The sequence below is a fragment of the Oncorhynchus tshawytscha genome, unplaced genomic scaffold (assembly GCF_018296145.1).
Source record: "Oncorhynchus tshawytscha isolate Ot180627B unplaced genomic scaffold, Otsh_v2.0 Un_contig_7296_pilon_pilon, whole genome shotgun sequence".
NCBI classification, from domain to species: domain Eukaryota; kingdom Metazoa; phylum Chordata; class Actinopteri; order Salmoniformes; family Salmonidae; genus Oncorhynchus; species Oncorhynchus tshawytscha.
Window position 1 is genome coordinate 1,002 of NW_024608437.1, and position 61,721 is coordinate 62,722.

General features: G+C 41.3%; 2 protein-coding genes across 8 annotated transcripts; both read right to left on the bottom strand.

The window, feature by feature from the left end:
• Nucleotides 1–6,829: 6,829 nt before the first annotated feature.
• LOC121843527 (B-cell receptor CD22-like) lies at nucleotides 6,830–56,470 on the bottom strand. 7 transcript variants are annotated; one of them, XM_042313161.1, is made up of 8 exons: nucleotides 56,409–56,470; nucleotides 44,575–44,652; nucleotides 10,023–10,367; nucleotides 9,660–9,878; nucleotides 9,203–9,532; nucleotides 8,870–9,091; nucleotides 7,218–7,562; nucleotides 6,830–7,107 (listed from the first exon to the last, which is right to left on the bottom strand). In XM_042313161.1, the coding sequence occupies exons 2-8, from the start codon at nucleotides 44,627–44,629 to the stop codon at nucleotides 6,845–6,847; spliced, it is 1,779 nt and encodes a 592-aa protein (XP_042169095.1). In that variant the 5' UTR covers nucleotides 44,630–44,652; nucleotides 56,409–56,470; the 3' UTR covers nucleotides 6,830–6,844. The 7 variants fall into 7 exon arrangements, with proteins under 7 accessions (XP_042169095.1, XP_042169094.1, XP_042169096.1 ...); XM_042313160.1 differs by lacking the exons at nucleotides 44,575–44,652; nucleotides 56,409–56,470 and adding exons at nucleotides 10,606–10,683; nucleotides 29,768–29,813; XM_042313162.1 differs by lacking the exons at nucleotides 10,023–10,367; nucleotides 44,575–44,652; nucleotides 56,409–56,470 and adding exons at nucleotides 26,624–26,714; nucleotides 26,872–27,207; nucleotides 27,482–27,544 and having other exon boundaries at nucleotides 9,660–9,787.
• LOC121843526 (B-cell receptor CD22-like) lies at nucleotides 34,109–41,420 on the bottom strand. The gene is made up of 11 exons (XM_042313157.1): nucleotides 41,100–41,420; nucleotides 40,782–40,883; nucleotides 40,473–40,691; nucleotides 40,028–40,360; nucleotides 39,646–39,933; nucleotides 38,812–39,087; nucleotides 38,394–38,657; nucleotides 38,072–38,162; nucleotides 37,844–37,898; nucleotides 37,513–37,748; nucleotides 34,109–34,323 (listed from the first exon to the last, which is right to left on the bottom strand). The coding sequence occupies exons 1-11, from the start codon at nucleotides 41,365–41,367 to the stop codon at nucleotides 34,257–34,259; spliced, it is 2,199 nt and encodes a 732-aa protein (XP_042169091.1). The 5' UTR covers nucleotides 41,368–41,420; the 3' UTR covers nucleotides 34,109–34,256.
• Nucleotides 56,471–61,721: the final 5,251 nt, after the last annotated feature.

The window sequence follows — 61,721 nt, forward strand, 5'->3', positions numbered from 1 at the left end:
GTAGAGGACAGTGGGGCAGTAGAGACAACAGGCACAGAGATCCTGAGAGTCACACACTGGGAACTGTAGAGGACGGTGGGGCAGTAGAGAGAACAGGGACAGAGAGATCCTGAGAGTCACACAGGGAACTGTAGAGGACGGTGGGGCAGTAGAGACAACAGGCACAGAGAGATCCTGAGAGTCACACAGGGAACTGTAGAGGACGGTGGGGCAGTAGAGAGAACAGGCACAGAGATCCTGAGAGTGACACACAGGGAACTGTAGAGGACGGTGGGGCAGTAGAGAGAACAGGCACAGAGATCCTGAGAGTCACACACTGGGAACTGTAGAGGACGGTGGGGCAGTAGAGAGAACAGGGACAGAGAGATCCTGAGAGTCACACAGGGAACTGTAGAGGACGGTGGGGCAGTAGAGAGAACAGGCACAGAGATCCTGAGAGTGACACACAGGGAACTGTAGAGGACGGTGGGGCAGTAGAGAGAACAGGCACAGAGATCCTGAGAGTCACACACAGGGAACTGTAGAGGACAGTGGGGCAGTAGAGTGAACAGGGACAGAGAGATCCTGAGAGTCACACACTGGGAACTGTAGAGGACGGTGGGGCAGTAGAGACAACAGGGACAGAGAGATCCTGAGAGTCACACACTGGGAACTGTAGAGGACGGTGGGGCAGTAGAGACAACAGGGACAGAGAGATCCTGAGAGTCACACACTGGGAACTGTAGAGGACGGTGGGGCAGTAGAGAGAACAGGCACAGAGATCCTGAGAGTCACACACTGGGAACTGTAGAGGACGGTGGGGCAGTAGAGACAACAGGCACAGAGATCCTGAGAGTCACACACTGGGAACTGTAGAGGACGGTGGGGCAGTAGAGAGAACAGGCACAGAGATCCTGAGAGTCCCACACAGGGAACTGTAGAGGACGGTGGGGCAGTAGAGACAACAGGCACAGAGATCCTGAGAGTCACACACTGGGAACTGTAGAGGACGGTGGGGCAGTAGAGACAACAGGCACAGAGATCCTGAGAGTCACACACTGGGAACTGTAGAGGACAGTGGGGCAGTAGAGACAACAGGCACAGAGATCCTGAGAGTCACACACTGGGAACTGTAGAGGACGGTGGGGCAGTAGAGAGAACAGGCACAGAGAGATCCTGAGAGTCACACACAGGGAACTGTAGAGGACGGTGGGGCAGTAGAGAGAACAGGCACAGAGAAATCCTGAGAGTGACACACAGGGAACTGTAGAGGACGGTGGGGCAGTAGAGAGAACAGGCACAGAGAGCTCCTGAGAGTGACACACAGGGAACTGTAGAGGACGGTGGGGCAGTAGAAAGAACAGGCACAGAGAGCTCCTGAGAGTGACACACAGGGAACTGTAGAGGACGGTGGGGCAGTAGAGAGAACAGGCACAGAGAGATCCTGAGAGTGACACACAGGGAACTGTAGAGGACGGTGGGGCAGTAGAGAGAACAGGCACAGAGATCCTGAGAGTGACACACAGGAACTGTAGAGGACGGTGGGGCAGTAGAGAGAACAGGCACAGAGAGATCCTGAGAGTGACACACAGGGAACTGTAAATCAAATCAAATCAAATCAAATTTTATTTGTCACATACACATGGTTAGCAGATGTTAATGCGAGTGTAGCGAAATGCTTGTGTAATGCGAGTTAATGCGAGTGTAGCGAAAATCCTGTAGAGGACGGAGGGGCAGTAGAGAGAACAGGGACAGAGAGATCCTGAGAGTGACACACAGGGAACTGTAGAGGACGGTGGGGCAGTAGAGAGAACAGGGACAGAGAGATCCTGAGAGTGACACACAGGGAACTGTAGAGGACGGTGGGGCAGTAGAGACAACAGGCACAGAGAGATCCTGAGAGTGACACACAGGGAACTGTAGAGGACGGTGGGGCAGTAGAGAGAACAGGGCGCCGACAGAGATGGCCGCCTCGCTTCGCGTTCCTAGGAAACTATGCAGTTTTTTGTTTTTTTACGTGTTATTTCTTACACTAGTACCCCAGGTCATCTTAGGTTTCATTACATACAGCCGAGAAGAACTACTGAATATAAGATCAGCGTCAACTCACCATCAGTACGACCAAGAATATGTTTTTCGCGATGCGGATCCTGTGTTCTGCCTTACAACCAGTGTAACGGAGTGGATCACATGCAGCGACCAAAAAAAAAAAACGACTCAGAAAAAGAGGGAAACGAAGCGGTCTTCTGGTCAGACTCCGGAGACGGGCACATCGTGCACCACTCCCTAGCATTCTTCTTGCCAATGTCCAGTCTCTTGACAACAAGGTTGATGAAATCCGAGCAAGGGTAGCATTCCAGAGGGACATCAGAGACTGTAACGTTCTCTGCTTCACGGACACATGGCTAACTGGAGAGACGCAATCCGAAGCGGTGCAGCCAGCGGGTTTCTCCACGCATCGCGCCGACAGAAACAAACATCTTTCTGGTAAGAAGACGGGTGGGGCGTATGTCTTATGGCCAACGTGACATGGTGTGATGAAAGAAACATACAGGAACTCAAATCCTTCTGTTCACCTGATTTAGAATTCCTCACAATCAAATGTAGACCGCATTATCTACCAAGAGAATTCTCTTCGATTATAATCACAGCCGTATATATCCCCCAAGTAGACACATCGATGGCTCTGAACGAACTTTATTTAACTCTCTGCAAACTGGAAACGATTTATCCGGAGGCTGCATTCATTGTAGCTGGGGATTTTAACAAGGCTAATCTGAAAACAAGACTCCTAAATTTTATCAGCATATCGATTGCGCAACCAGGGGTGGAAAGACCCTGGATCATTGTTACTCTAACTTCCGCGACGCATATAAGGCCCTGCCCCGCCCCCCTTTCAGAAAAGCTGACCACGACTCCATTTTGTTGATCCCTGCCTACAGACAGAAACTAAAACAAGAAGCTCCCACGCTGAGGTCTGTCCAACGCTGGTCCGACCAAGCTGACTCCACACTCCAAGACTGCTTCCATCACGTGGACTGGGAGATGTTTCGTATTGCGTCAGACAACAACATTGACGAATACGCTGATACGGTGTGCGAGTTCATTAGAACGTGCGTTGAAGATGTCGTTCCCATAGCAACGATTAAAACATTCCCTAACCAGAAACCGTGGATTGATGGCAGCATTCGTGTGAAACTGAAGGCACGAACCACTGCTTTTAATCAGGGCAAGGTGTCTGGTAACATGACTGAATACAAACAGTGCAGCTATTCCCTCCGCAAGGCTATCAAACAAGCTAAGCGCCAGTACAGAGACAAAGTAGAATCTCAATTCAACGGCTCAGACACAAGAGGCATGTGGCAGGGTCTACAGTCAATCACGGACTACAGGAAGAAACCCAGCCCAGTCACGGACCAGGATATCTTGCTCCCAGGCAGACTAAATAACTTTTTGCCCGCTTTGAGGACAATACAGTGCCACTGACACGGCCTGCAACGGAAACATGCGGTCTCTCCTTCACTGCAGCCGAAGTGAGTAAGACATTTAAACGTGTTAACCCTCGCAAGGCTGCAGGCCCAGACGGCATCCCCAGCCGCGCCCTCAGAGCATGCGCAGACCAGCTGGCCGGTGTGTTTACGGACATATTCAATCAATCCCTATACCAGTCTGCTGTTCCCACATGCTTCAAGAGGGCCACCATTGTTCCTGTTCCCAAGAAAGCTAAGGTAACTGAGCTAAACGACTACCGCCCGTAGCACTCACATCCGTCATCATGAAGTGCTTTGAGAGACTAGTCAAGGACCATATCACCTCCACCCTACCTGACACCCTTGACCCACTCCAATTTGCTTACCGCCCAAATAGGTCCACAGACGATGCAATCTCAACCACACTGCACACTGCCCTAACCCATCTGGACAAGAGGAATACCTATGTGAGAATGCTGTTCATCGACTACAGCTCGGCATTCAACACCATAGTACCCTCCAAGCTCGTCATCAAGCTCGAGACCCTGGGTCTCGACCCCGCCCTCTGCAACTGGGTACTGGACTTCCTGACGGGCCGCCCCAGGTGGTGAGGGTAGGCAACAACATCTCCACCCTGCTGATCCTCAACACTGGGGCCCCACAAGGGTGCGTTCTGAGTCCTCTCCTGTACTCCCTGTTCACCCACGACTGCGTGGCCATGCACGCCTCCAACTCAATCATCAAGTTTGCGGACGACACAACAGTGGTAGGCTTGATTACCAACAACGACGAGACGGCCTACAGGGAGGAGGTGAGGGCCCTCGGAGTGTGGTGTCAGGAAAATAACCTCACACTCAACGTCAACAAAACTAAGGAGATGATTGTGGACTTCAGGAAACAGCAGAGGAACACCCCCATCCACATCGATGGAACAGTAGTGGAGAGGGTAGCAAGTTTTAAGTTCCTCGGCATACACATCACAGACAAACTGAATTGGTCCACTCACACAGACAGCATCGTGAGGAAGGCGCAGCAGCGCCTCTTCAACCTCAGGAGGCTGAAGAAATTCGGCTTGTCACCAAAAGCACTCACAAACTTCTACAGATGCGCAATCGAGAGCATCCTGGCGGGCTGTATCACCGCCTGGTATGGCAACTGCACCGCCCTCAACCGTAAGGCTCTCCAGAGGGTAGTGAGGTCTGCACAACGCATCACCGGGGGCAAACTACCTGCCCTCCAGGACACCTACACCACCCGATGCTACAGGAAGGCCATAAAGATCATCAAGGACATCAACCACCCGAGCCACTGCCTGTTCACCCCTCTGTCATCCAGAAGGCGAGGTCAGTACAGGTGCATCAAAGCTGGGACCGAGAGACTGAAAAACAGCTTCTATCTCAAGGCCATCAGACTGTTAAACAGCCACCACTAACATTGAGTGGCTACTGCCAACACACTGTCAATGACACTGACTCTACTCCAGCCACTTTAATCATGGGAATTGATGGGAAATGATGTAAATATATCACTAGCCACTTTAAACAATGCTACCTTATATAATGTTACTTACCCTACATTATTCATCTCATATGCATACGTTGATACTGTACTCTATATCATCGACTGCATCCTTATGTAATACATGTATCACTAGCCACTTTAACTATGCCACTTGGTTTACATACTTATCTCATATGTATATACTGTACTCGATATCATCTACTGTATCTTGCCTATGCTGCTCTGTACCATCACTCATTCATATATCCTTATGTACATATTCTTTATCCCCTTACACTGTGTATAAGACAGTAGTTTTTGGAATTGTTAGTTAGATTACTTGTTCGTTATTACTGCATTGTCGGAACTAGAAGCACAAGCATTTCGCTACACTCGCATTAACATCTGCTAACCATGTGTATGTGACAAATACAATTTGATTTGATTTGATTTGAGATCCTGAGAGTGACACACAGGGAACTGTAGAGGACGGTGGGGCAGTAGAGAGAACAGGGACAGAGAGATCCTGAGAGTGACACACAGGGAACTGTAGAGGACGGTGGGGCAGTAGAGAGAACAGGGACAGAGAGATCCTGAGAGTGACACACAGGGAACTGTAGAGGACGGTGGGGCAGTAGAGAGAACAGGCACAGAGAGATCCTGAGAGTGACACACAGGGAACTGTAGAGGACGGTGGGGCAGTAGAGAGAACAGGCACAGAGAGATCCTGAGAGTGACACACAGGGAACTGTAGAGGACGGTGGGGCAGTAGAGAGAACAGGCACAGAGAGATCCTGAGAGTGACACACAGGGAACTGTAGAGGACGGTGGGGCAGTAGAGAGAACAGGCACAGAGAGATCCTGAGAGTGACACACAGGGAACTGTAGAGGACGGTGGGGCAGTAGAGAGAACAGGCACAGAGAGATCCTGAGAGTGACACACAGGGAACTGTAGAGGACGGTGGGGCAGTAGAGAGAACAGGCACAGAGATCCTGAGAGTGACACACAGGGAACTGTAGAGAACGGTGGGGCAGTAGAGAGAACAGGCACAGAGAGATCCTGAGAGTGACACACAGGGAACTGTAGAGGACGGTGGGGCAGTAGAGAGAACAGGCACAGAGAGATCCTGAGAGTGACACACAGGGAACTGTAGAGGACGGTGGGGCAGTAGAGAGAACAGGCACAGAGAGATCCTGAGAGTGACACACAGGGAACTGTAGAGGACGGTGGGGCAGTAAAGAGACCCCAGGCTGAAAGAAGGGAACGTGTTGATGAAGGTGCTGCTATAGCAGGAGCTATAATGGAACAAGCACACACTGAGGATGTTCAGGAGCCTCCAGACAATCCGAGGCGCTACCCAGAACGAAGGCACCGTCCACCAGACACACACTGAGGATGTTCAGGAGCCTCCAGACAATCCGAGGCCCTACCCAGAACGAAGGCACCGTCCACCAGACAGACTAGACTTATAAACAAACAAACAAAAACTAACTGTTCAAGTTCAAATTAAAAGATGCAAAATAACTACAACAAGTTCTGGGAAATGTTTAAGTTGTGGTTTGGTAAAAGTAACTCTGATTGTATAAGAGAAGGAATGTTATGTTCTGTTAATTACTGATGTCCCCTTTAAGGCGGGAGCACCCTTGGTCATGCGCAGAGTTGTTCTATGTTATTCTGGTACTAACTCGTTTGAGTAAATGTGAAGCTCCAGTTCCATTGCTTGTATTCAGAGTCTTTCTTATTACATAAATAAGTACTAAGTGTTAAGACACTACACTACTATAGACATGCATACATATATGACATTGTCTATAATTTCTATGTAATGATGTAATGAATATTGATAGATAAAGCAGTAATACCCTTCTTATTGACCTTAAATGATTGATACTTTCTAAGTAGAATAGTAGTTTAATTCATACTCACACACTGCAGGAGAGTGGAGGTCCTCATGGTGTTCTACAGCACAGGAGTAACTGTCCACAGAATGACCCAACACTACTAGGATATTACTAGAGTATTGTTGGGAAGTGGGCTCATCTAGACGTTGTCCGTTCTTGTACCAGATGTAGGTGGGGTTGTCAGTCAGAGTACAGGTGGTGATACAGGTCAGTGTCTTCTGTCCCTCTGCAGCAGGAGTCACCTTCACCTGCAGACCTGAAACAATATGTATAAAACCACATACACCTCTGTGTTAACAGGATGGTTCATATATTTATCCTGTAATTCAATATGATTTACAGTTGTATCATACAGTGTAGTATTACCTGTGACAGACAGAGTTGTTCCTGGTAAACTATGACCCCATTCAAAGTTGTTTGCTTTAAAAGTGAAGCGATACTCAGCTGAGTCCTCCTCTCTCAGATCTGTGATTCTCAGGGTGCAGGGACCTTCATATCTCCATGTCTCTTTGTCAGTGTACTCCACACGACCTACATACCCTGGGTCAGTGGTTAGGTCTTCAGGGGTCGACTTATCACTTCTAAACCAGAATGATGATGTGGTGGAATAATAACCAACATAAGTACAGAATATGTCCACTGTTGACCCCTTCAAGACACAGATTCTCCTCTTGGTGTAAGTCACTCTGTTGCAGATCTGACCCTGAACACCTGAAACACAGTGACATAACAAGAGGTCAACTAGATTGTATTCTCAGTTCTATCTAGAAATGCTAACAGTTCTCATATTATAAAATGAAACCAACACAGATATACATTGTATACAGTTTTACAGTGATGTATTAGGGATCTATTTATTTCATGTTTTGGGGAGGATTGTGTGTTTTTTTACATTCAGCCCAGGATTTCCACATCCGGCTTCTTCACCTGCGGAATCATCTGAGAACAGCCACCCAGACAGCTGATGAAACTGAGGAGTAATTCTGTCTGTGATAAAGCCCTTTTGTTGGGAAAACCTCAGTCTGATTGGCTGGGCCTGGCTCCCCAGTGGGTGGGCCTATGCCCTCCCAAGCCCACCTATGGTTGTGACCCTGCCCAGTCATGTGAAATCCATAGATTAGGACCTAATGAATATACAGTATTTCAACTGACTGATGACCTTATATGAACTGTAACTCAGTAATATGGTTGAAATTGTTGCACGTTGCCTTTATATTTTTGTTCAATATAATTGTATATGTATTTATGTAAAACATAGGGACCACAATGGATATAAGTCCCCAACTTTATTGTGCAATCCTTTAAAACAACAATCCTGTTCACTTAAAATAATATTGTTTATATATGTATTCTTTTAACTGACAAATAAAATCAATCAGTCAATCAATCCAAACTGAGCAGCAGCCATTTGATGAACGGAAAGAGACATTTGTTACAAAACACCAACAAGTTGAATGACATTCAGAGATTGTCAGGCCTTCAATACTGGGTAAGACTACAAGGTAGGGAGGGATGTATTCTCTGTTTGTCCAGATTTATATTGTCTATTTATTGTGGTGTTGAAAACACAAACCATGACATTGAAGTGCCTGAAGTCGGTATGCTTTGTTTATTGGTTGTGTGCTGCATTGGCACAGAAACCTGTTGGTGGAAAATGTGTTGCATATATTTTGTATATGATCACAGTGTAATGGAACAGGCAGGCAGGGTGAGCTTGTCTGTGGTGGTCGGGAACCCTCAACCTTCTGGCCCGTAGCCCTGCGTGGCATCGATCAGGCCTCAAAAGCAGGCTGAAGTGGCAATGTCGGTATTCACGTTTATAAATGCAGGTCTCTACAGTTATTCTTATTTGTGGTCGTAAACATTATTTTGAGTTAATTCTATGAGGGGGAGGGTGTTCAATTTATTTTACAGTACAAGGGGAGGGTCATGTGAAAATATTTTAAACTTTGAAGACCAGTCCTGTCCCGTCCCTCAGTAAATTTCATTCTGTCCCTTATTAATAAATAAACACTCACAAACTGCAGGAGAGAGGAGATCCTCATGGCCTTTTACAGCACAGGAGTAACTGTCTACATAGTCACTGGAGACTGGGTCTTTGTACTGGGGGGAGGTGCTCTCATCTAGACGTTGTCCGTTCTTGTACCAGATGTAGGTGGGGTTGTCAGTCAGAGTACAGGTGGTGATACAGGTCAGTGTCTTCTGTCCCTCTGCAGCAGGAGTCACCTTCACCTGCAGACCTGAAACAATATGTATAAAACCACATACACCTCTGTGTTAACAGGATGGTTAATATATTTTCTCCTGTAATTCATTATGATTTACAGTTGTATCATACAGTGTAGTATTACCTGTGACAGACAGAGTTGTTCCTGGGAAACTATGACCCCAGTCAAAGTTGTCTGTTTTAAAAGTGAAGCGATACTCAGCTGAGTCCTCCTCTTTCAGATCTGTGATTCTCAGGGTGAAGGGACCTCTGTATGTTCCAGTGTACTCCACACGACCTGCATACCCTGGGTCAGTGGTTAGGTCTTCAGGGGTCGACTTATCACTTCTAAACCAGAATGATGATGTGGTGGAATAATAACCAACAGTACAGGATATGTCCACTGTTGACCCCTTCAAGACACAGATTCTCCTCTTGGTGTAAGTCACTCTGTTGCAGCTCTGACCCTGAACACCTGAAACACAGTGACATAACAAGAGGTCAACTGGATTGTGTTCTCAGTTCTTTCTAGAAATGCTCAAAGTTCTCAAGTTCTCATAGTGAAACCAACACACAGTATAATGTATTAAATGAACACTCACACACTGCAGGAGAGTGGAGGTCCTCATGGCCTTTTACAGCACAGGAATAACTGGCATCATAGTCATTGGAGACTGAGTATTTGTACTGGGGGGAGGTGCTCTCATCTAGATGTTGTCCGTTCTTGTACCAGATGTAGGTGGGGTTGTCAGTCAGAGTACAGGTGGTGATACAGGTCAGTGTCTTATACTGATGTCCACCAGTCACCTTCACCTGAAGACCTGGAGAAAAAACAATATCACTGTAAATCCCTTTATCACTGACTTATCACTCTAATACAAAGATACAGAGATAAATACAAACCAAGACATTTATCCTGAACTAAATGGAATTCAACAGTTTAACTATATTGAATGTAACTGTACCTGTGACAGACAGAGTGACTCCAGGACTTCCAGAATATTTCCCTCCTTCCTGATCTGTTAATAATCTGAACTTGTACGTAGCTGAGTCTCTCTCTCTCAGGTCTGTGATTTTCAGGGTACAGTCTTTCTTCTTATCTCCATGATACTCCAGACGACCTGCATACTCTGGGTTCTGAACTAGATCTTCAGGTTCTACACCAGTCCCCCATTCAGTGAACCAGAAGGTTGTTGTGACTTTACCTCTGGGATATGTGTAAGAGCAGAACAGATCCACTGTTGACCCCTTCAAGGTACAGATACTCTGAGTGGTGTATGTAACACTCCAGCCATCCTGACCCAGTACCACTGAAACACAGTTAGACATCACAATGGTATCAGAATTAGAACAAGGTATTTTGGCTCACAGTTTGTTTAGGGTTTGTCCACACTTTGTTGCCACATTGGAAACCACAGATAATCATCACTCAGTGAGGTGTGAAACATAACTAATTAAAGTGAAGTGGAGATGCCTAACAGAACACAAGCAAATGTAATACAAATGTCTGTAGATTGACAAACATATAAGTTATGAATGAGACCATACCTGTCACAGACCAGAGAAAGACCACCAACACACTTCCTGCTGTTCTCAAGGCCATTGTTGCATCTCCCACCCTGCAGTCTTAGAAACATAAACAACAACTCACTCTATAGCTGGTGAATAACTCCACCTGATACATTGAAGTAGAAACTGTAAATGGGGTACAGGGCCTCATTACTGAAAATGAACCAGGCTCATATTGTATTGTGTTGTATTGTGCTATATGGTTGTCTATGTGAATACTGTCTGTCTGTAAGTCTACTGCACTATGTATGTATGTAATGTGTGTGATGTGTTGCATGTTTGTCTACGTCTGTCTACTTAAACTGACATGATGCAAAAATAAATTCCTAATATATACAGGAGTCATCATCATCATTGTAAACAACATAAACAACAACCACTTATTGACCAGATGTGTAGAACTGTAAACACATATTTCTATATTGATTGTTCTCAAGCTGTTTTATTCTCAGAACCCCAAATATAGGAGGATAAATGTTCAATCCTCTACAGTCCATCAAGCTGTACAGCAGCCTAAAGACTGACCACCAGGTTCAATGACAGCACCTATCCCCAAGCTGTGAGGCTAAACAGCCAGTGACTAAAGACTGACCACCAGGTTCAATGACAGCACCTATCCCCAAGCTGTGAGGCTAAACAGCCAGTGACTAAAGACTGACCACCAGGTTCAATGACAGCACCTATCCTCAAGCTGTGAGGCTAAACAGCCAGTGACTAAAGAATGACCACCAGGTTCAATGACAGCACCTATCCCCAAGCTGTGAGGCTAAACAGCCAGTGACTAAAGACTGACCACCAGGTTCAATGACAGCACCTATCCTCAAGCTGTGAGGCTAAACAGCCAGTGACTAAAGACTGACCACCAGGTTCAATGACAGCACCTATCCCCAAGCTGTGAGGCTAAACAGCCAGTGACTAAAGAATGACCACCAGGTTCAATGACAGCACCTATCCTCAAGCTGTGAGGCTAAACAGCCAGTGACTTTCACTCTCTCTCACACACACTCTCTTTCTCTCTCTCTCTCTCACACACACACACACACACACACACACACACACACAAATTATACATTACCCTCAAGTTTTTGACTTATGACTAAAAACAAATAACCAAAAACTATATTTCAAGATATTGTCAAGAGTAGTTCCAGAGTGAAGTGAAGAGGAGAGGTCTTGTACAGTGAGTCAACTGTCTGGTAGTGAGTGAAAACAAGAAGTAAGTGTTGACACATTATAAAAGCAGTCAGAACACAAGTAGTGGATGCAGAACTGTCCTTCCTGTTTAGTAAAGACATTAACATCCACGACAACCAGACCAACACGCCAGAAAAGGGCTGTTACTGTAATAGAACAGAAATTGTGTAAAAGACAAGTCTGGGCATATATTTATTTAATTTAAAAAATGTGTCAATTTTCACTGTGGTCTTTTATACTACATACCGAACCATGTAAACAATGTGTTGACTAAACTATTTATAACATTAACATTTTAATGACCTACCTTGCCCTTCTGAGTTCTGTATATACAGGTCAAAGTTCCATGATGTTATTCAATTAGAACCCATTCAATTTAAACACCCATGACCATCACTCCTCATCAGCTGCATCAAAGTGGTACTGAAGGTTCAGTGTTCTAGACTAGAGCCCCACCTACTGGCACGCTACATTACTGCAGCCCCCAGTCCTCATGGTGTCCTCATTCATTTGGGAAGTAATAGGAATAAATTGAATGATGTTCCTGTCATTCCAGCCATTATAATGAGCCCATCCTCCTATACCAGCCTCCTCTGTTGTACAGTACTGGTAGAAGCTGTATCTAGGAGATAATCCAATAAACATCACCACAGCCTGCTGTACTGACTGTGTGGTCTATTGTAGTCTGCTGTCCATAAATATTGCCATTTAGTTATCAACAAGCAATGTACAGTTTTTGTGCATATATTTGACCTATGGGTGGTCCTGGGAACAAACCCATAACGTTGCAGGTGCCATGTTCTACCACTGAGCCACAGAGGAACATATTCTGAATAGTGTAATGTGCATCTATGATTTCTGATATGATTCATGAGAGGACTAAACACAAGGACCATCACTGTCTCATGAACTACTCCTAAAGTGACACATCACTGTGTCTCATGTTAAACATCACTGTCTCAACTAAACACAACCCACCATCACAGTGTCTCATGTTAATACTACTCCTAAACACAACCCACCATCACAGTGTCTCATGTTAATACTACTCCTAAACACAACCCACCATCACAGTGTCCTCACAGTGTCTCATGTTAATACTACTCCTAAACACAACCCAATACTACTCCTAAACACAACCCACCATCACAGTGTCTCATGTTAATACTACTCCTAAACACAACCCACCATCACTGTGTCTCGTGTTAATACTACTCCTAAACACAACCACCATCACTGTGTCTCATGTTAATACTACTCCTATACACAACCACCATCACTGTGTCTCATGTTAATACTACTCCTAAACACAACCCACCATCACTGTGTCTCATGTTAATACTACTCCTATACACAACCACCATCACTGTGTCTCATGTTAATACTACTCCTAAACACAACCCACCATCACTGTGTCTCATGTTAATACTACTCCTAAACACAACCCACCATCACTGTCTCATGTTAATACTACTCCTAAACACAACCCACCATCACTGTGTCTCATGTTAATACTACTCCTAAACACAACCCACCATCACAGTGTCTCATGTTAATACTACTCCTAAACACAACCCACCATCACAGTGTCTCATGTTAATACTACTCCTAAACACAACCCACCATCACTGTGTCTCGTGTTAATACTACTCCTACACACAACTCACCATCACTGTGTCTAATGTTAATACTACTCCTACACACAACCCACCATCACTGTGTCTCATGTTAATACTACTCCTAAACACAACCCACCATCACTGTGTCTCATGTTAATACTACTCCTAAACACAACCCACCATCACTGTGTCTCATGTTAATACTACTCCTAAACACAACCCACCATCACTGTGTCTCATGTTAATACTACTCCTAAACACAACCCACCATCACTGTCTCATGTTCATACTACTCCTAAAGCTCTTACAAAGTATCCACTCAATCACTCTTACTTTCACTCTAAACAAAAAAGTCTCTCAAAATAGCATGTACAAGTCTTATATTTGTAACCACGTCATTAAACTCACCGAAGACGCGCTGCCCGTGCTGTCACATATTATAGTGTTTTTCTGCACTTAAAATGCATGTAAAATATTAACCAAAAATTCATGAAACACCATCCAGATATCTTACGCATAGATTCACCTGCAAAGCATAATTCATACTCACATTTTCTACATTATGTCTGTCGAGGTTAACAGGCAAACAAACTGTATGTAGGTCTACATTACACATGTCTAGGCTAACAGACAAACAAACTGTATGTAGGTCTACATTATGCATGTCTAGGCTAACAGAGAAACAAACTGTATGTTGGTCTACATTATGTATGTCTAGGCTAACAGACAAACAAACTGTATGTAGGTCTACATTATGTATGTCTAGGCTAGCAGACAAACAAACTGTATGTAGGTCTACATTATGTATGTCTAGGTTAACAGACAAACAAACTGTATGTAGGTCTACATTATGCATGTCTAGGCTAACAGACAAACAAACTGTATGTAGGTCTACATTATGCATGTCTAGGCTAACAGACAAACAAACTGTATGTAGGTCTACATTACACATGTCTAGGCTAACAGACAAACAAACTGTATGTAGGTCTACATTATGTATGTCTAGGCTAACAGACAAACAAACTGTATGTAGGTCTACATTACACATGTCTAGGCTAACAGACAAACAAACTGTATGTAGGTCTACATTATGTATGTCTAGGCTAACAGAGAAACAAACTGTATGTAGGTCTACATTATGTATGTCTAGGCTAACAGACAAACAAACTGTATGTAGGTCTACATTATGTATGTCTAGGCTAACAGACAAACAAACTGTATGTAGGTCTACATTATGTATGTCTAGGCTAACAGACAAACAAACTGTATGTAGGTCTACATTATGCATGTCTAGGCTAACAGACAAACAAACTGTATGTAGGTCTACATTATGTATGTCTATGTTAACAGAAAAACAAACTGTATGTTGGTCTACATTGTGTATGTCTAGGCTAACAGACAAACAAACTGTATGTAGGTCTACATTATGTATGTCTATGTTAACAGAGAAACAGACTGTATGTTGGTCTACATTATGTATGTCTAGGCTAACAGACAAACAAACTGTACGTAGGTCTACATTATGTATGTCTAGGTTAACAGACAAACAAACTGTATGTAGGTCTACATTATGCATGTCTAGGCTAACAGACAAACAAACTGTATGTAGGTCTACATTATGCATGTCTAGGCTAACAGACAAACAAACTGTATGTAGGTCTACATTATGTATGTCTAGGTTAACAGAGAAACAGACTGTATGTAGGTCTATATTATGTATGTCTAGGTTAACAGAGAAACAGACTGTGTGTTGGTCTCCATTATGTATGTCTATGTTAACAGAGAAACAGACTGTATGTAGGTCTACATTATGTATGTCTAGGTTAACAGAGAAACAAAACCAGCAGTATAAAACATTGTTATGCCCGGCAGAAGCTGAAATTGTCATGCCTGGCAGAAGTTTGATGACTAGAAACAAGTAATAATGAAAAGATAGACATCATCAAGCGTACTTACAGCGTGAGAGAGAGGGGAGGTGAGCTTACTGTCCAAACAGAGAATGAAACAGAATGGTGTGAGTTCTGTGGTTGACAGCAACTAGATGTACTGAGGGGCTGAAAGGTGCTGCAGAAATGGCTTCCTGTCTTCATGATGACGCTTCCTGGCAACCAACACGTCAGTGAAGGGCTTTAAGAAATATGTGAACATCTTCATGAGGAGAGAGAGGGACTTTACAAGAAATGTCTGTCTGATATGTCATAGGCTACTTGTATTTCTTCATTGGTGGCTACAATATGGAGAGTTGATAGATGGGTCCCTCCTGAGAGGTTTGAGAAACACTAGTTCTGGTGGGGGTGCTGTTCATTCCCCAAACATGTTGGTAAAACTGTATTTGGGTTTTATAACACCAGTATCCATAGCCTTTCTGAATAATGACATTACATTAATAATGACACTACATCTGATTTGATAAAACTGTATTTTATTATGAATGAATACAACTGATTGACATAATAAAACACTAAGTAATTTGTACACTCAGCTCCCCCACATGCTGAGAGGATACAGACAGATTGTCTTTTTACATGATTTTAACACTGCCTCTCTCTCTGTGTGTGTGTGTGTGTGTGTGTGTGTGTGTGTGTGTTGAACAGTGCTGGGTGTTGATCAATGACAGTAATGTAGCAGGTCTGACGAGCCTACAGCCGAGCCACTCATTGGCTATGTGGTTCAATGGCACCATCATGTGTCCAATAGGCAGAAATAACATCAAATTGGAAATAGTCATGAATCAATGTATTAATAGTTCATTCATGTATTTATTGTCAATTTTTAAACAATTATTTACAACATGATGCTGATATTTATCCTGTATTGACACTGAACCACACTGTAAAAACTGTAAAGGTAAAAATCTTTAATGTATCTAAATATGTAATAATGATTTCTAAAAGAATAAAACAAGCAATATCATGACACTGAACAATATGGTATTATGTAATATAAAATATGGAATAATGTCTGACAGCAATACAAAGTAAATCATCATTAAACACATCAGGAGAAACTTGGTCTGGGCCTCCCGAGTGGCGCAGTGGTCTAAGGCACTGAATTGCAGTTACTAGCTGTGCCACTAGAGATCCTGGTTTGAGTCCAGACTCTGTTGCAGCCGGCTGCGACCGGGAGACCCAGTGGGGGCGGGTAATTGGCCAAGCGTCTTCCAGTTTAGGGGAGTGTTTAGTCGGCATGGATGTCCTTGTTCCATCACGCTCTAAGGACTCCTGTGGCGGGCTGTGTGTGACACGGTGTTTCCTCCGACACACTGGTGTGGCTGGCTTCCAGGTTCAGTGGGCAGTGTGGCTTGGTTGGGTTGTGTTACGGAGGACGCGTGGCTCTTGACCTTCACCTCTCCTGAGTCCGTACGGGAGTTGCAGTGATGAGACAAGACTGTAATTGCTGGGTAAAAGTAAAACTTTTTTTTTTTTACTCTACATGAATAACATGCTACATTAGACTATATTTTGACAACAGGCTACAATAAACTATATATGGATAACAGGCTACATTAGACTATGTATGGATAACAGGATATTTTAATGTGTGTATACATACAGTTTATAGTGTAAAAAAATGTACTTTAAAACTAGGGGCAGTATTTTCACTTTGGATGAATTGCGTGCCCATAGTGAACTGCATCCTACTCTGTCCTAGATTGCTAATATATGCATATATATATATATATATATATATATAGTTACTATTGGATAGAAAACACTCCAAAGTTTCTAAAACTGTTTGAATTATGTCTGTGAGTATAACAGAACTCATAGGGCAGGCAATCTTCCAAACAGGAAGTGAAATTCTGAAGGCGGGTCTAATTTGAAGTCATCGCTTATTCACTTCCAAACAAGATATGGATCTGTTAGCACTTGCTACGCCTTCCACTAGATGTTCTCCTTCAGTAGAACGTGAAATGGAGCCTCTGGTGTGAACTTTGACCGAATGGGAGGGGAATGAGTCACTGTCCTGGCAGAATGCAATTTCCCTGTTGCGCATTTGTCTGTTGATATCATCTTCGTTCCATTCCACTGCAGATGAAAACGAATGCTCCGGTTGGAACGTTATTGGATATATATGAAAATAACATCCTGAAGATTGATTCTCTACTTAGATTGACCAGTTTATTCGACCTGGAATATATATTTTTGAAGTTTTCGTCTGAGTTCGCCTGGACCAGCGTCAGCTTTTGGGCACGTGAGCTGAAAGTGGTAGCAAATGCAGCTAATTGGACACTAGTAATGGACGTTATGGAACAAAACAACGATTTATTGTGGAACTAGGACTCCTTGCACTGCATTCTGATGAAAGATCATCAAAGGTAAGGAAATATTTATGATGTCATTTCGTATTTCTGTTGACTGCAACATGGCGGAGAAATATATTTACGTCTTAGCGCTATTTTATTGCATGGTAGACTTTTTTCGTAACGTTTTTAAAATCTGACACAGCGGTTGCATTAAGAACCAGTGTATCTTTAATTATATGTAAAACATGTATCTTTTGTCAAAGTTTATGATGAGTATTTCTGTTATCTGGCAAAGCTATCTATAATTACTATTTTTGGAGGCATTTCTCAACATGGCGTCAATGTAAACCGAGATTTGTGGATATAAATATGCATATTATCAAACAAAACATAAATGTATTGTGTAACATGATGTTATATGAGTGTCATCTGATGAAGATTATCAAAGGTTAGTGATTCATTTTATCTCTAATTCTGCTTTTGTGACTCTATCTTTGGCTGCAAAAATGGCTTTGTTTTATTTTTGATTTGGTGACGGTCTAACATAAATATATGTTGTGTTTTCGCTGTAAAACATTTAAAAAATTGGACATGATGGGTAGATTAACAAGATGTTTATCTTTCATATGCTATATTGGACTTGTTAATGTGTGAAAGTTAAATATTTCTAAAAAATATTTTCGAATTTCCCGCGCCACCTTTTCAGCTGAATGGGAGGGAGTTCCCCTAGGGGAACGCCTAGCCATAACACGTTTTAATATCAGTGAGAGTGAAAGTGAGAGTTTCATTGGACAGTTACTTTAAGGACCTGCTTCTGTTATTCTATTAACTGTGAGATGTATTATTATCAATCATCGAACATTCCAGAAAGTTCCATCTCTCAGTGTTCTGGAATGGAATGCCATCACTGACTGAATTACCCTCCACACTCCAAACATCCATGTTATGTCATATTGTGTCTGTGTGTTTTAAAAATGACAATTAATAATATTTAATGTAACTGGTTGTGTGTCTAGGAGCTGGACATCGCTCCTTCTGAAAGTGTCTGTATATATTTTGTACAGACATGATGATGAAGATGATGAAGATGAATAAACCACTATTGCTCTCCAAATGAAAGCATTCCACTTTCTCTCCACTGAAGATATTGTTATAACAAGGTAAAACAATGACAATGAAGTTTATTCTTTAAAAAAATTCTTAAAAGCATTAAGAAACGTTCATCAAGCAGAACTCTTTCCTGGACGTTGAGGTAAAAGTCTCCCAAGTTTGATGATTGTTTCAGAAACATCACATAAAATATATATATAATTATATACAATGCATTGGGAAAGTATTCAGACCCCTTGACCTTTTTCTAATTTTGTTACGTTACACCCTTATTCTAAAATAGATATGTAAAATTATACCACTATTCCCATAATGACAAAACAAAAACAAGTTTTTAGAAAGGTCTGCAAATTTATTTAAAAAAATATTATTTAGATAAGTATTCAGACCTTTTGCTTTGAGACTCAAAATTGAACTCAGCTACATCCAGTTTCTACTAATCATCCTTTAGATGCTTCTAAAACTTGATTGGAGTCCATCTGTGGTCAATTTAATTGATTGGACATGATTTGGAAAGGCCCACACCTATCGATACGGTCCCACAGTTGACAGTGCATGTCAGAGCAAAAATCATGAGGTCGAAGGAATTGTCTCTAGATTCAGAGACAGAATTGTGCTGAGGCACAGATCTGGGGAAGGGTACCAAAACGTTTCTGTATTTTTGAAGGACCAAGAACACAGTGGCCTCCATCATTCTTAAATAGAAGAAGTTTGGAACCACCGAGACTCCTCCTATTGCTGGCTGTCTGGCCAAACTGATCAATCGGGGGAGAAGAGCCTTGGTCAGCGAGGTGACCAAGAACCCGATGGTCACTCTGACAAAGCTCCAGAGTTCCTCTTTGGAGATGGGATAGCCTTCCAGAAGGACAGCCATCTCTGCAGCACTCCACCAATCATGCATTTATGATAGAGTGGCCAGACTGAAGCCACTCCTCAGTAAACGGCACATGAAAGCCTGCTTGGAGTTTGCCAAAAGGCACCAAAAGACTCTCAGACCATGAGAAACAAGATTATCTGGTCTGATGAAACCAAGATTGAACTCTTTGGCCTGAATGCCAAGCATCACGTCTGGAGGAAACCTGGCACCATCCTAAAGGTGAAGCATGGCATTGGCAGCATCATGCTGTGGGGATGTTTTTCAGCGGCAGGGACTGGGAGACTAGGCAGGATCGAGGGAATGATGAACGGAGAAGATGAACGGAGATCATTGATAAAAAAACAGCTCCAGAAAGCTCAGGACCTCAGACTGGGGTGAAGGTTCAACCTTCCAATAGGACAAGGACCCTAAGCACACAGCCAAGACAACGCAGGAGTGGCAGGAGAAATCTCTGAATGTCCTTGAGTGGCCCAGACAGAGCCCGGACATGAACCTGATCGAACATCTCTGGAGAGACCTGAAAATATATGTGCAGAGACGCTCCCCATCCAGCGTTACCAAGCTTGAGAGGATCTGCAGATAAGAATGCGAGAAACTCCCCAAATACTGGTGTGCCAAACTTGTGCATCATACCCAAGAAGACTCAAGGCTGTAATCGCTGCCAAAGGTGCTTCGACAAAGTACTGATTAAAGAGTCTGAATACTTATGTAAATGTGATATTGCAGTTTTTGTATTTATACATTTGCTAAATTTTCCAAAACCCTTTTTTGCTTTATCATTAAAGAAAACAATTTCAATTTGAGAATAAGTTTGAAACATCACAAAATGTGGAAAAAGTCAAGGGGCATGAATACTTTCCAAATACACTGTAACATATAACTGGAACTCAAGGTTGACTAGGTCAGAAATACAATATTTTTCAACTTGAAAATATATTTTCAAAATGTTAAGGTCCTTTTCTTATTCATCATTGTTTCAATGTCATAACTGACCCGAGATCAGAACTCATACTCTAAGTGTGAATAGAGTCATCCTGTGGCTCAGTTGGTACAGCATGGCGCATGGGTTCCATTCCTGCTGGGACTTCCCATACGAAAAATGTATTCAATCATGACTGTAATGACAGTGTGAATATGGATAAAAGTGTCTACTAGATGGCATATATTACTAAATACAATTACAGCATTTCAGAAGTCTATACTGTATATCAGACAATATACCACGGGTATGACGTAAAAAGGCTTGTTTACTGTTCTATTTATGTTGTTAAAACGTGTTACGGGTACACGTCCCCCTAGGGGTACACCCCCCCCCCTCAACTGAAACTGTGGCGCACAGAATGCAAAAATATTCTTAGAAATATTTAACCTCCACACATTAACAAGTCCAATACCTCAAATGAAAGATAAACACCTTGTTCATCTAGCCAGCAAGTCAGATTTCTAAAATGTTTTACGGCGAAAACATAGCACATATTTATGTCAAACCACCACCAAAGACACAGCTCATTTGAGTAGCCATTTTGAACAAAAGATGCAGTCAACAAACGCAGGATTAAAAGAAAAATAATTCACTAACCTTTTGAAAATCTTCATCAGATGACAGTAATAGGACATGTTACACAGTACATTTATGTTTTTTTCAATAATATGCAATTTATATCCATAAATCTCTGTTTACAATGACGCCATGTTCAAAAAATGCTACTCAAATGTCCGGAGAAATGATGATAACTCCACCAGATAACGTCAGATAACAAGCAATACACATCATAAACTTGACTGACTAAATATACATGTTCTACATATAGTTAGAAAGATACACTGCTTCTTAATGCAACTGCTGTGTTACATTTATTTTTAACGTTACAAAATTCGTTCACTAGGCAATAATATGAGACGGCGCTCATAGATTAGCAATATGTCTCCGCTATGTTGGAGTCCACAGAAACACAAAATTACCACATAAATATTCCCTTACCTTTGATGTTCTTCGATCAGAAGTCGTGGAAGAAGTCATACTTACCAAAAACTGCGTTTGGCTTTCAAGTCTGTGTCTTTGGGTTATCAAACGCGACAAATTCCGGCTGAAATGCAGCCAAAATTCTAGGGGTTGCGCATCAAAACTTCAGAATTACATATTATATGTCGACTAAACTGGTCAAACTAAGTGCAGAATCAAGCTTTAGGATATTCTAAACGTGCAAAACAATTCTCAGCTCGAACAGACAAACCGACATCGTTTGGTGAATCTTGGAACAAAGAGAGCTCCAGACGCGACGCGCGCATGAGAGTACGTGTATTTTCGCGCGACCCGGAGGTTTTAGCCTGCCAAAGGGTGAGGGAGCGTGCGATTTTCACAATGAAACGGCCCATTGAAAGGAGACATCGCGCTGAAGAGATAGAAACTATTCCCAGATCCGTAGCTGGTTGGGAAGGGTGGGGGCGATGACGTCAAAGTTGGCCCAACTTTACTGCTGACAGAGTTTGGAAGAATTGCTGCCCTGTGAGTTCTGCTTTACATACAGACATAATTTGAACGGTTGTAGAAGCTTTAGAGTGTTTTCTATTCAATAATAATTATTATATGCATATATTAGCAATTTTGGACAGATTTTTTTTCTGTTTACTATGGGCACGCAATTCCTCCAAAGGGGGCACTATTCTGCCTAGCTTTAACTGGTTTTAATTAACCAGTTTAAAATAAGCCATGGAACAGTATGTTGGTCATATACCACAAACCCCTGAAGTGCCTTGTTGCCATTATAAACTTAAGCAATAAAGCTCGAGGAGGTGTGGTATATGGCCAATATACTACCGCTAAGGGCTGTTCTTATGCACAATGCAACGTGGAGTGCTTGGATGCACCACAAACCCAGAGGTGCCTTATTTTAAACTGGTTAGCAATGTACTTAGACCAGTAAATACAAATGTTAATACCCATGGTATACGGTCTGGTATACCACGCCGGTCAGCTAATCAGCATTCACAGCTCAAACCACCCAGTTTATAATGGTCAATATTCCACACCTCCACATGCATTATATCACTTAGTTTAAATATACAGGTCAAGATATACAAGGTTTTTGTCAAACTTGTTCTGTTCAGGTCTTCTTCTTTCTGGGTTTGTTGTGTTCAGGTCTTCTTCTTTCTGGGTTTGCTGTGTTCAGGTCTTCTTGGTTCTGGGTTTGTTATGTTCGGGTCTTCTGGTTCTGGGTTTGTTGTGTTCAGGTCTTCTTGGTTTTAGGTTTGTTGTGTTCGGGTCTTCTTGGTTCTGGGTTTGTTGTGCTCAGGTCTTCTTGGTTCTGGGTTTGTTTTGTTCAGGTCTTTGTGGTTCTGGGTTTGTTGTGTTCAGGTCTTCTTGGTTCTGGGTTTGTTGTGTTCAGTTCTTCTTGGTTCTGGGTTTGTTGTGTTCAGGTCTTCTTGGTTCTGGGTTTGTTGTGTTCAGGTCTTCTTGGTTCTGGGTTTGTTGTGTTCAGGTCTTCTTGGTTCTGGGTTTGTTGTGTTCAGGTCTTCTTGGTTCTGGGTTTGTTGTGTTTGGGTCTTCTTAGTTCAGGGTTTGTTGTGTTGGGGTCTTCTTGGTTCTGAGTTTGTTGTGTTCAGGTCTTCTTGGTTCAGGGTTTGTTGTGTTGGGGTCTTCTTGGTTCAGGGTTTATTGACTGTACTGTAGAGAACAGAGGAGTCCTCCTCAGCTGCTTGTGCTGCTGCGGGTCTGAAGAGAGAAACAACAATGAAACAAAGACAGCGTCCCAAATGGTGGCACCCTATAGGGCTCAGTTTGAAGTAGTGCACTAAATAGGGAATAGGGTGCCATTTGGAACAGAAGAACAGTTCCTCAAAACCATCATCACATCACTCCCTCATTATAGACATGTCATAGTAATTGTCCTGAGATGTCCATTGTTGGGTTCATAGTTTGGCTTCAGAGTGGTCACTAAGGGTCAACTGTTTTGCTTATTGATGACATCTCCTACAATAAACTGCAGCATATGAATGACCTTAATGCAGAATATGCTCACTGGGTGGCAGCACTGGGGAGGTTGAATTGCACAGCAGCGTACTGGACATCCTCATCCTCTTTCTGGGGTTGAAGCAGCTGGATGGTGGAGTACAGAGGCACATCCTGGTTTTTGGAGTGAGAGAAGTGGACGCTGGAGTAGTGAATGTCATCCTGGTCATCTATGGCTGCTGTCTGTGCTGCGGTAGAGTTAATTGCCATGCCTGAGATGTTGTCGTACACTGGACTAGAGTCTCCCTGATGGAGAGAGAGAACAGACAACATGAGGAGTGTAAATGTTCCACAAAGCAACACACAGTCATCACAGTCACCTTCTTCTCACCTGTCCATCATCTGCTGTGTCTCTTGTGTTGGTGGGTTTGGAGGCATTCTTTCTGTTTTGCACATTATTAATGAATAAATAAATTAATAAATTAATGAAGTTAACAACAAATCAGAGGGCTACATTTAAATAATGAACAACATAAAAAGATGCATTTCACCTGAACCACATGAGTCCAGAGAAACAGAGGATGACAACCAGAACAACCACTATGATTCCTACAGCTGCAGTCAGAACTGAGGTTTGTTTCCCTATAATATAATACAGATGATATGAGTACATGGCATCATATAATAAACTAAAAATAAACTTAAATACAGGACATTAATGCAATACTTGTTAAAGGAATCTTATAACCCAATGTAGTTATAGTTATAAATATATAGTTGTAGTTATAAATATACTAATATAGTTATAAACTAAGGTGTAATAATCCAAAGTATAGTGAGATTAGATTGAAACATGAAGTTTTGTATTGAAGATGTAACTTTACCTGCTACAATGATCATCAGAGTTGTAGAGTTATTAGATGATATTGTATTCTCAGCCTCGCAGTAATATTCTCCTCTGTCCTCAGAGATGATGTTAGTGATGCTGTAACTCTGTCCTGATGCTTTTGGTGAGGTTACATTCTTCTTGTACCAGGTGTATTTGTCCACAGGTGGGTTGGCATCACTGCTGCAGGTCAGAGTCACTGAACTGCCCTCCACTATTTCACCAGAGGGACTGACTGACACTGAGGTGTTCTTTGGTCCATCTGATGTAAAATATAGTGGATTTAGTAAGAGAACTAATTAGGTCAGTTAAACATAATCTATACATTTTCGACAAACGTACTTTTCCACACAATGACTTTTAGCTCCATCCTCTTATTGAAGATGATCAATTCAAGTATCATGTGGAGCCAATATCTGTCACTACAATGTTAATATACCACACTAAAGATTTAAACCCCATGTACTCACATCTGACAGTGAGAGTCTCTTCAGCAGAGGGGAGATCCTCATGTCCTTCTACAGAACAGGAGTATCTGCCTGTATCCTCACTGCTGACTGAGAATAGGATATAGACAGGAGAGGAGGTGTTGCTGTTTGGTACAGACTGTCCATTCTTATACCAACTGTAGACTGTGATGGGGTCCAGTGTACAGTTGGTTCTACATCTCAGTGTGACATTCTCCCTCTCTGACACAGATGTAGGATCCATTTCCAACACAACATCTAGAGTAAAAGGAACCAAATCATTATTCTCCTCCTTTGTGTCTGTATAGCTGCCCTTAATAAGGTAATTACAGCCATTAATTTAATGAATTTGAATGATTTAGTCAGGACAGTCAACTCCGTAATATTTTCCACTGTTTTCCAGGAAGTCCTGGGTTTAATAGAATCAATTTAATCAGATTAAAACACAACATTCTGATTAGCATACATACAAAAGCACAGCTAAAATCACAGCAAACACTGAAGCACACACGTTGTATGCATTAGCATACATACAATACCACACTCACATTACAGTTATCTAGATATGTGTCATAGATGTGAGATGAGTGACAGATTACCTGTGACAGTCAGGGAGACAGTTGAGCCATGAAACTTTTCTCCAGATGTTATGAATCTGAACCTGTACCCAGCAGAGTCACTCAATCTCAGGTCTGTGATTCTCAGGGTACAGTCACTCTCCTTATCCCCAAGGTACTCTATATGACCCTCATACCCTGGCACTGAGCTCAGATCTTCAGGCTCCATACCAGACCATTTAGTAAACCAGAAAGCTTGTTTGATCTCATGATAACTGGGATATGTGTAAGAGCAGGATATGTCCACTGTTGACCCCTTCAAGGTACAGATACTCTGATGGGTGTAAGTCACACTCCAACACTTCTGACCTGAAAGACAAGAAGACAATATAACACCTTATATAAATCTTTCATTACAATATCTACTGTATACACTTATGCTGTTATGTTCCCCAGCAAGAACACCTAAAATGTAACCAAAACAAAAGTGGGAATTAATAAAAGAGTCACTGACAAAGACAAAAATGAGACCAGTGGGCTCTGAAAGACACTCATGGGGGAGTCCATTGAAAATGTACTGTCAGCAACAACTGGAACCAAAAGACATGAGCGACCACAACATTTACCCAAGAAGAGGCAAACAAAATAAAACCCCCCAGTTGTAACACATTCTGACTAACGAGTGACACCAATCAGGGCACCTCACCTCCAAGTATTTTTTTTTTTTTTTAAATCAACAATGTTTAAATCATATGCTGTGAAAGTAACCAGGAAGTGACTATCAGCTTTGTAGTTTTTAAACTTTAGTAGTTCTTTTTCATGAATTTGATTATATATCTTGAAGTCCATTCAACACTGCGTGGCAAAGCATACGGAACTAAAGCAGAAGTGGACGTCACATTCACAGCAAATTCAATAATGATTGTCTGGCAACCTGAAACAAATGTTGTATGTAAAAGTCCACACTTACACACTGCAGGAGAGAGGAGATCCTCGTGGTCTTTTACAGCACAGGAGTAGCTGTCTGCATCACTAAAGGAGTCTGAGTACAAGCTGGAAGTGTCCTCCTTTACTTTGTGTCCGTTCTTGTACCAGATGTAGGTGGGGTTGTCAGTCAGAGTACAGGTGGTGATACAGGTCAGTGTCTTATCCTGATGTCCACCAGTCACCTTCACCTGAAGACCTGGAGAAAAACAATATCACTGTAAATCCCTTTATCACTGACTTATCACTCTAATACAAAGATGGAAGAAATCCTATGTTATACAGACTATTGTACATACACACCACAACAATTGTCAGAACTAATTGTAATTGAACATGAAACACTTTTACTGTACCTGTGACAGACAACGTCACTCCAAGTTTGCCAGTAAATGTCCCTCCTTCCTGATCTGTTAGTAGTCTGAACTTGTACGTAGCTGAGTCTCTCTCTCTCAGGTCTGTGATTTTCAGGGTACAGTCTTTCTTCTTGTCCCCATGATACTCCAGACGACCTGCATACTCTGGGTCCTGACCTAGATCTTCAGTCTCAATTTTAGTAAACCAGAAGGTTGATGTGACTTTATGACCTCTGGGATATCTGAAAGAGCAGGTCAGCTTCACTGTTGACCCCTTCAAGGCACAGATACTCTGAGGGGTGTGAGTCACACTCCATCCATCCTGACCCAGTACCACTGAAACACAGCCACACAACACAACATGTATTTAATTAAAATTAATGCAAAAATGTCTCTCACTAACAGTATTGTTGGTCTAAACTTTGTTGCCATAGTTACTGAGTTGGATGTGAATGGAAACCACACATAAGCATCTCTCAATGAGGAGTAGAAGACCAATATATAAAGTGAAGTAGATGCCAAACAGAACAACATTATGACTCTTAACCTTTTAGACATGTTTATAAATTGAAACACAGGGCAACTAAAACAGTTATGAAAGGGACCATACCTGCTACAGACCAGAGAAAGACCATCAACGCACTTCCTGCTGTTCTCAAGGACATTGTTGCATCTCCCACCCTGCAGTCTTAGAAACATAAACAACAACTCACTCTATAGCTGGTGAATAACTACATAATCATCATCATCATCATTAACAACAACAACAGGTCTGTAATTACTGCAAACACATATTTCTATATTGATTATCCTGAAGCTGTTTTATTCTCAGAACCCCAAATACAGGAGGATAAATGTTCAATCCTCTACGTTCCGTCAAGTTGTACAGCAGCATAAAGACTGACCACCAGGTTCAATGACAACTCCTTGACAACGTTGTAGGTGCCATGTTCTACCAACTGAGCTACAGAGGAACATATTCTGAATAGTGTAATGGGCATATACAGATTTCTGAAATGATTCAGGAGGCCTGTGAGAGGACAGACAGGAAAGCAGAACAGGAAATTGACAGTCAGTGTGTGCAACTAAACCAACAAAACCACAACCCACCAATACTGTGTCTCATGTTAATACTACTCCTACACACAACCCACCATCACTGTGTCTCATGTTAATACTACTCCTAAACACAACCCACCATCACTGTGTCTCATGTTAATACTACTCCTACACAACCCACCATCACTGTGTCTCATGTTAATACTACTCCTAAACACAACCCACCATCACTGTGTCTCATGTTCATACTACTCCTAAACACAACCCACCATCACTGTGTCTCAAGTTAATACTACTCCTAAACACAACCCACCATCACTGTGTCTCATGTTAATACTACTCCTAAACACAACCCACCATCACTGTCTCATGTTAATACTACTCCTAAACACAACCCACCATCACTGTCTCATGTTAATACTACTCCTAAACACAACCCACCATCACTGTGTCTCATGTTAATACTACTCCTAAACACAACCCACCATCACTGTGTCTCATGTTAATACTACTCCTAAACACAACCCACCATCACTGTGTCTCATGTTAATACTACTCCTAAACACAACCCACCATCACTGTGTCTCATGTTAATACTACTCCTACACACAACCCACCATCACTGTGTCTCATGTTAATACTACTCCTAAACACAACCCACCATCACTGTGTCTCATGTTAATACTACTCCTAAACACAACCCACCATCACTGTGTCTCATGTTAATACTACTCCTAAACACAACCCACCATCACTGTGTCTCATGTTAATACTACTCCTAAACACAACCCACCATCACTGTGTCTCATGTTAATACTACTCCTAAACACAACCCACCATCACTGTGTCTCATGTTAATACTACTCCTACACACAACCCACCATCACTGTGTCTCATGTTAATACTACTCCTAAACACAACCCACCGTCACTGTGTCTCATGTTAATACTACTCCTACACACAACCCACCATCACTGTGTCTCATGTTAATACTACTCCTACACAACCCACCATCACTGTGTCTCATGTTAATACTACTCCTACACACAACCCACCATCACTGTGTCTCATGTTAATACTACTCCTAAACCTTTTACGAAACATTCACTCAATCACTCTTACTCTTACCGTCACTCTTACTTTAGGTCATTTTCAAAAAGTCCCCACTATAATGTACTCTTCTCAAACCGACACGTGTATGTGAGAATCTTACCTTATTAGGCTCACATTTTGCAGGCAAAAATATTACTGAATAAGCAACATGTACAGGATATATCTCTCAATCAAATGTTCAAAAAAAGTATCCACTATAATCTACCGCTGTCTGAGCCCTTAAAATAACATGCAAACCTCTCCACCACAGTCTACTCCTCTCAGAACCCTCACAAGAACATGCAAACCTCTCCACCACAGTCTACTACTCTCAGAACCCTCACAATAACATGCAAACCTCTCCACCACAGTCTACTGCTCTCAGAACCCTCACAAGAACATGCAAACCTCTCCACCACAGTCTACTGCTCTCAGAACCCTCACAAGAACATGCAAACCTCTCCACCACAGTCTACTACTCTCAGAACCCTCACAAGAACATGCAAACCTCTCCACCACAGTCTACTACTCTCAGAACCCTCACAAGAACATGCAAACCTCTCCACCACAGTCTACTACTCTCAGAACCCTCACAAGAACATGCAAACCTCTCCACCACAGTCTACTACTCTCAGAACCCTCACAATAACATGCAAAAGTCATGCCCATAACAGAGGATTATGGTTCATGGCTATAGACAAATAATAAATTATACATATTTTAAGATATTGTCAAGCATACTTACAGAGTGAAGGGGAGAGAGGTGTTGTAATGAACTATCTGTCAGTCTGAGGAAACAGACACTGACTGTGAGGTATGAGGTCTGTGGTTGACACAACTTTGAAGTTGTGAAAGACCATAGAGTTGGATAAAAGGCACACTAGCTGCAAAGGCTGTTTAAGCATGGGCATAACATTGTTTGCATCCTTTCAGTGTGTTTATCGACTGTCATTAAAATCATGGAGGTTGAAGAAGAAGAAATGTACTACTTTAAAATAGAGAGAGCCGTCAGTTGAGCTGCCGATATTGTCACAGAACCCATCATGAAAAGATGCAAAGCCTTGCCCTCTATCCAACTCTATGTCAGGGACCAAGATGCTGATTCAGAGAGAGCTTCCTTCCTCATTCACACAACGCTGTGTTCAAGAGCATCAAAACTGTGACGTGTGACGGGTACATTCTGACTGACTGACTGATCTACAAATCGGCTTGCAAAAATAATTACCTTAGATTACTCGTAGGTCAGTCAGTCTGGACTCGCCTTTAAAGTCGGCTGGAATGTCGAACGCGGCCACATTTACATGCTAGACAGCCATTATGTCATACAATATTATAATAACTGTGGAATATGTTTAAAAGGTACCTCTCCATGGGATCTCCATTCTCCCTTCTAACCCTCTATGTCCCCAAAGAGAGACACCTACCTTGGAAGGTCAGTGAACAGTTAGGGGGTCAAGAGCCACGCCATGTTGGAGACCATAGCACTCATTCTATATGACATCCCATTCTCACTAAATAATGATGTATTTTATTCTCACTAAACAATGATGTATTATATTCTCTATCTACTAGTTGGACAAAATGGTGGACTGTTATTCTTCGAAGAACAAAAGCCTTTAAACCATCAATAACCTCACTGCTGGGTCTGAATTTGTTAACTGTGAGATGTATTATTATCAATGACAGAACATTCCAGAATGTTCCATCTCTCTGTGTTCTGGAATGGAATGCCATCGCTGACTGAATTACCCTCCACACTCCAAACATCCATGTTATGTCATATTGTGTCTGTGTGTTTTAGAAATGACAATGAATAATATTTAATGTAACTGGTTGTGTGTCTAGGTGCCGGATATATTTTTTTTAACCTTTATTTAACTAGGCATGTCAGTTTAGAACAAATTCTTATTTTCAATGACAGCCTAGGAACAGTGGGTTAACTGCCTTATCAGGGGTAGAACGACAGATTTTTATCTTGTCAGCTCAGGGATTCGATCTTTCAACCTCTCGGTTACTTGTCCAATGCTCTAACCACTAGGATACCTGCCACCTATTGCTCCTTCTGAAAGTGTCTGTATATTTTGTGTATTGATGATGATGGTGATGAAGGTGAATGAACCACTATTGCTCTCCAAACCAATGTACATGTCTTATTTGTAGTGACTGTATGTACTGTACAGTAGAAGAGGTGTGATGTTGAACGCTTTCCCTTTTGTCTCCATTGAAGATGATGTTATAACGAGGTGAAAACAATGACGATGAGGTTTATTCATTAAAGTCACACTTCACACACTAGCTTCAAAAACAACAACATTTGATAAAAGCGATAAGAAACCTTGCATCAAGCAGAACTCTTTCCTGGACATAAAAACAAAAAAATATACCAAACTTATACTACGTGTATCATCTAATAGTACCATGTGAAGTAACACAATATAATAGAAGCAGATATAATGACTTTCTGGTTCTAAGCTTCATACAGCATATAGTCTCACAAGTCTGATTGTTTCAGAAATATAACATACAAACATATATAGTTATATAAAATACAACTGGACCTTGAGGTTGTCTACTTCAGAAATATAACATACAATCATATATAGTTATATAAAATACAACTGGACCTTGAGGTTGCCTACTTCAGAAATATAACATACAAACATATATAGTTATATAAAATACAACTGGACCTTGAGGTTACCTACTTCAGAAATATAACATACAAACATATATAGTTATATAAAATACAACTGGACCTTGAGGTTGCCTACTTCAGAAATATAACATACAAACATATATAGTTATATAAAATACAACTGGACCTTGAGGTTACCTACTTCAGAAATATAACATACAAACATATATAGTTATATAAAATACAACTGGACCTTGAGGTTGCCTACTTCAGAAATATAACATACAAACATATATAGTTATATAAAATACAACTGGACCTTGAGGTTGCCTACTTCAGAAATATAACATACAAACATATATAGTTATATAAAATACAACTGGACCTTGAGGTTACCTACTTCAGAAATATAACATACAAACATATATAGTTATATAAAATACAACTGGACCTTGAGGTTGCCTACTTCAGAAATATAACATACAAACATATATAGTTATATAAAATACAACTGGACCTTGAGGTTGCCTACTTCAGAAATATAACATACAAACATATATAGTTATATAAAATACAACTGGACCTTGAGGTTGCCTACTTCAGAAATATAACATACAAACATATATAGTTATATAAAATACAACTGGACCTTGAGGTTGCCTACTTCAGAAATATAACATACAAACATATATAGTTATATAAAATACAACTGGACCTTGAGGTTGCCTACTTCAGAAATATAACATACAAACATATATAGTTATATAAAATACAACTGGACCTTGAGGTTGCCTACTTCAGAAATATAACATACAAACATATATAGTTATATAAAATACAACTGGACCTTGAGGTTGTCTACTTCAGAAATATAACATACAAACATATATAGTTATATAAAAAGATGCTGTAATCAGAAATGTTTACAATTAAAAAAAATGTTTTGTTAAGGTCCTACTTATTCATCATAGTTTAAAAGACAAAACTGACCCTAGATCCAAACTCCTATTCTAAGTGTGAATAGAGTAGTTCTGTGTGGCCCAGTTTGTACAGTATGGTGCATGGGTTCAATTCCTGCTTGTCACGCCCTGACCATAGAGAGCCCTTGGTTCTCTATGGTGTTGTAGGTCAGGGCATGACTGGGGGTGTTCTAGTCTTTTCATTTATATGTTGGTGCTCTTAGTATGATTCCAAATTAGAGGCAGCTGATGTTTGTTGTCTCTAATTGGGGATCATACTTAAGGGTTCCCTGTTTCCACCTGCTTTGTGGGATTTTGTTTTGTGTGAGTGCATTCAGCACCACGTAGTTCACGGTCGTTGTATGTTTTGGTTTAAGTTTCACTGCAAATAAATATGTGGAACCCAACTCACGCTGTGCCTTGGTCCGTCCATTTTAATGAGCGTGACACTGCTGGGACTACACACACGATACATGTATTTGAACATGACTGTAACGACTGAGTGAATTTGGATAAAAGTGTCTGCTGGATGGAAAATATTATTACATACTATTATAAACTGGGTGGTTTGGGTCCTAGATGCTGATTGACTGAAACAGCATTTCAGAAGTGTATACTGTCTATCAGACAATATACCACGGGTATGATGCAAAAATACTTCAATGTTCAATTTATGTTGGTAACCAGTTTATAATAGCAATAAGGTACCTCAGGGGATTGCAGTATATGGTCAATATACCACAGCATGTTCACTCAAGAACAGCCCTTAGCCGTGGTACAGTATATTGTCCATATACCACAAACCACTGAAGTTTGTTACTGCTATTATAAACTAAAGCAATAAGGCCTGAGGAGGTGTGGTATATGGCCAATATACCATGGCTAAGGGCTGTTCTTAAGCACAACGCAACACTGAGTACTTGGATACAGCCCTTAGCCGTGGTATATTGGCCACATACCACAAACCCCCGATACAAGGTTTTATTTATATTTATACAAGGTTTTTTGTCAAACTTGTTCTGTTCATGTCTTCTTGTTTATGGGTTTGTTGTCTTCAGTTCTTCCTGGTTCTGGGTTTGTGGTTCTGGGCCTTTGTGTTCATGTCTTCTTGGTTCTGGGTTTGTTGTGTTCAGGTCTTCTTGGTTCTGGGTTTGTTGTGTTCAGGTCTTCTTGGTTCTGGGTTTGTTGTGTTCAGGTCTTCTTGGTTCTGGGTTTGTTGTGTTCAGGTCTTCTTGGTTCTGGGTTTGTTGTGTTCAGGTCTTCTTGGTTGTGGGTTTGTTATGTTCAAGTCTTCTTGGTTCTGGGTTTGTTGTGTTCAGGTCTTCTTGGTTCTGGGTTTGTTGTGTTCAGGTCTTCTTGGTTCTGGGTTTGTTGTGTTCAGGTCTTCTTGGTTCTGGGTTTGTTGTGTTCGGGTCTTCTTGGTTCTGGGTTTGTTGTGTTCAGGTCTTCTTGGTTCTGGGTTTGTTGTGTTCAGGTCTTCTTGGTTCTGGGTTTGTTGTGTTCAGGTCTTCTTGGTTCTGGGTTTGTTGTGTTCAGGTCTTCTTGGTTCTGGGTTTGTTGTGTTCGGGTCTTCTTGGTTCTGGGTTTGTTGTGTTCAGGTCTTCTTGTTTCTGGGTTTGTTATGTTCAAGTCTTCTTAGTTCAGGGTTTGTTGACTGTACTGTAGATCTCAGAGGAATCCACCTCAGCTGCTTGTGCTGCTGCGGGTCTGAGGAGAGAGAAACAGAAATGAAACAAAGGAACCCTATACCCTTTATAGTGCACTACGTTTGACCAGGGCCTATAGGGCTCAGTCAAAAGTAGTGCACTAAATAGGGAATAGAGTGCCATTTGGAACTCATCACTCCCTCATTATAGTCATGTCATGGTACTTGTCTTGAGATGTCCATTGTTGGGTAGATTAAGGAAATGTAATCACTAGTAGTCACTAGGGGTCAACTGTTTTGCGTATTGATGACATCTCCTACAATAAGCAGCAGCATATGAATGACCTTAATGCAGAATATGGTCACAGGGGGGCAGCAGTGAGGCGGTTACATTTCACAGCAGCTTATTGCAGATACCTGTCCTGTTTATGGTGTTGAGGCATGAATTACCTTAATGCAGAATATGCATTATTTATGACATCATCATTGTCTACTCCTCCAATGAGCAAATAGTCATAACTACATATGAGGACACCGAATGTTAATTTTGAAAATAATAATAATAGCCTAATACATATACTGTACACAATAAAGAAAATGAATAATTATGAATAAATGAAAAGTAATAAAGAAATGAACATCTAAATATTGCTCCCAGTGTTGTTCAAAGCTTATTTTCTTGATCTGACTAATCGCTCCTGCCTCTTTGTGAACGAGAGGAATCATTAACTGTGGTTCGTTCGTGATGTTTGCCTGCTTCCCCTGGATCTTCCTCCCTGATTTGCTTTTCTGCAGCACATTCACCATTCTCTCAAGTATCTAATTCCCCTTCTCGCTGAACAGGCCGAGGGCGACGTGAAACCAAATACCCCAACTAGCAGATAGCTCTGCTGACAATCTGTTTGCGAGATGCCGAACAAAAGGCATTTTTAAAAATCTTCCTCGCAACTCCTGCCGCTTCCATCCACCAAGCAAAAAAAATCACTCTCGGAGAATGAGTGCACAAACTGGTAAGTAGTCACTCATAGACATGTCAGGTAGTTTGGGGGCATAGCTGCCAGCTGACATTTCTATTGCAATAACATTGAAGGGGTCTGGTTAATATTACTTACACGGAACCCAAACCGGCTTCGCACCTGCGCCATCGTGCATACATTTTCTCCACCTTCACCAAACGCGATCACGACACGCAGGTTAAAATATCAAATATCACTTGCTAGCTAATTCGTCCTATTTAGCTAGCTTGCACTTGCTAGCTAATTTGTCCTATTTAGCTAGCTTGCTGTTGCTAGCTAATTTGTCCTGGGATATAAACATTGTGTTGTTATTTTGCCTGAAATGCACAAGATCCTCTACTCCGACAATTAATCCACACATAAACGGCCAACTGAATAATTTCTAGTCATCTCTCCTCCTTCCAGGCCTTTTCATCTTTGAACTTATATGGTGGTCGCATCTAAACTTTCATAGTATTACCACGAAGACCGGCAAAAAAGTTAGTCTTTCAATCACCCACGTAGGTATAACCAATGAGGAGACGCTCCTTGGCGTGCGGGAGCAGTGTGGGTGCTATAATTTAATAACATGGATTTCTACATTTATTTTGTGACGCTCGCACACACGACGTGTCCAGTCTGGTCAGCATGTTAGCCAGCTAGAAGGATGAAGTAAGACGCTTTTGTTAAAAGGAGCCAACCTCAGCAGGAGCAAACCATAAGTCCTTTACAGAGAATAGGCTACTGAGACAGACAGTGATGTGGGGCTCAGTGGAGAGGCTGAGGCAGGCTGCAATGCAGGTAGAAGTAGAGGAGACCAAGAGAGAGAGGAAGCAAGCAGAGAGAGAGGTTTTTACAGTGGTTCCCAAACTTGGGGTCGGGGCCCTATGTGGGGTCCCCTGAGAAAATCTGTACTAATCTAATCAAACACTTAAAAATATATATAGATATGTTTCAATATGAACATCTCCACAGGACCTATCTTCCCTATATAGCTATATATATATATATAAAGATATGTTTCAATACAATATGAACACCTCCACAGGACATATCTTCCCTATAGTTCTACATTATAATACTATCAACATGTAAACAATACAGTTCTAAAAATGTCACGTTTTTATTTCTTCTCTGATTAGTGTGTCAGTGTGAATCATTTCCCCCCTTTCAGGTGTATAACATTACAACTGTATAGCTAATAGTGTATGTGTTTGTAAATGGACTGAGGTGAATTAACCCTCAGCAGCCAAGGTGATAATGGACTGAGGTGAGATAACCCTCAGCAGCCAAGGTGATAATGGACTGAGGTGAGATAACCCTCAGCAGCCAAGGTGATAATGGACTGAGGTGAGATAACCTCCAGCAGCCAAGGTGATAATGGACTGAGGTGAAATAACCCTCAGCAGCCAAGGTGATAATGGACTGAGGTGAGATAACCCTCAGCAGCCAAGGTGATAATGGACTGAGGTGATAACCCTCAGCAGCCAAGGTGATAATGGACTGAGGTGAGATAACCTCAGCAGCCAAGGTGATAATGGACTGAGGTGAGATAACCCTCAGCAGCCAAGGTGATAATGGACTGAGGTGAAATAACCCTCAGCAGCCAAGGTGATAATGGACTGAGGTGAGATAACCCTCAGCAGCCAAGGTGATAATGGACTGAGGTGAAATAATAACCCTCAGCAGCCAAGGTGATAATGGACTGAGGTGAAATAACCCTCAGCAGCCAAGGTGATATGGATGGATAATCCTCAGCTGTAATAATGGACTGAGGTGAGATAACCCTCAGCAGACAAGGTGATAATGGACTGAGGTGAGATAACCCTCAGCAGCCAAGGTGATAATGGACTGAGGTGAAATAACCCTCAGCAGCCAAGGTGATAATGGACTGAGGTGAAATAACCCTCAGCAGCCAAGGTGATAATGGACTGAGGTGAAATAACCCTCAGCAGCCAAGGTGATAATGGACTGAGGTGAGATAATCCTCAGCAGCCAAGGTGATAATGGACTGAGGTGAGATAACCCTCAGCAGCCAAGGTGTTAACGGCTGGGGTCATTTTTGCTTGTTTTTTTCTGTTTCCCAAATACCATTTAAAAGTGTTTTAATTGTGTAGAAATGCAGTAAATGAGATTCAACTTTCCACCCCCCCCATCCAGATTAGGTTGTAAACAAGCAAACTTCTCCTTTAATGCTGTGTGTTCCCAATGTTCTAGTATTGACTCTATGTTGCTGTAATGGCAGAATATGCTCACTGGGTGGCAGAACTGGGGAGGTTGAATTTCACAGCAGCGTATTGGACATCTTGGTCCTGTTTCTGTGGTTGATGCAGCTGGACGGTGGAGTACAGAGGCACTTCCTGGTTTTTGGAGCAAGAGAAGTGGACGCTGGCGTAGTGAACATCATCCTGGTCAACTGTGGCTGCTGTCTGTGCTGCAGTAGAGGTCATGGCCATGTTTGAGACATTGTCATACACTGGACTAGAGTCTCCCTGATGGGAGGAAAGAACAGACAACATGAGGAGTGGAAATGTTCCACAAAGAATACACAGTCATCACAGTCACCTTCTGATTCCAACAGACTCACCTGTCCATCATCTGCTGTGTCTCTTGTGTTGGAGGTGGATGTGGAGTTCTTCTTCCTGTTTTGTACATGAATGAATGTATGAAGATATCAATCAATCAATTAATGAATTAAGTTACTTTTATTTATTTTTATTGAACCGTTATTTAACTAGGCAAGTCAGTTAAGAACAAATTCAAATTTACAATGACTAAAGTGAAATTATATAAAAATATATGCAATCTCACTCACCTGAACCACATGAGTCCAGAGAGACAGAGGATGAGAACCAGAACAACAACAATGATTCCTACAGCTGCAGTCAGAACTGATATTTGTTTCCCTATAATAAAATATGGATGATATGAGGACATGTCATGTTCTTATAATCTAAAATCTAACACATTATAGAATATCAACACAATACGTGTTAATACTTTGGGATCTTATAAAACTTGTGACATCATAAGCCAAAACATAATTATAAACCAAAGTGTAATCAGTCAAAACACAATGATTAAGATCAGCTTGAAACCTGTCAATTTGTATTGAAGTATTGAAGATGTAACTTTACCTGCTACAATGATCATCAGAGCTGTAGAGTTCATAGATCCTCTTCCATTCTGGGCCTCACAGTAATATTCTCCTCTGTCCTCAGAGATGATGTTAGTGATGCTGTAACTCTGTCCTGATGCTTTTGGTGAGGTTACGTTCTTCTTGTACCAGGTGTATTTGTCCACAGGTGGGTTGGCATCACTGCTGCAGGTCAGAGTCACTGAACTGCCCTCCACTATTTCACCAGAGGGACTGACTGACACTGAGGTGTTCTTTGGAGCATCTGGTAAAGGAGAATTCGTCAGAGGGTTATAAAGGTGCAGTTACAACCTCACATGACATATCAACATCTGTGAAGCCAGACTATCAAAAATAAGAATCCACTAATACAAAACATTAACAGGAACACATGTGATACTGACCTGCACTTTACTCACATTTCACATCCATGTTGATTGACTCAGACCTCCCTGTCTTCATCCCATTCCAGGCCTCACAGTAGTACTCTCCAGTGTCAGATGACTTGATAAGATTGAAGACAAGATGTGGTCCTGTGATCCCATAGGAGAACTGATAGTGACCTCCATTCTTCTTGTACCAGGTGTAACTCTGCACAGGTGGGTTGGCATCACTGCTGCAGGTCAGAGTCACTGAACTGCCCTCCACTATTTCACCAGAAGGACTGACTGACACTGAGGTGTTCTTTGGGCCATCTGGTGTTGAAGATGACAGAACAAATAAGAACTCATATACCATGTAAGGAAGCTAGAGATGATGTAAATTAATATAGATCAGTAAATTACACTGACATGTAGAACCATGTATTAGAGAGATGATGTAAATTAGTATAGATTAGTATATTACACTGACATGTAGAACCATGTATTGCAGAGATGATGTAAATTAGTATAGATTAGTATATTACACTGACATGTAGAACCATATTATGTACAGATTAGATGATGTGTATTACAGAGATTATGTAAATTAGTATAGATTAGTATATTACACTGACATGTAGAACCATGTATTACAGAGATTATGTAAATTAGTATAGATTAGTATATTACAATGACATGTAGAACCATGTATTACAGAGATGATGTAAATTAGTATAGATTAGTATATTACACTGACATGTAGAACCATGTATTACAGAGATGATGTAAATTAGTAGAGATTAGTATATTACACTGACAGGTAGAACCATGTATTACAGAGATGATATCAATGACTTTCACTGTAGATATATCAACACTCCATGTACTCACATCTGACAGTGAGAGTCTCTTCTGGAGAGAGGATTCTCTCTAAGCCTTCTACAGCACAGGAGTAGTTCCCTGCATCCTCACTGCTGACTGGGTCTAGGATCAGGCTGTTATAACTGGTGACTGGGTCTAGGATCAGGCTGTTATAACTGGTGATTGGGTTGGTCAGACTTTGTCCGTTCTTGTACCAGATGTAGGTGGGGTTGAGACCGACTGTACATTGGGTTCTACATCTCAGTGTGACTCTCTCCCCCTCTGACACAGACGTAGGATCCATCTCCAACAGGATATCTAAGAGGAAACATCAGTCATATTTGACTCCAGACTGGCTTGTCATGTGATTAGACTTGTCCTATTACAGTAATAACTGTAGGTGAAGTATTACCTGTGACAGTCAACATCACACCAGGAAGACCAGAAAATCTCCTCTCATCTGTTGTTATTATTCTAAATTTGTATTCAGCTGAGTCCTTCTCTGTCAGGTGTGTTATTGTCATGGTGTGGTGTTTCTCTGTGTTCCTATTGTACTCCACACGACCTGCAGACCCTGGATATGACCTGACATCTACAGGGTGTTTCTGTGTAAACCAGAATGAACCTTGTTCTATATAACTAGTGGGATGAGTGTAAGAGCAGGATATGTCCACTGTGGAGCCCTTCAAGACACAGATTCTCCTCTTGGTGTAAGTCACACTCCAGCAGTTGTGACCCTGAAAACCTGAAAATACATTAAATAGTTTTGTTCAGATATACCTTGAAGTTTGCAAGTTGCCTTACTTTGTTATAAAGAAAGGTTAGCTACAAATGATCCCAATAGAATCCAGACTCACACACTGCAGGAGAGCGGAGATCCTCATGGCCTTTAACAGCACAGGAGTAACTTTCTGTTTCAGAACTCCAGACAGAGTGTTGTTGGGAAGTGAGCCAAGCAAGAGATTGTCCATTCCTGTACCAGATGTAGGTGGGGTTACCAGTCAGAGTACAGGTGGTGCTACAGGTCAGTGTCCTCTTCCCTGCCTCTGTGTCAGCAGTCACCTTCACCTGCAGGTCTGAATGAGATCATATAAAAACACACTGTCTGGTTTCCTTCTGTAGTTGACAAAATGACTCTACCAGACTTAAATATAACACAGTCTAACCTGTGGGATATATGGTAGTGCAAGGCAGGTCCACGGATGGTATCAAGGAACAGATGCCTCTACTGGTGTAGGTCACCCTTAAGCAGCTCAGAGAAGAAGTATCTGGAACAAATGATGAAGCACATGATGATGATGATGATGATGATGATGGTGAAGATGGTGATGATATTAGCTTATTTGTATGATTCTCAGTATGACTAACATGTTAGATAGTAATGAGCTATAGTTACTTATAAATCAGTAATCTGAATTGACTGAAAATATCAAGTCTGTTTACCATAAGAGAGGAAAACTCTGGAGGTAAATCACCAAACTCACCCACTGTGACTTCAGGAGAGCTGAGTTTGTCATGGCCTCTTAAGGCACAGGAGTAGCTGTCAGAACCTCCTCTACTGACTGAGTATTGATACTGGGGAGAGGAGTCAGAAAATAGCTCTTCTCCATTCTTGTACCAGATGTAGGTGGGGTTGGGGATTTCAGTCAGAGTACAGGTGGTGCTACATGTCAGTATAACCCATGATCCTTCTGTCACTGTGCCAGGAGTCACCTTCACCTGCAGGTCTGAATGAAGAGAGAATAACAACATAAAATAACAAACCTCATCATTTCAACCTACTACAACTAGAGATAAAGTAGGGACAGTATATCATAATGTTCTGTAAGTGTAGTATTACCAGTATATCATCATGTTCTGTAAGTGTAGTATTACCAGTATATCATAATGTTATGTAAGTGTAGTATTACCAGTATATCATAATGTTCTGTAAGTGTAGTATTACCAGTATATCATCATGTTCTGTAAGTGTAGTATTACCAGTATATCATCATGTTCTGTATGTGAAGTATTACCAGTATATCACAATGTTCTGTAAGTGTACCAGTATTACCTGTACCAGATCAGTCAGAGTTGTTCCTGAACACCTGAAACCAGTATATCAAACTATGACCCCATTCAATGCTGTATGTTTTAAAAGTGAAGCGATACTCAGCTGAGTCCTCCTCTCTCAGAACTGAGATTCTCAGGTGAAGGGACCTCTGTATGTTCCAGTGTACTCCACACGACCTGCATACCCTGGGTCTGTGGTTAGGTCTTCAGGTGTCGACTTATCACTTCTAAACCAGAAAGTTGATGTGGTGGAATAATAACCAACATAAGTACAGGATATGTCCACTGTTGACCCCTTCAAGACACAGATTCTCCTCTTGGTGTAAGTCACTCTGCTGCAGCTCTGACCCTGAACACCTGAAACACAGTGACATAACAAGAGGTCAACAGGATTGTGTTCTCAGTTCTTTCTAGAAATGCTCAAAGTTCTCAAGTTCTCATAGTGAAACCAACACACAGTATAATGTATTAAATGAACACTCACACACTGCAGGAGAGTGGAGATCCTCATGGCCTTTTACAGCACAGGAATAACTGGCATCATAGTCATTATAGACTGAGTATTTGTACTGGGGGAGGTGCTCTCATCTAGATGTTGTCCGTTCTTGTACCAGATGTAGGTGGGGTTACCAGTCAGAGGACAGCTGGTGGTGCTACAGGTCAGTGTCTTCGACGTTGCCCACCATGTAGGAGTCACCTTCACCTGCAGGTCTGAGTAGACAACATCAACCTGAATCACCTGTTGTCTAGTGTCGTCACATGATGCAATACATTTACCCTGAAGAAGGTGATGTCGAAACGTTGGTGTTTTTTATCCAAGCAACAAATGACTGAGAGGTTATACATATGGAGTGTGACTCTCTTTGTTGTTACAGCTTCCAGTTTATTCTCCGTTAGTCAGCACCTCTACACTAAATCATTTTCTGTTCAGCCAGCTCATTATTTTTATTAGATTAATAAAAATCAACACAATTTCCAGACCTAAAGGGGCAATGAAGATTAAACAGAACATCAGACAATAGAATGTTACCTGTTACAGACAGAGTGACTCCAGGACTGCCAGTATATAGAATGTTACCTGTTACAGACAGAGTGACTCCAGGACTGCCAGTATATAGAATGTTACCTGTAACAGACAGAGTGACTCCAGGACTGCCAGTATATAGAATGTTACCTGTTACAGACAGAGTGACTCCAGGACTGCCAGTATATAGAATGTTACCTGTTACAGACAGAGTGACTCCAGGACTGCCAGTATATAGAATGTTACCTGTTACAGACAGAGTGACTCCAGGACTGCCAGTATATAGAATGTTACCTGTTACAGACAGAGTGACTCCAGGACTGCCAGTATATAGAATGTTACCTGTAACAGACAGAGTGACTCCAGGACTGCCAGTATATAGAATGTTACCTGTTACAGACAGAGTGACTCCAGGACTGCCAGTATATAGAATGTTACCTGTTACAGACAGAGTGACTCCAGGACTGCCAGTATACAGAATGTTACCTGTTACAGACAGAGTGACTCCAGGACTGCCAGTATATAGAATGTTACCTGTTACAGACAGAGTGACTCCAGGACTGCCAGTATATAGAATGTTACCTGTTACAGACAGAGTGACTCCAGGACTGCCAGTATATAGAATGTTACCTGTTACAGACAGAGTGACTCCAGGACTGCCAGTATATAGAATGTTACCTGTTACAGACAGAGTGACTCCAGGACTGCCAGTATATAGAATGTTACCTGTTACAGACAGAGTGACTCCAGGACTGCCAGTATATAGAATGTTACCTGTTACAGACAGAGTGACTCCAGGACTGACAGTATATAGAATGTTACCTGTTACAGACAGAGTGACTCCAGGACTGACAGTATATAGAATGTTACCTGTAACACACAGAGTGACTCCAGGACTGCCAGTATATAGAATGTTACCTGTTACAGACAGAGTGACTCCAGGACTGCCAGTATATAGAATGTTACCTGTTACAGACAGAGTGACTCCAGGACTGCCAGTATACAGAATGTTACCTGTTACAGACAGAGTGACTCCAGGACTGCCAGTATATAGAATGTTACCTGTTACAGACAGAGTGACTCCAGGACTGCCAGTATATAGAATGTTACCTGTTACAGACAGAGTGACTCCAGGACTGCCAGTATACAGAATGTTACCTGTTACAGACAGAGTGACTCCAGGACTGCCAGTATATAGAATGTTACCTGTAACAGACAGAGTGACTCCAGGACTGCCAGTATATAGAATGTTACCTGTAACAGACAGAGTGACTCCAGAACTAACAGGATATCTCCATCTGGTCTGATCTGTTATAAAGCTGAACATGTACGTAGCTGAGTCACTCTCTCTCAGGTCTGTGATTGTCAGGGTGTGGCCATTCTTCTTATCTCTATGGTACATCACACGACCTTTGTAGTCTGGGTCACCACTCAGACTAACAGGATTCCCCTCAGCATTATTTGTTATGAACCAGAAGGTTGATGTGACGATATAACCACTGGGATATGTGTAAGAGCAGGACATCTCCACTGTTGACCCCTTCAAGGTACAGATACTCTGAGGGGTGTATGTAACACTCCAGCCATTCTGCCCCAGTACCACTGAAACACAGACATCACAAGTACGTTACATTAAGTTCAAGGTCTTTTGACTCACACTAACACTTTGTTCCATAGTTGCTGAGTTGAGACATAGATACTCTTTGGTTGAGTGTGAATGGAAACCACAGATAAGCTTCACTCAGTGAGGTGTGAAAGACAACTGTTTAAAATGGAGTGGAGACGCCAAATGTGTCGTCAGTAGAACATAAAAATGGTTATGCTTTTAGAAATATCTGTAGACTGATAAACAGATCAACTTAAAGATAAGAATGATAACATACCTGCTACAGACCAGAGAAAGACCACCAACACACTTCCTGCTGTTCTCAAGGCCATTGTTGCATCTCCCACCCTGCAGTCTTAGAAACATAAACAACAACTCACTCTATAGCTGGTGAATAACTCCACCTGATACATTGAAGTATAAACTGTAAATGGGGTACAGGGCCTCATTACTGAAAATGAACCAGGCTCATATTGTGTTGTGTTGTATTGTGCTATATGGTTGTCTATGTGAATACTGTCTGTCTGTAATGTGTGTGATGTGTTGCATGTCTGTCTACATCTGTCTATTTAAGATGACATGATGTATGATGTAAAACAATGTCCTAATGGATACAGTAAAGTCATCATCATCATCATCATCATCATCATCATCATCAACAACAACAACAACAACAATCGCTTATCGAACAGATCTGTATTACTGTAAACACATATTTCTACATTGATCGTTCTGAAGCTGTTTTAGTCTCAGAACCACAAATATAGGAGGATAAATGTTCCATCCTTTACGATCCGTCAAGCTGTACAGCAGCCTAAAGACTGACCACCAGGTTGAATGATAGCTGCTATCACCAAGCTGTGAGGATAAACAGCAAGTGACACACACACACACACACACTTTTTTTAAGGGGGTAGCTCAGCTTCAATATTGCAGATAGATTGTGGCTTCAATCAATGTAATTGTCTGAATCTTTTCCAATTCCCTTTTTATAATTTTTGTAAATATATACAATATATATCAAATATAAATATATATATACATTATATTTAATATATATTAATATATATACAGTATACATCATATATGTCATATAAACTCAGCAAAAAAAGAAAAGTCCCTTTTTCAGGACCCTGTCTTTCAAAGATAACTTGGAAAAATGCTAATAACTTCACAGATCTTCATTGTAAAGGGTTTAAACACTGTTTCCTATGCTTGTTCAATGAAACATAAACAATTCATGAACATGCACCTGTGGAATGGTCGTTAAGACACTAACAGCTTACATACTATAGGCAATTAAAGTCACAGTTATGAAAACTTAGGACACTAAAGAGGCCTTTCTATTGACTCTGAAAAACACCAAAAGAAAGATGCCCAGGGTCCCTGCTCATCTGCGTGAACGTGCCTTAGGCATGCTGCAAGGAGGCATGAGGACTGCAGATGTGGCCAGGGCAATAAATTGCAATGTCCGTACTGTGAGACGCCTAAGACAGCGCTACAGGAAGACAGGATGGACAGCTGATCATCCTCGCAGTGGCAGACCACGTGTAACAACACGTGCACAGGATCGGTACAATCGAACATCACACCTGCAGGACAGGTAAAGGATGGCAACAACAACTGCCCGAGTTACACCAGGAATGAACAATCCCTCCATCAGTGCTCAGACTGTCTGCAATAGGCTGAGAGAGGCTGGACTGAGGGCTTGTAGGCCTGTCGTAAGGCAGGTCCTCACCAGACATCACCAGCAACAACGTCGCCTATGGGCACAAACCCACCGTCGCTGGACCAAACAGGACTGGCAAAAAGAGCTCTTCACTGACGAGTCGCGGTTTTGTATCAACAGGGTTGATGGTCGCATTCGCGTTCATCGTCAAAGGACTGAGCGTTACACCGAGGCCTGTACTCTGGAACGGGATCGATTTGAAGGTGGAGGGTCCGTCATGGTCTGGGGCGGTGTGTCACAGCATCATTGGACTGAGCTTGTTGTCATTGCAGGCAATCTCAACGCTGTGCGTTTAAAAACTGTTAGAGATAGGGGGCAGTATTTCCCCTTTGGATGAATTGCGTGCCCATAGTGAACTGCATCAAAATCTGTCTTAAATTGCTAATATATGCATATTATAATTAATATTGGATAGAAAACACTCTGAAGTTTCTAAAACCGTTTGAATTATGTCTGTGAGTATAAGGGCAGGCAATCTTCCAAACAAGTTTTGAAATCCTGAAAGTTGGGGCAACTTTGACGTCATCGCCCCCTCCCTTCCCAACAAGTTATGGATCTGGAAACACTTCCTATGTCTTCCACTAGATGTCCTCATTCAGTAGAAAGTGTAATGGAGCATTTGCTGTGAACTTTGACCTAATGGGAAGGAAAGTACTAGGTGTCGCAAAAGATTTCCATGTGCTTGAAGGCGCGTATGCGTTCGAGTGCTTCGTCTGTTCCAATCAGCCCCAGATGAACATGAATGGCCCGGTTGGAATACTATTCGATCTGTATGATCATAACATCCTGAAGATTGATTCTGCACTTAGTTTGACCAGTTTCGTCGACCTGTAATATGTAATTTGGAAGTTTTGATGCAAAGTTATCCTGGACCAGAAGTCATTTTTTGGGCTTTTGAGCTGAAAGTGGTAGCAAATGCTGCTACATGGACACTAGAATTGAACATTATGAAACAAAACAATTTTTTGTTGAACTAGGACTCCTTGCACTACATTCTGATGGAAGATCATCAAAGGTAAGGGAATATTTATGTTGTAATTTTGTATTTCTGTTGACTCCAACATAGCAGAGAAATATTGTTACGTCTGAGCGCCGTCTCAGATTATTGCAATGTTAGGCTTTTTCCGTAACGTAAAAAAGAAATGTGACTCAGCGGTTGAATTAAGAACCAGTGTATCATTTTAATTATATGTAGAACAGGTATCTTTGTCAAAGTTAATGATGAGTATTTCTGTTATCTGGCGTAGCTTTCTATAATTCCTCCGGACATTTTGGAGAATTTTCTGAACATGGCGTCAATGTAAACCGAGATTTATGGATATAAAATGCATATTATCGAACAAAACATAAATGTACTGTGTAACATGTTATATGACTGTCATCTGATGAAGATTTTCAAGAGGTTAGTGAATGATTTTTCTTTTAATCCTGCTTTTGTCATTGTATCTTTTGTTGGACAAAATGGCTACGTTTTTTTCTTTGTTTTGGTGGTGGTCTAATATAAATATATGTTCTGTTTTCGCCGTAAAACATTTTAAAAATCTGACACGCTGGGTAGATGAACAAGGTGTTTATCTTTCATTTGAGGTATTGGACTTGTTAATGTGTGGAGGTTAAATATTTCTAAGAATATTTTTGTATTCCCTGCACCACCGTTTCAGCTGAACGGGAGGGTGGAGTTCCTGTAGGGGAACCTATAGGCTTAAGGGAAGACATCCTCCTCCCTCATGTGGTACCCTTCCTGCAGGCTCGTCCTGACATGACCCTCCAGCATGACAATGCCACCAGCCATACTGCTCTTTCTTTGTGTGATTTCCTGCAGGACAGGAATGTCAGTGTTCTGCCATGGCCAGGGAAGAGCCCGGATCCCAATCCCAATGAGCACGTCGGGGACCTGTTGGATCGGAGGGTGAGGGCTAGGGCCATTCCCCCCAGAAATGTCTGGGAACTTGCAGGTGCCTTGGTGAAAGAGAGAGGTAGCATCTCACAGCAAGATCTGGCCAATCTGGTGCAGTCCATGTGGAGGAGATGCACTGCAGTACTTAATGCAGCTGGTGGCCACACCAGATACCGACTTACTTTTGATTTTGACCCACCCCTTTGTTCAGGGACACATTATTCCCTTTATGTTAGTCACATGTCTGTGGAACTTGGTCAGTTTATGTCTCAGTTGTTGAATCTTGTTATCTTCATAGAAATATTTACACATGTTAAGTTTGCTGAAAATAAACGCAGTTGACAGTGAGAGGACGTTTCAGTTTTTGTATGTGTTTTTTGTAAATATATTTTCCACTCAATGATCCTGCTGCTGCTCCCCCTATGGTCATTCTACATTTTATTTCACTAGTCCTGCATGTTGGAGCTCCAAGTCTAAGATTATCACTGTACCCTGCAATTACACCTGCAACCCTGTGCATGTGACTATTAAACAATCTGAATCTTTATTATGTTCCCCTTACCCTACCTCCTCTCCTCTAATTGGAGTAAACTAATGACAAACACAGACAAAATGTTGTGTTCATTCCTTGTGGGGACCAAAACATCTATTCCCATTCAAAATGTTTTTCCTAACCACTAACCCTAACCTTAATCCTAACCCCTAAACCTAAGTCTAACTCGAAAATTAACCATCAAACAAAAATAGCCTTTGTCCTTGTGTGGACCTGTGAAATGTACCCACTTGTCCAACTTTTCCTTGTGTGGACCTGTGAAATGTACCCACTTGTCCAACTTTACCTTGTGTGGACCTGTGAAATGTACCCACTTGTCCAACTTTACCTTGTGTGGACCTGTGAAATGTACCCACTTGTCCAACTTTACCTTGTTTTTCTGTCCTTGTGAGAACTTCTGGTCCAAGGATAGTAAAACTACACACACACACACACACACACACACACACACACACACACACACACACACACACACACACACACACACACACACACACACACACACACACACACACACACACACACACACACACAACCACTGTTGGTCGTTGTGTTTAGTACTGGTACCTAATAATAATGTCCTCAAACATTTTGGGTCAATAACAACATAACAAACTAATGAAGCACAACACTGGCTAGTTTTTATTTATTTTTTTATTTTACCTTTATTTAACCAGGTAGGCAAGTTGAGAACAAGTTCTCATTTACAATTGCGACCTGGCCAAGATAAAGCAAAGCAGTTCGACAGATACAACGACACAGAGTTACACATGGAGTAAAACAAACATACAGTCAATAATACAGTATAAACAAGTCTATATACAATGTGAGCAAATGAGGTGAGAAGGGAGGTAAAGGCAAAAAGGCCATGGTGGCAAAGTAAATACAATATAGCAAGTAAAACACTGGAATGGTAGTTTTGCAATGGAAGAATGTGCAAAGTAGAAATAAAAATAATGGGGTGCAAAGGAGCAAAATAAATAAATAAATAAAAATTAAATACAGTTGGGAAAGAGGTAGTTGTTTGGGCTAAATTATAGGTGGGCTATGTACAGGTGCAGTAATCTGTGAGCTGCTCTGACAGTTGGTGCTTAAAGCTAGTGAGGGAGATAAGTGTTTCCAGTTTCAGAGATTTTTGTAGTTCGTTCCAGTCATTGGCAGCAGAGAACTGGAAGGAGAGGCGGCCAAAGAAAGAATTGGTTTTGGGGGTGACTAGAGAGGGGGTGACCTGCTGGAGCGTGTGCTACAGGTGGGAGATGCTATGGTGACCAGCGAGCTGAGATAAGGGGGACTTTACCTAGCAGGGTCTTGTAGATGACATGGAGCCAGTGGGTTTGGCGACGAGTATGAAGCGAGGGCCAGCCAACGAGAGCGTACAGGTCGCAATGGTGGGTAGTATATGGGGCTTTGGTGATAAAACGGATTGCACTGTGATAGACTGCATCCAATTTGTTGAGTAGGGTATTGGAGGCTATTTTGTAAATGACATCGCCAAAGTCGAGGACTGGTAGGATGGTCAGTTTTACAAGGGTATGTTTGGCAGCATGAGTGAAGGATGCTTTGTTGCGAAATAGGAAGCCAATTCTAGATTTAACTTTGGATTGGAGATGTTTGATATGGGTCTGGAAGGAGAGTTTACAGTCTAACCAGACACCTAAGTATTTGTAGTTGTCCACGTATTCTAAGTCAGAGCCGTCCAGAGTAGTGATGTTGGACAGGCTGGTAGGTGCAGGTAGCGATCGGTTGAAGAGCATGCATTTAGTAGTACTTGACCAAGTCACATTTAAGCACACAAACACTGATGTCTATAGTAGTGTAAGCCACTATCATATTATTTTTACAATGTTGGCCCGTATGTACAGCAGAGGAGGCTGGTGATAGAAGGAGATGGTGCTGCAGTGGATGCTAATTAGTGTTTTTTTATGCTGGTATTAACTTTTTTTTGTTCTTAATGTCTCTGCCATCATGTTGTAATAGGTCTGGGTGTAGCTGGTGCAGAGGAGTCAGGCGCAGGACATCAGAGATAAATAATACACGTCATTTTACTCAAGACTTAAAAATAGTCAATAATACCTAGCCCACAATACAGACCGTAAATACAACAAACAATCACTCACTAACAAACATGGGGGACAGAGGGTTAAATAATGAACAAGTAATTGAGGGAGTGAAACCAGGTGTGTAAGACAAGGACAAAACAAATGGAAAATGAAAGTGGATCGGTGATGGCTAGAAGGCTGGTGACGTCAACCACCGAACGTCGCCCGAACAAGGAGAGGGACCGACTTCGGTGGAAGTCGTGACACGATTCCTTTGGCCTACAGCTTCTAAACATCACAACAGTGATCACTAAACTTGATTTGGACTAAAATTTCAACGAGTCTGCAACTTACTCCGGACCAGACCCTGATCCCCGGCAACCCTGATCCCCGGTAGCCGTGAGTCAAGCGAGCAGGCATCCTGACGAGATTACGTCGGTGATCAAATAGACCAACAAACTGGATGAGCTCGAAGACTATCCTGTCAACGGGACCTGAATAACTGTAATATATGTTTCTCAGAGTCGTGGCTGAACGTGGATTTACATCATGGATTTACATTGTGGATTTACATCTTGCTGATTTGTCTACACTCTTAGAAAACAAATGGTGCTATCTAGAACCTTAAAGGGTTATTTGGTTCTCTTTTGGGTTCCATGTTCCCTTTCCACAGAGGGTTCTACATGGAACACAAAAAGGTTCTACCAGGAACCAAAAATAATTCTACATAGAACCAAAAAGGGTGCTCCTATGAGGACAGCCGAAGAACACTTTTGGATCCTCACCTGTGCAACTAGGAGGAACAAAACTCTAGTTCACCTATACTCTACACATTAATAAAAGGCCCTCCCTTGCCCTCTCTTTGGCAAATCAGACCAACCTTTGTCCTCCTGCTTCCTGCCTACAAGCTAATACTCAAACAGCACCTACCAGAGACACGCTCAATACGGAAGTGGTCCGATCAAGTGGATGCTCAGCTACAGGACTGTTTCACGAGCACAGACTAGAATATGTTCCGGGATTCATCCAATAACATTAAGGAATTGACCACGTCTTTCACCGCTTCATTAATAAGTGCATCGCCGACATTGTCACCACAGTGACTTACAGACGTACCAACCAGAAGCCATGGATTACAGGCAACATCTGCACAGAGCTAAAAAAAATGTATCATATTACTCCTGTGCTAGCCTCTCTACACTGGCTTCCTGTCAAAGCAAGGGCTGATTTCAAGGTTTTACTGCTAACCTACAAAGCATTACATGGGCTTGCTCCTACCTATCTCTCTGATTTGATCCTGCCGTACATACCTACACGTACGCTACGGACACAAGACGCAGGCCTCCTAATTGTCCCTAGAATTTCTAAGAAAACAGCTGGAGGCAGGGCTTTCTCCTATAGAGCTCCATTTTTATGGAACGGTCTGCCTACCCATGTCAGAGACGCAAACTCGGTCTCAACCTTTAAGTCTTTAATGAAGACTCATCTCTTCAGTGGGTCATATGATTGAGTGTAGTCTGGCCCAGGAGTGGGAAGGTGAATGGAAAGGCTCTGGAGCAACGAACCGCCCTTGATGTCTCTGTCTGGCCGGTTCCCCTCTTTCCACTGGGTTCTAACCCTATTACAGGGGCTGAGTCACTGGCTTACTGGGGCTCTCTCTAGCCGTCCCTGGAAGGGGTGCGTCACCTGAGTGGGTTGATTCACTGATGTGGTCATCCTGTCTGGGTTGGCGCCCCCCCTTGGGTTGTGCCATGGCGGAGATCTTTGTGGGCTATACTCATCCTTGTCTCAGGATGGTAAGTTGGTGGTTGAAGATATCCCTCTAGTGGTGTGGGGGCTGTGCTTTGGCAAAGTGGGTGGGGTTATATCCTTCCTGTTTGGCCCTGTCCGGGGGTGTCCTCGGATGGGGCCACAGTGTCTCCTGAACCCTCCTGTCTCAGCCTCCAGTATTTATGCTGCAGTAGTTTATGTGTCGGGGGGCTAGGGTCAGATTGTTATATCTGGAGTACCTCTCCTGTCCTATTCGGTGTCCTGTGTGAATCTAAGTGTGCGTTCTCTAATTCTCTCCTTCTCTCTTTCTTTCTCTCTCTCGGAGGACCTGAGCCCTAGGACCATGCCCCAGGACTACCTGACATGATGACTCCTTGCTGTCCCCAGTCCACCTGACCGTGCTGCTGCTCCAGTTTCAACTGTTCTGCCTTATTATTATTTGACCATGCTGAGGTCATGTTGACCATGCCTTATTATTATTTGACCATGCTGGTCATTTATGAACATTTGAACATCTTGGCCATGTTCTGTTATAATCTCCACCCGGCACAGCCAGAAGAGGACTGGCCACCCCACATAGCCTGGTTCCTCTCTGGGTTTCTTCCTAGGTTTTGGCCTTTCTAGGGAGTTTTTCCTAGCCACCGTGCTTCTACACCTGCATTGCTTGCTGTTTGGGGTTTTAGGCTGGGTTTCTGTACAGCACTTTGAGATATCAGCTGATGTACGAAGGGCTATATAAATACATTTGATTTGATTTGATTTTGATTTTGATTTTATTTTATTTAAAGGCTAGAGCTTCCGCTTTCAAGGAACGGGACACTAATCCGGACGCATAAAGAAATTCTGCGACCACATCTAGATGAGCAATCAAACCAGAAACGCGTCAATACAGGACTAAGGCTGAATTCTACTATGCTGGCTCTGAAGCAGGAAGCTTGTGGCTGGGCTTGCAAACTATCATGGATTTACAAAGGGAAATCCAGCCGCGAGCTGCCCAGTGACACAAGTCCACCAGACGAGCTACAGTAAATTACTTCTATGCTCACTTAGTCTATTATCTATCCTGATGCCTAGTCACTATACCCCTCCCTATGGGGCAGCAGGTAGCCTAGTGGTTAAGAGCGTTGGGCCAGTAAAGGTTGCTGTTTTGACTTCCTGAACTGGCAAAAGCAGTAAATTGTGCAGTTCTGCCCTTGATCAAGGCAGTTAACCCACAACAACAACTGCTCCCGGGCATCGATTACGCTCATTAATACAGCTCCACACACCTCTCTGATTCAGAGGGGTTGAATTAAATGTAGAAGACACATTTCAGTTGAATGCATTCAGTTGTGCAACTGACTAGGTATCCCCCTTTCCCTTATATGTATGTACACAAACACCTCAATTACCGTACCCCTGCACATCGACTCTGTACTGTGAAACAGATGTTATTTTTACTCTTTATTGATATTCGTTATTCAGTCTGTATTTATTCCTTGTGTCACTATTTCCCTCAAAACATTTATACAGTGTGAGTATTCAGACCCCTTTACCTATTTCAACATTTTGTTACGTTACAGCCGTATTCTAAAATGGAATATATAAACCATTTCCCTCATCATTCTACACAGGATGCACCATAAAAGACAAAACAAAAACTGTTTTTTTTAACACAAGTATTCATAACCTTTGTTATGAGATTCGAAATTGATCTCAGGTGTATCATGTTTCCATTGATCATCCTTAAAATGTGATTGGAGTCCACCTGTGGTAAATTCCTGTCTATATAAGGTCCCACAGTTGACTATGCATGTCAGAGAAAAAAACAAGCCATGACGTCAAAGGAAATTTCTGTAGAGCTCCGAGACAGAATTGGGTCTAGGCAAAGATTTGGGGAAGGGTACAAAACATGTCTGCAGCATTGAAGGTCCCCAAGAACACAGTGGCCTCCATCATTCTTAAATGGAAGAACGGAGCAATCAGAGGAGAAGGGCCTTGGTCAGGTAGGTGACCAAGAACTAGATGTTCACTCTGACAGAGCTCCAGTGTTCCTCTGTGGAGATGGGAGAACGTTCCAGATGGACAACCATCTCTGCAGCACTCCACCAATCAGGCTTTTATTGTAGAGTGGCCAGATGGAAGCCAGATGACAGCCAGCTTGAACTTTGCCAAAAGGCACCTAAATGAGATTCTCTGTTCTGATGAAACCAAGATGGAAGTATTTGGCCTCAATAGCCAAGTGTCACGTCTGGAGGTTACCTGGCACATCCCTACGATGAAGCATGGTGGTGGCAGCATAATGGTGTGGGGATGTTTTTCAGCTGCAGGGACTGGGAGATCAGTCAGGATTGAGGGAAAGATGAAAAAAGTAGAGAGAGATCCTTGATGAAAACCTGCTCCAGAGCACTCAGGACCTCCCAACAGGACAACAACCCGAAGCACACAGCCAAGACAACGCAGGAGTGGCTTCGGGACAAGTCTCTGAATGTCCTTCAGTGGCCCAGCCAGAGGAAGGACAAACCCAAAATAGCTGTGCAGCGATGCTCCCCACCCAACCTGACAGAGCTTGAGAGGATCTGCAGAGAAGAATGGGAGAAACTCCCCAAATTCAAGTTTGCTAAGCTTGTTGCATCATACACAAGAAGACTCAAGGCTGTTATTGCTGACAAGGTGCTTCAACAAAGTACTGAGTAAAAGGTCTTAATACTTATGGAAATGTGATATTTTCAGTTTACATTTTTTTAATACATTTTCAAAAATGTATAACATACTGTTTTTGCATGAATTATTATGGAGTATTGTGTGGAGATTGATGAGGGGGAAAAAACAATTGAATCCATTTTAGAATAAGGCTGTAACGTAACAAAATATGGAAAAATTCAAGGGGTCTGAATACTTTCCGAATGCTCTGTATTTTTATCTTCAACTCTGCATTGTTGGAAAGGACCCGTTTAGTCAGCATTTCAATCCACCATCACTGTCTCATGTTAATACTACTCCTAAACACAGTCCACCATCACTGTGTCTCATGTTAATACTACTCCTAACCACAACCACCATCACTGTCTCATGTTAATACTACTCCTAAACACAACCCACCATCACTGTGTCTCATGTTAATACTACTCCTAAACACAGTCCACCATCACTGTGTCTCATGTTAATACTACTCCTAAACACAACCCACCATCACTGTGTCTCATGTTAATACTACTCCTAAACACAACCCACCATCACTGTGTCTCATGTTAATACTACTCCTAAACACAACCCACCATCACTGTGTCTCATGTTAATACTACTCCTAAACACAACTCACCATCACTGTGTCTCATGTTCATACTACTCCTAAACACAACCCACCATCACTGTGTCTCATGTTAATACTACTCCTAAACACAACCCACCATCACTGTGTCTCATGTTAATACTACTCCTAAACACAACCCACCATCACTGTGTCTCATGTTAATACTACTCCTAAACACAACCCACCATCACTGTTTCTCATGTTAATACTACTCCTATACACAACCACCATCACTGTGTCTCAGGTTTATACTACTCCTAAAGCTCTTACGAAGAATCCACTTCATCACTCTTACTGTCACGCTTTAGGCCATTTTCAAAATGTATTGCTCTCAGAGCTCTTAAAACAGCATGCACAAGTCTTTATGTGAAACCACATGTACAATGTACATCCCATATTTTTATATCATACAATATATCTCTGTATTTGTCAAGGGTGCAAATCATTTTGGTCATGACTCTGTATCCAACAATCAGATTAAACTGTTAAACAGTGAACATTGAATGGAGATCTGGGTATTACTGGTATACTCTACTGATCATGTTTTAAACATGTAAATGAATAAACTGAACTAAACTAAACATAACCATAGTCCAGGGTCAGTATTCACAAAGTGTATCAGAGTAGGAGAGCTGATCTGGGATCAGTTTAGCCTTTTAGATCATAATTATATGGACCATCTGAGACACTTTATGAATACAGGCCCTGATGTAACAACCAAAACACAGTTCAATATAAACCAACAAGTACAAAGATACAGTAAGTAATTTGATGTTTGGCTAAAAACAACAAAAGTAAACCATATTTCAAGATTCCGTCAAGTGTACTTACAGAGTGAAGTGAAGGGGAGAGGTCTTGAACAGTCAGTCAACTTACTGTCACTGTGTGGAAACAAGAAGTAGTCTACTGTGAGTATTAGTAGAAGCAGGCATAGCCTAAGTGTGAGTTCTGTGGTTGACACTTATCGAGTAGTCTAGTCAGGTCATTAACATGCAGCAACAGCATGTCACATAAGGGATGTTACTGTATCTAAATAGAAAATGGTCTAAAGTCAGAATACTGTAGTTACATTTCTTTATATGAGGAGTGGACCTACATGTTTTACAAGAGACAACATGTGACCCATTCCCATCTCCTCATCAGCTGGTACTGAAGGTTCCAGAACAGATGAAAGGGGAGTATCTTTGGTTCCAGTGTTCTAGACTAGAGCTCTCCCTACTGACATCTCAACATTACTGCAGCCTCCAGGCTTCATATGTCCCTAGTAGTCTGATGAAAATATACAAAATAGAAGGTAAAATAACATTTGAAAATGTAAAATGTATAGAGAACTAACCAGGCGCGCACATAAAAATACTGTGATATTGGGACTTATGTTGAACTGACATTTGAATTGAGCGAACAAGTGAGCTCAGCTAGCTTGTTAGCTACATGAAGATTTTTCCTAAATAAACTAGCATTTCTCTGCATCACACAGCTATTCTGAATGGACTGGATTGTGAACAATATGATGTGCTGCCACTGAATTACAGCAAGACCCCATAGTTAACTAGTGAGCTAGTTAGTGAGCCTACTTTTAGCTACCAACATTAGCTAGCTAGAAACAACAGACAACAGTGAGCTGTCATTATGCCAAGGCCAAGGCAAGCTGCTCTGTATTTCCACTGTGTTCTTGTGTGAAAGAGATGTCTTCAGCTCTCTGATCTTCAGAACAATGGACCCAAAGTGAACCCTGACATGCATATAACTGTCTGCCTGTCTGTCTGTCTGGGATTATTGAGTCTTATTGTGTCTGAGTGATGCGTTTTAAAAAACATTTTTTTTACATTGAATAATATTTCGTGAAATTGTTTATTGCTGCTTCGTTATTGTTATTTTATTGTGATTTAGTTTTAGTTTTATTTACAATTTTTATAATTAAAAAAAAGGAATATTCCTTACATAAACAACTGCATTGTTGGTTAATAAGCATTTAATAACCATTTCACAGTAAGGTCTACCTGTTGTAATCGGCGCATGTTTCAAATACAATTTGATTTGTGTGTTTAGGCACTGGACTCCCTCTGACACTGGGATTCTGAATATCTAGAAGTCTGAGCCGTCAGTGGATGGGGCCGGGAGGGTTATTCTACTAGTTGACATATGGAATTGTTTTAAGGTGGTCATACCATGGATCATTTAGCTATTTGATTTTGAATTACAGTACCCCTTTAGGTAAAAAGGAGAAGAACTAATGTTTGTGAGAGCAGACAAGTGACTGCAATATAGTCTGCCTGGAACATGCCCCATATTCAACTGTAATTCAATTAAAAAATAACATTTATTTATCCCCTGTAGGGGCAATTACTAGGCTTTTTTATTTTTATTTTTTTATTTTTTATTTTTTTATTAACAACAAATCAATACATAAAGCACATGAGGGAACACAAGCATACATAGATTACAAACAATGGACAATCGCGCTAGGGGCGGGGCTGGGGGCGGGGCTAGGGGTACAATATCACATTACAATTACACAAGGACCTTAAGGGACATGCATATACTTACAATTCTAACAGCTTTTTTGTTAGTAGAGCATTTAACCGTCTTAAAATACAGTTCCATTTTTTTTTGTAGGGGGTACGAAAATGTGGTTTTCTGTTTGTAAATTTACATTTGTGTATATGAAATTTGGGCAAAAGAATAATGAAATTAATTACATAAAAATGATTCCGCTTATTTCTATTGTATGTAATGAATCCAAACAGTACATCTCTCCACAATAGTGTAAAATCTTCATAAATGTGTTCAATTATAAACCTACTGATGTCTTGCCACAGTTTTCTTACATGCATACAATGCCAAAAAAGATGCACAACTGTTTCTGGGTGGTCATTACAAAAGGAGCAATTGGATGTTTTCCTTAAACTTCTTCATATAGTGGTTGGCAGGATAATATTTATGAATCATTTTAAAGGAAACTTCCTTAATTTTGTTAACAAGTAGGTATGTGTGTGGCAACATCCAAACTTTTTTCCAACAGATATTATCAATAAATCCATTCCAATAAGGCATGACATAATACAACATCCTGCTGAAACAAGGATTGTATCGCTCTGTTGTTGAATGGACCAAAGAAACACATCTTTCCTACTGATGAGTCAACAGGGTCAATAGAAGGTAGGCTCTGAGGTCAGGTCTTGACATGTTCCTGAATAAAATAGCAACACCTGAGGGAATGGCATCTAAAACAATTGCAAAATCTTTAGGTGTTACAGGGACCTTGTAAAGTGATAAGAATTCTTTATAACTGAGTAAAAGACCCTCTGCATTTACCAGTTGGCTCACCAATAGGATATTATTTCTGAACCAATATTCTAAAAACAGAGAGGTATTTTTATACAATATATCCCGATTATTCCATATATAATATCTGTGTGGAGAAAAATTGTGTTTATAAATTAAGGACCATGACAAGAAAACCTGCCGATGAAAAGCAGAAAGTTTCACTGGAACTTTGTCAATATTATAATTGCAAAACAACATGAAGTTAAGGCCACCAAAAGTAGAGAAGACATGATGAGGAATAAAATTCCAGATAGAAGTGGGTCTTCTTAGGAATTGTTTTATCAATTGATCTTGAAAGTATTATTTAAAGTAGTAAAATCCAGAAAATTCAGTCCACCATTCTCATAAGTGTTCATTACAACAGTTTGTAATGGGTACGGTAATGTAATGGGTACGGTTTCTCAAAGAAAGTTGAAAAGCATCTGGTCTATCTCCTTGCTTATTTTACGGTCAAGATATAAAGATAGAGCACCATATGTTATCTAGAGATACCTTCAGCCTTGGTTATTAGGACTCTACCTTTTAAAGATAAGTCCCTCTGTAGCCATTGATTTAGTTTCTTCTGGGTTTTTTAATAAGAGGGTTAAAATTTAGTAAGCCTCTAGACTTCTGATCCTTTGTAATGGTTATGCCTAAATATGTAAGTTCTTCTTTTACTGGAATACCATAATATGAAGGTGTCACACAATCTTTGACAGCCATGAGTTCACATTTCTTAATGTTAAGATATAGACCAGACGCTTTGGAAAAGGATTGTATCACATTGATCGATATGGGAATTTGGTTAGCGTCTTTCAGAAAAAGTGTAGTATCGTCAGCCAGCTGGCTTATAATAATTTCTTTACCAGCTATGGAAATACCTTGTACAGGACTATTATTTAAAGAATTTGCAAGAAGTTGGGTGATTAATAAAAACAGGTACGGAGAGATAGGACAACCTTGCCTAATTCCTCTCTTTAACTCAAATCTAGGTGAGGTGCCATATTTCAATTTGATAGAGCTGTTACCATTTGCATAGAGAGTCTTAATAGCCTTACAGAAAAAATCCCCAAAGCCAAGTCTCTCAAGGGAGTGGAAGAGAAACTGATGCTCTACTGTGTCAAATGCTTTATAAAAATCTAAAAATAATATGAAGCTATCCTCAGTTATTAGGTCTGAGTAGTCAAGTACGTCTAACACTAGTCTGACATTGTTAGAAATATATCTGTTCCTCATGAAGCCAGACTGTGTTTCATCAATGATTGCATCCAGGACTTCTTTAATTATTTTTGCAAGTAGTGAGGCTAATATCTTATAGTCATTATTAAGAAGACAAATTGGACGCCAGTTATCGATGAGCAGCACTTCTTTTTTAGGCTTAGGTATCAGTGTTATTAACCCCTGACTCATTGTAGGAGGGAGAACATTGTTTTTAATACTCTCTAAAAAGACTTCAAATAGGAAGGGAGCTACTTGTTCAGAAAATAATTTGTAAAATTCTGATGTAATTCCATCAACACCTGGTGATTTATTGTTCTTTAGATGTTTGATAGACTCTATAATCTCTTCAACTTTGATGGGTTCATCACACTGTTTAGATTCTATATCACTGATAGAGTGAACATTATTCAGTGAGTTAAAAAACATATCTGTGGATTCCTGACAGTACGTAGAGAGCTATACAATATTCTGTAAAAATTGCTGCAGTATTTAGCGATTAATTTTTGGTCATCTGTAATAACACCATCAATGTTTAACTTATGGATAGTGTTATTTTTAGAGTGAAATTTCTCAAGTCTAAAGAAATAGGATGAATTCTGTTCTCCCTCCTCAATCCATTTTTTCCTAGATCTAATAAAGGCTCCTTCTGCTTTTAATTTATATATATTATCCAGCTTATTTTGTAACTCAATTAGTTCCATCTTCCATCTCCTCAGCTCTTCTGGTCTTAGCAAGATTACTACCATATTTTCTAAGATATTTGGACACCTCAAATTTAAAGAGCTCCCAGTTCTTGCAATAAGATTTTTCTTCACAAGCCTTTTCCCAAAAGTGTGAGAGCAGATCTTTAACCTCACATGTATAACTATATCATTATTTAATAATGAGCTATTTAGCTTCCAGTAGGATGCTCTACCAAGGTTCGTATCAGGGGTAAATATTTTGATATCAATGTAAATAGCCTTATGGTCTGTGAGGGGAGTAGTACAAATATTTGTAGTAACACACTCACTATCAATACATTTGGATATAAGCCAAAAATCTATTCTGGATTGTCTGGAGCCTGTTTTGTTACTCCAAGTGAATGATCTTTCGGCCGGAAACCTCTCTCTCCATATATCAGTAAGATCAAACTTTTCCATAAAAGTATTAAACCCAAATTCTGATTGGTTGGCCTACCTGGGGGCCATCTATCAGTTGAATTATCTATTGTAATGTTAAAGTCCCCTCCTATCAATAATAACGAATTGGGAAATTTAGATAACCAATGAAGTATATGTTTCTCTATAGATTCAAGCAACGCATCATACTCATGTTTGGTGTTGTACCTGTAGGAGTTTACAGTTATGAGTGTAATGTCATTGTAACTGATCACAAGACAAATAAAGTGACCAAAGGGGTCACTTTTCGAGTGTAGAATATTACCACCAAAGGTATTTTTCATTGTAGTGACACCAGCAGAGTGTTCAGATCCATGGGAAAGTCAAATATCGTTGCCCCACTGTGACCTCCAGAAGTTGGCATCAGCAGAAATTGAGTGAGACTCTTGAAAAAGCAAAAATCTGTTCGAAATTGTTTAGCAAATAAAAATAAGGCCTTGTGCTTCACACTGTTTCG

Coding starts and splice junctions, on each gene's coding strand:
- LOC121843526 (XM_042313157.1), bottom strand. CDS start 41,367: ATGTTGTTATTCTCTCTTCATTCAGACCTGCAGGTGAAGGTGACTCCT. Junction 40,884..41,099: donor CTCTCCTGAAGTCACAGTGG/GTGAGTTTGGTG, acceptor CATTTGTTCCAG/ATACTTCTTCTCTGAGCTGC. Junction 40,692..40,781: donor CACTACCATATATCCCACAG/GTTAGACTGTGT, acceptor GATCTCATTCAG/ACCTGCAGGTGAAGGTGACT.
- LOC121843527 (XM_042313161.1), bottom strand. CDS start 44,629: ATGGCCTTGAGAACAGCAGGAAGTGTGTTGGTGGTCTTTCTCTGGTCT. Junction 9,879..10,022: donor AGTCACTCTGTCTGTCACAG/GTACAGTTACAT, acceptor TTTTTTCTCCAG/GTCTTCAGGTGAAGGTGACT. Junction 7,108..7,217: donor AACAACTCTGTCTGTCACAG/GTAATACTACAC, acceptor ATATTGTTTCAG/GTCTGCAGGTGAAGGTGACT.